The 56813-nt window shown below is 37.4% G+C and overlaps 4 protein-coding genes across 4 annotated transcripts; 3 read left to right on the top strand and 1 right to left on the bottom strand.

The window, feature by feature from the left end:
• Positions 1–8761: 8761 nt before the first annotated feature.
• LOC129759626 (uncharacterized) lies at positions 8762–12308 on the top strand. Its single transcript, XM_055757119.1, has 2 exons — positions 8762–10721; positions 12109–12308. The coding sequence occupies exons 1-2, from the start codon at positions 8762–8764 to the stop codon at positions 12306–12308; spliced, it is 2160 nt and encodes a 719-aa protein (XP_055613094.1).
• Positions 12309–23801: 11493 nt separating this feature from the next.
• Positions 23802–24954, top strand: LOC129759627 (S-formylglutathione hydrolase-like). Its single transcript, XM_055757120.1, has 2 exons — positions 23802–23956; positions 24022–24954. The coding sequence occupies exon 2, from the start codon at positions 24027–24029 to the stop codon at positions 24876–24878; it is 852 nt and encodes a 283-aa protein (XP_055613095.1). The 5' UTR covers positions 23802–23956; positions 24022–24026; the 3' UTR covers positions 24879–24954.
• Positions 24955–25599: 645 nt separating this feature from the next.
• LOC129759628 (presenilins-associated rhomboid-like protein, mitochondrial) lies at positions 25600–27136 on the bottom strand. The gene is made up of 4 exons (XM_055757121.1): positions 26927–27136; positions 26347–26858; positions 25965–26287; positions 25600–25904 (listed from the first exon to the last, which is right to left on the bottom strand). Exons 1-4 carry the CDS (start codon positions 26974–26976, stop codon positions 25713–25715), a joined length of 1077 nt encoding a protein of 358 aa, XP_055613096.1. The 5' UTR covers positions 26977–27136; the 3' UTR covers positions 25600–25712.
• Positions 27137–29330: 2194 nt separating this feature from the next.
• On the top strand, positions 29331–52124 carry LOC129759629 (heat shock protein DDB_G0288861-like; the record flags this gene model as incomplete). Its single annotated transcript, XM_055757122.1, has 2 exons — positions 29331–29574; positions 51251–52124. A coding segment is annotated over exon 2 (599 nt), but the record flags the coding sequence as incomplete, so codon positions are not given.
• Positions 52125–56813: the final 4689 nt, after the last annotated feature.

Genomic DNA, 56813 nt, shown 5'->3' with positions numbered 1-56813 from the left:
TGGTGGACTAGTTCATTTGCCTCGGTGGCTTGATGTTCATTTTGACGTTCTAGAGGCAATGAACCAGTTTCATCGGGTTCACCATGCGAACTGTCAAACATGTAAGGAACATTCAAAGCAGGTAGTGTAATATTCAATTTCTTGGATGACGTCACATTCATGAAGAATTTAAAAATAATGCATTCAATTTTTATGTAACCAAACCCAATGCAGGACTTTCAATCAAACAAAACAATCTTCTTCGAACATGCTGTAAATTCCTAAGCAAAATTGAAATTGTCTTTCGTTCCAGTTGTGGTTGAGAATTGGAATTTGCGTTTTTGTACGCATAAAAAGGTTAAATAGCTATTGAGAATTTCAAATAAAAAGATGAAATAGGTACAGATTTACATTTAATTACAGATTTGAAATTGAAATACATATTTTTTCAGATTCAGATTTCAAAATTCATATTCTTTATTAATATTCAGAATCAAAAGTTCAGGCCAAGATCAAAGTTTTTCGGACATTTGAATTTGAAGATTGGATGCAATTTTAAGTTAAAACAGAGGAATATTTTTTTATGATTGCGTTTGTTCTGGACTGGTTATAACAATTGGGTTTTTTAAGATAAGTTTAATATTGAAGATTCTTTTTTAAAGTACTATAAAAACAAACATATATAGCATTTTCAGTATTGCTTTTCTTAAAATATGATGTTTTTAATGTCTAGAAAGGCATCTTAACCTTTATTGTTATCAAACATTTGAAAATGTTGTTATTTTACAAACCTTAGCTTTTTATATATTTAACGAATCACCAAAATTGTTCAAGAATTACGCATGAAAACACTCTGACAGTTGCTGTTTGAAATTGAATTTCAGAAAAATTTATACTCAAAATTGCTCTTTTTTTTAATAGGAAATAGTTTTATTAAGTCTAATAAACTCGTAAAGTTTTGTTGGGCCGAGTATTTCACTTCACTTGTGTTGTGTTAGGAAGAAAGGAATAAATTTTTGTTTGATTTGAGCAAAGGGATGAGGATTTTATAGGATCGCTCTCCCGTATAGCGAATTGCTCAATTTGTGAATTATAAATATACTCCGATTGACAAAAGAGGGAACTCAAAATTCTTTCTACCTAATCAATAGTCACTTAAATGTTCATTGTTTGCGTGTGACTGAAATCAATAAATTTCCCTTAAAACCATAACACGAAAACACGTTGGATGGTAATTTTTATTTACTAAGAGTTTTTAAATAACAGTGATATAATAACTCGCTTAACTTTTAGAAACTACTTATACATAGCCCAAAAACAAAATGTTATACCCTGAGAAATCAGGTTCACCTTATGGATTGACCGTTCGTCGGAATTCATCAGAAATAAATTTGGTCCAACGAGCGTACATACTAAGGTGACCCAAAACAAATCTTTTTGACTTACAACTTTGTACAATAAGTTTGAAATTTTAAAGAAAAATAGGTTTCCGCTCAGTGCGGTAAATTCATTTTTGGGGTTTTCCGCCTAACTTCAGCTGTAGAATACTTTGTTTATATCACCGAAAAATCTAAATTTCACTTCGTTTTGGTGAATGCCAAAATTACAAGGAAATTTGTTCATCACCTGCCTTTGCACAGCGTTGGCTTTTGCTGCAGAATTCATTCGCGATGAACAGATTGAACCTCGCGAACTGTCAAAAACTGAAACCAAAACAAAAAGTTCGCGGCCGAAAAATATTGAATGCCTTCAATCTTACAAAAAGATAAGCTCGAAAAAAAGACAAAAATACAGAAAAATAGCAAACACTAAATCAAAATATAAAAAAATCCTAAGGGATTAGGGACCAATAGAGAAATAAAAGCCTAAGCAGAAAGAAACAGATACCTGTAAATAGGATAAGGAGATTAAAAAAAAAAGATGCAATAGTAGACATCTTAGAGAGCCACATCGCTCGAAGTTATCGGTTCCAGAAGTTCAATCCGGATATCTTAAGTCGTTGGCGGACTGTCCTCCGCAACAAATAATTATTCAGCAAAGAATAAAAAAATGCCACAGATGGCTTTTAAAACTGTGTGACCAGGTGCTGAACGGCCTTGGACAGCTGACGTACTTATTCCGAAAAGCGCTTAGCCCGTAAGTAAAACTTTACTTCCAATACAATTAAATTTGAAAATAAAAATCATCTTTTATTTACAGAACTGCCTCCTACTTTCACTTCCCGTTCCAGCCGTTGAGTGAAAAAGATCATCAATCAGACGAAAAAGCGGCCTAAATTATTGAAATTCCCAACGAACCACAAGTTTTTCCCGTTCCCAAGATAACGAAAAAGCCGACCCATGATCGACAGAATTCTGGGCGATTAACAGCAACTACGGATTATTTGAGAAAACTCTGCTTAATTATCTCAAGTACGAAAAGTGTTGAATTCTCTTGCAAAGAAAATAAACGGAAATCATTAGAAAACTTTTGGCAAAACTTTTGGTTTTTTTGATGACATGATTCTGAATTAAACTTAAGATTAATCAAGAACTAAACAAGATTCTCAGAGTCAGTTCCAAATTTTAAAGCTTCGATTTTAATTCAAGAGCCCAGGTTCAAATTTTTCAAGAATATTATCCTGTTTCAAATACAATACTGGAGATTAAAGTTACAAATAAGATGTTGATCTAGAATTTGAATGTGAAATTTAATTTGTGTTTCGTAACTTATCCATATTCTTGGAATTTTACTCAAAATTCTTCATAACATTTTAATAACTGATTTCAATTTTGATTGAAATTTCAATTTGAAAGTTTTAGAATATTTTTTTTAAATTTGTTTTAAGCCTTAGACTAAAGTAACTATGTTTTTACCAAAAACATGATTTTGAGTTTTTAAAATATAGATATAGATATATGGATGATGCAATTAAACAATAAAGAATTAAAATCTTTAGTTTATCAACCTGGTAAATCAAAAAAACATATAAGAATGTTTGAAGCTACCCGATTACACATATTTGAAGAAATTTTGGACTGTTATGTTAAATTTTTCAGATTTTTTTCTTCAAGTCACTTGCTGAATAGGTAACGACTCCAAAAGTCACTTGCCACCGACTCGAGTCACGCCATTCGCCTCTGAGAATACGGTGACAGTTAAAAAAAGTTCATTCAAGTCACCTAAAGTTCATTGAAGTCACGGCATTCGCCTGCTAGAATACGGTGACTCTGAAAAAACCAAGTCACTTCACGTCACTCGCCTCGCAGAATAAGCCCCATTAAACACAATGATTCATACACAAAAAAAATACAAAAGAGATTGAACAGGCAATGTTCTAATTATTGAACACGTAAAACATTGAATACCATTGCATATATTTAGGGGTATTTCGCTCGATAGTATGCCTTGCAGGGGCGATTTTGGTTGAGCTAGCAACCGAGAAACAGTTTGTTTACATTTCCAAACACCCAACCGATGTTTTGTTCAATAACTGGTACATGCATTTCTTTACGAAACGAGTACTGCAAGATTGAACGTTCAATAATTGAAACATTGGCGTTTTCTGTGAATCCAATGATTGAACACTTTAATTTGTTAAATTTTAAGAAATTTAGGATTATAAAGGCTGCCACTCTTCCAGAAGTCATTTAAAAAGACATAGTTGAAAGCACTAATATCATTATTTTAGACGTTTATTTGTCTTTTATCCAATTTTTCCCCCAATCAAAAAATAGGCTGTTTTCTTCATTCAGTCGAAAAACCATGCCAAAATTTGACCAAATATTCAAGTTTCGGGGATTGTGGCTTTAAGAGTCCGAGATTCTTGATAAAAATTTGAACAGAGGTAGAAAATGCTTCAACAGTGGCACAAACGAATTTTTGATTCATTTTTCTACTGTATATTATTGTTTTAATCGGTTAATGTTTTAAAAGTGTTCAATATCTGGTACCTGTTCAATAACTAGTGCTTCTACCCTAATTGTTTTTCACCCTCAATTCCCCTATATTTTTCAATTATTTCCTGAAAAAACGCTTGTTCGGACTTGAAAATTTTGAGCCAAATGGGTTGTATCTTGTGTGTTTTTTTTTCAAGCAATCGAATGAAGGCTGTTTTGAGCCCTCGGCGCACTTCGAAAAATGAAGTTATGGCTGTTTTACCCTCAATTCCCCTCAATTTTTCAAATTTTTAAGAAAAATGCATGTTTCAGACTTGAAGATTTTGAACCTTTTGGAACGTATCTTGTGTGATTTTTTCCGAGGAATCCAATGAAAGGCTGTTTGAGCCACCGCACGCTTTGGAAAATGGAGTTATGGCTGTTTTTACCACCAATTCCCCTACATTTGTCAACGATTTCAGAAAAAAGCATGTTCGTACTTGAGAATTTTGAACCAAATGGGTTGTGTCCTATGTGATTTTTTCCGAGGAATCCAACGAAGCCTATTTGAGCCAACCGCACGGATTGGAAACAGAAGTTATGGCTGTTTTTACCCTCAATTTCCCTACATTTTTCAAATTGTTAAGAAAAATCATGTTCGGACTTGAAAATTTTGAACCAAATGGAACGTGTCATGAGCAGGCTTGGCAAAAGTCATCGTCCATGAGGCGTGAAGCTGTGAGTGTGAAGCCTCTTGGTCCGTCAAAACTCAATTGACTGTTCCTTAACGACCAGTCACTTTGTTTTGCCAGTCATTCTCAATCCCCATTCATTTGAAGCTAAAAATAATAACCTAGTCAAGCAATCGCATTCAAACGACCGATGACGAAATGCGTTTCTTATTTATTATTATTGTTGCTCCTGCCAGCAAGCTCGTTTTCAGTTTTTTATTGCTATTGTTGCTCTCTGCCAGCAAGTCGTTCATTAGTTGTACCTGCCGTCAGCAGCCGATCGAAGTGTGAAGAGATTTGCCAGTCACTCTCAGGAGAAATTTTGACCATGTGTAGGAGCTACGCCAGTCGATAATGGAGAAATGTTGATTGTTGTCGTGCTTTATCCGTCATGCGAGTAGTGAGGCTCCGTCAATTGAGAACAGTGCCAGTCGTTTGATGAAACAAAACTAGTCGGGTCAAGCGTGACGGGCGAAATTTACCATCACTGGTCATGAGTGATTTTTTTCAAGGAATAGAACGAAGTCTATTTGACACACCGCACGGATTGGAAACAGGAGTTATGGCTGTTTTACCCCTCAATTTTTCTTTTATTTTTCAAAAAGTTCAAAAAACCATGACCGCCAGTTGAAAAATTTGAACCAAAAGAGACTTATCTTATGCATTTTTTTTTCGAGAAATCAGCCTTCATTGGATTCCTCGGAAAAAAATCACACAAGATACGTCCTAATAGATTCAAAGTTTTCAAGTCCGAACATGCGTTTTCTTAACAATTTGAAAAAATGTAGGAGAATTGAGGGTAAAACAGCTATAACTCCATTTTCCAAAGCGTGCGGGTGGCTCAAATAGCCTTCATTCGATTCCTCAGAAAAAAATCCACAAAATTACAACCCCATTTGGCTCAAAATTATCAAGTCCCAACATGCTTTTTCTGAGCTATTTGAAAAATGTTGGGCAATTGAGGGTAAAACAGCCATAACTCCTGTCCCCAATCCGTGCGGAGGCTCAAATAGGCTTCGTTGGATTCCTCGGGAAAAAATCACATAGGATACAACTCATTTGGTTCAAACTGTTCAAGTCCGAACATGCTTTTTCTGAAATTATTGAAAAATGTAGGGGAATTGAGGGTAAAAAACAGCCAAAAACTCCATTTTTCCGAAGCGTGCGGTGGCTCAAACAGCCTTCATTGGATTTCTCGGAAAAAATCACATAAGATTTGTTCCAAAAGGTTCAAAATTTTCAAGTCCGAACATGCATTTTCTTAACAATTTGAAAAATTGAGGGGAATTGAGGGTAAAAACAGCCATAACTTCATTTTTCGAAGTGCGCGAGGGCTCAAAACAGCCTGTCATGTCGATTGATCGAAAAAAAAAACACACAAGATACAACCCATTTGGCTCAAAAATTTTCAAGTCCGAACAAGCGTTTTTCAGAAATAATTGAAAAATATAGGGGGAAATTGAGGGTGAAAACAGCCATAACTCCATTTTCTGAAGCGTGCGGTGCCCAAGCAGCCTTCATTCGATTCCTCAGAAAAAATTACACACGATAGGTCTATTTTTGTTCAAAATTCTCTGGTTCGAATCAGTGTTTTTCTGGAATGTTTACAAAAATATAGGGGAATTAGGGGTTAAAAAGGCACTATATCTCCGTTCGAAAGCTCGTGCGGCGTTTGAAACTATGTCCAATCGATTCTCCGGAAATTTTCACGAAAGGAACGTATATTTTCATAGATTTGGGTCATGTAGGACGAAAGATATTGAATTTCTTCACCATTCGCGGTTTGTACACTTTTTTCCCCCATTGTGCATTGGCTCGTATGCAGAATCTAGATGTAATTTTTATCATTTTTGTCATTTTTGTCATTTTTGTCATTTTTGTCATTTTTTGTCATTGTTCGCGCCAAACAGCAGCAACACGACTCAAAAGTAATAAAATAGAGATATCCGCGTCAGCCACAAGCAGCATCAATTGTTTTACCTTTGCCGCACGCATCTACAGTGGTCAGGACAAACAGTGCGTGTGTGCATAGTGGAAAAGGAATGACCGATAGCTAGTCAGTATAGAGTTAAAAATACAGTCCACTGTTGCTCGTTTAAAGTTGAGCGTTTTAATTTTAGTTTAAATATATGTTTCCCGTGATCGTATCACCTGTTGTGCGCGTATTTAATTATCGTCCGAACATTCTACCGTTGGTTTACCGGACCGGCGATTTTGTGGGGATTGGCCTCAACATTTGGTCCTTAGCGACCGGATTAAACCGCGGAGTTTGTGCGCGTTTTGTGTTGGAAGCCTTTGGCAAAGAAGATCCTTTTGTGTCGGACGGCTTGGCTACGATTGCCCCATTTTACAAGTTTTGTTTTGTTGCCGGGTGGCTTGGGTTGAACTCATTGGGTTATCGCGGACTTGCATTGTCCATTCCTGGTGAAATCAAGTGCTTTGGAGCCTCGGCGGGTGGCTTTCTAATAACCCAATTAAGGTACACCGGGGCAAGTGCAAACTCGGGGCAAGTGCAAACGTTCAACTTTTCTCTGTTACAAAAAAAGTAAAAAATATTTCTTTTTCTAGAAATTGTTGTTTAGACCCAAAAAAACAATCTGACATAGATAAACTAAACTTTCTTTAAATTTTTCACTAAAAACACGGCATTGTTTGATCACACACGAATTCAAGTACATACTAGACATGAACAGTGTGTTTTTGTTTTGCATATTTTGACTACAAAAAAGGGCATTCAAATCCGAATTTTCGTTAAAAGGTCAGTGTTTGAGACCGATATTCAAGTGAAAGCAGAAAATTTATGATAAATTTTCAGTACACCCCGAAAGTTGTGAAAATAATATTCGCTCTCGTCAACCCACACTGTGGGGCAAGTGCAAACAACACTACCGGGGTAAGTGCAAACGCACCTTTAAGCCATGTTACATCGGCCATTTCAGAAAATTTATCACCAAAATGGTTCAGCATTAAGTATATTAAAATGGTCAGAAGGGGTTTCCAAAGTGTTATATCTGAAGCGGATGTTCAAAGTTCCGCAATGCCTTAGTAAATGAAGGTCTTTTGCTTAAAACAACGGTCACCAAAAATGGAGTTCCAAAAAGTTATCAATATTGCAAGAAAACAGCAAACATATTAATCAAAGTTGATAAAACGTTCCGGAACATGTATTCAATTCATTTTAAGACCGATACACTGACTTATCTGTGAATTAGTTTTGAAAAAGTATTGCGTTTGCACTTGCCCCCATAAACGGGGCAAGTGCAAATTTGGAAATTTTTTCACAAAAGCACCGTTACTTTTTACCAAAATTTTTTGATTTTTCACTTCCAACGGGAATTTGTTGAGAACTATTTTAGTGATGCAACGAACGATAATTGATAATTTTTGAACATATACATATTCTTCTAGGACATGTGAAAGTTGAACTATGGTGAAAACCGTTTGCACTTGCCCCGGTGTACCTTAATTGAATAATAACGAGTGTCTAACCTAGTGGCGTTTCATACAAACGACTATTCTGTTCTTCTGGGAGGCCCTAGTGCATTGCTTTTCGGCGAATTGAAAAAGCCCAAGGAGAGTGTTGAATATTTTTATCGGCACATTATGAATGCCTTAAGAAGCCGTTTTGAAACGCATAAGTGAAAACCAGACCTCAGCAACTGAAGTTTGCTTGGCGTATTTGTGAACGTTGTTAATTTGGCCGTTTTGGAATTGTGTGAAGTGTTTTTAGGGATCAAATTCCTAAGAAGATTTGTCTCCAACGAAATCGCAACGGATTGATTAATGCTGGTGTGAGGTAGGACGTCAGCTGTACCAATTGTGGAAGGATTTACCGCCAAATAGAGGATTTATCAGAGAAGGATCAAACAAGATAAGTACTAGTAGATAGAGTGTGCGTGTGAATGAGTTTTTGAGTGGTTGAGGTGGCATGAATGCGAGAGTTGATTGTAAAATTTGGAACCTGATTTGAGTTTAATTTTACAAATTCATTAAATTGAGGAGTCAAAAAAAATAGCATTCTCCGGTTGACACAGAGAGCATAGAATTGGAATATCAAACATCAACTCGTACTGATCAAGTAATCAGAATTTGGAACATTACTTCTATCGAATCAAATCTGTCAATTCGTTGTCGTTTGAGGTCTCGTGGGTGATTTTGTGATAAGTGTTCATACAAAGTGCGTTGTGTAACAATATGGCTGATGAACTACGTCATCTTCGTAAAAAAGAACAAATTCTGTGGAATTTGCTTGAAAATTTAGAAGACTTCCTTCAGGAACATGAGGACTATCAGGAGCAATGTTCACTCCAGCCACGATTAGTGAAATTGGAAGAAGCCTATGACACCTTTTGTGACTTGCGGATTCAGATCGAAACGGTTTTAGAAGATTTGGACACGAACGACAACGACGAAGATGACGAGAAGGAACGTACAGTTAGAAAGGAGTCCCAGAGGAAGGAAAACAAACATGTGTTTAAGGAATTTGTAAGCCGATATTTCTCGGTGAAACAACAGTTGTTGTCGAGGATTGAGTCGATCCCAGCTCGACCAACTGAATCTTCGGTTTCCGACTCGACGTTACCGTGCCACACCAAATTTCCCGAGCTAAAGCTGCCGACCTTTTCTGGAAAACTTGCTGATTGGATCAACTTCCGAGATAATTTCAAGTCGCTTATTCACGACAATGTCCAGTTAAATCAGATGGACAAGTTCAACTACCTCCGTGCGTCGTTAAGAGATGATGCTCTTCTCCAAATCAACCAAATTCAAGTATCGGCGATCAATTACGGACTAGCTTGGAGCATTTTGGAATCTAAGTATGAAAACCATAAGCTGATAGCCCAGGAGCACATGAGCACACTCTTTGCAGCACCTGCCATGCGAACGGAAAGTTTCGAAGGGTTGAATACGTTGCTGACGACGTTCCAAACTAATCTGCAGCAGTTGGAAAAATTGAACCAGAAGCCAAGTAATTGGAGTCCACTGTTGGCATTTATGCTGTCGCAGAAGTTGGACACAGAAACCTACCGACTCTGGGAAACTCACCATGCTTCTAAAAACGTGCCTTCCTACGAAGCCATGGTAGCGTTCCTAGAGAACCAGTGTTCGATTCTACAGTCAACGGCCAGTCGCAATGGAAATGACAATCAGCGGAATTTGAGGGTCTCCATCAGCCACAGTACGGTTACTGTCCAGAGTTTTTGTCCTATCTGCAAAAGAGGACCACACAAGGCAGAGCAATGTTCAAGTTTCAGCAGGATGAGGGTGATCGATCGGAAGGTTTTAGTCCGAAGGTTGGGACTCTGCTTCAACTGTTTAGATTCCGGACATTTTGTTGCAGAATGTTCACGTAGTTCCTGTTTGAAGTGTGGTCAGCGTCATCATTTTCTACTGCATCCATATTCTCCAAACCAAAGTAGCCATTCGAACACGCAAAATTTCTTTCAAGCCTCACAAAGACCTCAACGCGCGAACAGTCAGTCAAGAAATGAACCCTACTCGCAATACGATCAGTCCCGGACGAATAGTAACCAACCTATGTTAAATAGCTCCCAATCTACACAACAGCCACCTCCCACAAACACACCCACTGTTAGTCACTACACTACTACTCTACTGAGTACCCAACAGAACACCCACACTGCTATTCTGTCGACAGCCGTTGTCATGCTCGCTGATAGCAACGGAAACACAGTCTTGGCTCGCGCATTGTTGGACAATGGCTCTCAGACTTGTTTAATCACCGAGGAGTTATCAAAGAAGCTAAACTTCGTACGTTCTCAAGAAAATGTTGCTATCAAAGGTGTTGGAGGTTGTACAAATGTTTCTAAAGAGTCTGTTATTGCTCGAATTGTGTCTTGTACATCTACGTTTACTACCGTCGAAAGTAAATTCTTTGTGTTACCTCAAATCACGCTGGATTTGCCCCAAAAAAGCATCGATGTCAACACTTGGAAACTGCCACCATCCATCAGTCTTGCAGATCCCGACTTTAACAAATCGAGATCGGTTGATATTGTGATTGGAGTATCTTTGTTTTACGATGTGATGTTACCGAACCAGATGAGGATCAACGATGCCGGTCCAATGCTACAAAATACACATCTTGGATGGATTGTCGCAGGAGAGCTACCAGGAACACCGATTGTGTCTTGTATTGCTATGACATCAACTGAAAAATTTGATGAGGATTCATCTTATTTCAAATTTACATGTTGGAGACTTGTACTACTAGTATTCTGGCTAATTTATCTTTTTGCTACCTGTTTGTTTGATCTTGAAGTAATCGCAACCCCATCAATTGTCTTAGTATACATGTTTCTCCAAGAGCTTTGGATATTAAAGCATTCTTGTGATGAAGCCTGTCAACATGAGTATTGGCTACAATTCAGAGACAGACTAAAGCGGTTCTTCAGAGCGTTTGTTTCCCGATGGATCATATTCCGTAAGGATACGGTAGCATACGAAGGCCGAGGATTTTACAAAACCTTTGAGATGAGCACCGAAGCAGCTACTACTCTTCGCAGTGCCCGAGACAGGCATTTTTAAAATCTTCGAGAGCAGTATTAAAACACCCATTGTCGCACTGGACTGATGTATAAGTATTTTCCGCCCCCATGAGGGGCACTGTTGGCACTGGCGGCACACTTGACCGTATTGCCAGGGGGCCAACTGCTAAGTTACGTTCAACCTATCTCGTTTGTCGTGGAACATACAGTGTTTTTTCCTCCGCCAGGGTTGTACAACGCACCGTTCCGGATTATGAAGGCCCTTGTTATGTTCAACCGTTTATTCATTTACCCAGAAAAAAAAATATTGTTCGCCCCCATGAGGGGCACTATTGGCACTTGCGGCATATTCGACCGTGTTTGCCAGGGGGCCAACTGAGAAGATATGTTCAATTCTATATGATTATTTGCGAAATCTACAGTGTCCGTTCTTCGCCAGGGTTGTACAGCGCACCGTATTAACTTGATGTCCAGAATCGCCTACATATATAATCCAACGCTATCGTCGTTTGTCGTTATCGTTCTGCTTCATCGAATAATAATAAGGTATTTCACGCCCCCATGAGGGGCATTGATGGCACTGGCAGCGATTTGGCTGCATTTGCCAGGGGGCCAATCATTAAGTTACGTCCTACCCTATCTGTTTGCTTGCGGAACCTACATTAGTTTTTCTCCGCCAGGATACATCCGTCGCACCGAAAGTTGAAGATCTTCAGGGCAGTCACTTATGGTGTGGTCCATTTTTTGTCAAATGGTCATCGTTTACGCTAAATGAGCCCCCACAGATAGTTAAAACTGCCAGGGGACAAGTCAAGAATACATCAATTTCTATCAGACCAGGCTAGGAACCTTGTTGAAATCAACACTTCTTCATTAGATAAGTATGCCCCCAGAAGGGGCGCAAAGGCTAGCAGCGGCAATTCTGCCGTCGATGCCAGGGGGCTATATCAAAGTTACGTTCTTCCTGACTACAAAAAGCATGGAGAAATTGTCGTTTTCTTTTCTTCAACAGGATACCTACTTTCTCAAAAGGTGATACCTCAGAACCTCGTATCACCGCTCGACTGTCGGTCAACACACAACAGAAAAATACATGGATCAGGTTGGATGTCGACAAAGCTGAAGAACCGGAGAAGCTAACATGGAGGTCGGGGTCGATAAGGTTCTTGTTGAGTAAACTCAAGGTGGGCGGTATGTTCGCGCCAAACAGCAGCAACACGACTCAAAAGTAATGAAATAGAGATATCCGTGTCAGCCACAAGCAGCATCAATTGTTTTACCTTTGCCGCACGCATCTACAGTGGTCAGGACAAACAGTGCGTGTGTGCATAGTGGAAAAGGAATGACCGATAGCTAGTCAGTAGCGAGACAAAGGAGTTTCAATCGGTCACCCGTGTCAGTTGAGTTAAGTAGCGTTTTTGAAGTTAAAAATACAGTCCACTGTTGCTCGTTTAAAGTTGAGCGTTTTAATTTTAGTTTAAATATATGTTTCCCGTGATCGTATCACCTGTTGTGCGCGTATTTAATTATCGTCCGAACATTCTACCGTTGGTTTACCGGACCGGCGATTTTGTGGGGATTTGCCTCAACAGTCATTTTTGTCATTTTTGTCATTTTTGTCATTTTTGTCATTTTTGTCATTTTTGTCATTTTTGTCTTTTTTGTCATTTTTGTCATTTTTGTCACTTTTGTCATTTTTGTCATTTTTGTCACTTTTGTCATTTTTGTCATTTTTGTCATTTTTGTCATTTTTGTCATTTTTGTCATTTTTGTCATTTTTGTCATTTTTGTCATTTTTGTCATTTTTGTCATTTTTGTCATTTTTGTCATTTTTGTCATTTTTGTCATTTTTGTCATTTTTGTCATTTTTGTCATTTTTGTCATTTTTGTCATTTTTGTCATTTTTGTCATTTTTGTCATTTTTGTCATTTTTGTCATTTTTGTCATTTTTGTCATTTTTGTCATTTTTGTCATTTTTGTCATTTTTGTCATTTTTGTCATTTTGTCATTTTTGTCATTTTTGTCATTTTTGTCATTTTTGTCATTTTTGTCATTTTTGTCATTTTTGTCATTTTTGTCATTTTTGTCATTTTTGTCATTTTTGTCATTTTTGTCATTTTTGTCATTTTTGTCATTTTTGTCATTTTTGTCATTTTTGTCATTTTTGTCATTTTTGTCACTTTTGTCATTTTTGTCATTTTTGTCATTTTTGTCATTTTTGTCATTTTTGTCATTTTTGTCATTTTTGTCATTTTTGTCATTTTTGTCATTTTTGTCATTTTTGTCATTTTTGTCATTTTTGTCATTTTTGTCATTTTTGTCATTTTTGTCATTTTTGTCATTTTTGTCATTTTTGTCATTTTTGTCATTTTTGTCATTTTTGTCATTTTTGTCATTTTTGTCATTTTTGTCATTTTTGTCATTTTTGTCATTTTTGTCATTTTTGTCATTTTTGTCATTTTTGTCATTTTTGTCATTTTTGTCATTTTTGTCATTTTTGTCATTTTTGTCATTTTTGTCATTTTTGTCATTTTTGTCATTTTTGTCATTTTTGTCATTTTTGTCATTTTTGTCATTTTTGTCATTTTTGTCATTTTTGTCATTTTTGTCATTTTTGTCATTTTTGTCATTTTTGTCATTTTTGTCATTTTTGTCATTTTTGTCATTTTTGTCATTTTTGTCATTTTTGTCATTTTTGTCATTTTTGTCATTTTTGTCATTTTTGTCATTTTTGTCATTTTTGTCATTTTTGTCATTTTTGTCATTTTTGTCATTTTTGTCATTTTTGTCATTTTTGTCATTTTTGTCATTTTTGTCATTTTTGTCATTTTTGTCATTTTTGTCATTTTTGTCATTTTTGTCATTTTTGTCATTTTTGTCATTTTTGTCATTTTTGTCATTTTTGTCATTTTTGTCATTTTTGTCATTTTTGTCATTTTTGTCATTTTTGTCATTTTTGTCATTTTTGTCATTTTTGTCATTTTTGTCATTTTTGTCATTTTTGTCATTTTTGTCATTTTTGTCATTTTTGTCATTTTTGTCATTTTTGTCATTTTTGTCATTTTTGTCATTTTTGTCATTTTTGTCATTTTTGTCATTTTTGTCATTTTTGTCATTTTTGTCATTTTTGTCATTTTTGTCATTTTTGTCATTTTTGTCATTTTTGTCATTTTTGTCATTTTTGTCATTTTTGTCATTTTTGTCATTTTTGTCATTTTTGTCATTTTTGTCATTTTTGTCATTTTTGTCATTTTTGTCATTTTTGTCATTTTTGTCATTTTTGTCATTTTTGTCATTTTTGTCATTTTTGTCATTTTTGTCATTTTTGTCATTTTTGTCATTTTTGTCATTTTTGTCATTTCTGTGATTTTTTTTTCATATCCTGTCGTTTTTTTTCCACACTTTGTTGAAATTTGGCATTGTCAGTATTTTCTACTAAAGTAAAAATAAAGTTTAAATATCAACTTTTTAAAAGCACCCTCGGAAAATTAAGTCTTAGATGTCTTTGGAACATTCAAAGGGATATATTTTTCAAACGTTGTACCCATCTTGATAGTAAACTATCAACACCGAAACCGGGAAATCGCACCCAGCTTACAAACATCGGTTGAGTTGATTCCATTTCGCTTTCACTAGTTGTTTAAAAATGACAGTTATTTATTTGCCACTGTGCTACTATTTGTAGCTCCGCTTCAATGGAAGCTGCAAGAGAGCAAAAAAATAGTTTTAACATTTTCACTCACTCCACACCGAAAAAAATGCTGCCAAGTGCCGAGTTGAAAGATCCTTCTGCTGGGTGATGCAAGAAATAAGCACTCGGAAGATAAATGTACCAAAGATGCTGATATTCGTATTCCGCACTGCATCCTCCCATCGCGGAAAGCAAACAACGCGAACTAGTAGATGCAACTGTCTGGCAATCTAACTGATGCCGGCTAGAGAAACGAACGGGAAAATCGTTTTAAAATTCACGAAATCGCTGCTGATGATCAGTTAATGGATAAAAGTACCTTGAAATTGTTTAGCGTTTGGAATAAATTTACATTCTATTAAAAGAGAAATATTCAATGGTGTGTTAACCAGATTCATTCCTGAAGTTACGTTCTCAAATGTCTTCAAGTTCAATTTATAACTTTTAAAAATTTGAACTGAAATTAAGTTTGAGCTTCATGATTCTTGTCTGTGGAGAGCTAGCGAATGCTTTGCGCTCGTTTCAGCATTTCCCCAGGGTAGAATTTATCGATACTTTGGTAAGAACATTTTTTTTTGGCAGCGGAAATCCAACCACACCTTGAAGGTTTCGTTCTTTCAATTACTCGTTGCAACCTTATCGAACCGGCAAAAATGCTGGTTAAAAGTGCAAAATTCAAAAGCCCCGGCTTGGCACGTTTGAGTTAGAAGGGGAAAAAATTTTGCTTTCTTTCTCGAGAAAACTCGAGATTTATTACTAATGGGATTTGTGCAATAAATTTACGCCGCCGGTGGAAATGCACTTCCGGTTTATGTTCTAAAATGGCGAAGATTTCCGAGTAACGGACGGCATGTTAACAAACGTGTGGGGCTTGTTTAGAATGATCTAAAGCGATTTTGGGAATTCAAAAACGGCCCTCCATTACTGTTACCCATAAATTATTGAATTCCTCCTTTTTTCATAACTTCATGTTTGGCAATCATATAACCTTACAAGAAGTTCTAATTTTGTTACTTTCAAAACAGGTCGACATTCAATTTGTTAAGCTCGAATAAAGAAGTTCCATTCCGCAATACTTGCGTCAACAATGGGCAACAAGTTCGAATCAAACTAAAACAGTAGCGTAGCAACATACCCAAACAGAAAAGGTTCTGCAAAAAGTAGGAGAAAAAAATTAATCTACCGGCCAAGAAGTTTTTCCTATATAGGTTATGTATAAGCCGGGCAAGTTTTTCGTATACAATTGGCGACGCAGACACAATCCTACAACACTTCTCTATGCAGACAGAAGTAGTACCGTAGCAATCACCATCATAAGAGAACAAGAGCAGATCAGAAAACTTTAGCGAAATCCCTACACAATGTAGATATAGAGCGAAGTTGCGACTACACTTTCATTAAAACTTTCCTAATAAAGCTCGACAAATTTCACGTTGTATGTCACTCAGGCTCGAGCGATGTGATTTAAAGCGATGGGACGCAGTAAATTGATAACGGTATGCATGCAGGAACGGAGAAAAACAAATTTGATGAATAAGAATGATGAAGCCTGATTTGAATCGCGACCTATTTGACCCACATTAGTATGGACAAATTTTATAACAATATTTATTCTGATTAATTGTATGATAGAGACCTTTCTGACCCGAATCACTTAACCTGATCATAAATTTGATTAAAAAAAAAGTTATGGATGTTGAGTTGAGCATTTCAAATTGTCTATCATTTCTATTTGAAAACCATATATCCTATCTGTTGTAAATATGCTAATTATGTGCAACAAAGTAGTCTTAGAATAATCAAACATCATCCGAGAAGGCATGTAGTTTTTAAGAAATAAAATATAGTCAGTCAATGTTCAACAGCCAAACCAACAAGTTGTTTCAATAACCACTGTTCTGCAACAGGTTATGGGCCTGCGTGAAAAATTCTTCGAACGGAAGCAGAATATTCTAGAAGCAATATGGACGGAAGCAAATTTATCCTGCAGAAGCTGAACAATTCCAACTATTCCAGCTGGTGCTTCAAGGTTGAACTTTTGCTGGTTCGGGAAGACTTGTGGCGTTACGTTGATTCGGGTGAGAAACCAGCTACGGAAGCAGAAACTGTCTGGAAAGCTGGGGACGCCAAAGCCAGAGCTACTATCGGGTTACTCATCGAGGACAATCAGCATCCGCTAATCCGTTCATCGAAGACCGCGAAGGAAGCGTGGAAGGCGTTGGAAAACCACCATCAAAAGGTCAGTCTAACATCGAAGGTCTCGTTGCTCAAGAAAATTTGTGACAAGCGCTACTCGGAAGGAGAGGACATGGCGGAGCATATTTTTTCGATGGAGGAGCTGTTCAGCAGTCTAGCGAATGCCGGGCAGAAGTTGGAGGACAATCTTATGGTCGCCATGATTTTGCGAAGCCTGCCAAGTTCATTCGACACGTTGACTACTGCCCTTGAGAGCCGTTCGGATAACGATCTGACACTCGAACTCGTCAAACGGAAGCTGTTAGACGAAGCAGCGAAAAAGGAAGGTGCTGAATCCGATTTAGCATTGAAGGTTGGACAAGTAAGGAAAAAGACCTGCCATTACTGCAAGAAAGCGGGTCACATCATGAAGGAGTGCCGTAAGCGAATTCGAAATTCCGAGAATGAGCCGAAACCGATTCTGAAGAAGGGAAATGCAGATTCATTTGCATTCACGGCCAGCAAGACAGAAGCCTCTTATCCGTGGATTGTGGATTCGGGCGCGACAAGCCATTTCGTCGCGAACCGAGATTATTTTCTGGAGGTGAACGGGAGCAAAGAAAAAACCGTTACTCTGGCGGATGGAAAAAAGGCGGTTGTCGTTGGAGAAGGTCCCTGTTTGATCCAGTGCATCGACGACAAAGGCAAGAAGACGGAAATCAAGCTGAGCAAGGCATTTTATGCACCCACGTTGGCTACAAATCTCCTGTCGGTTCCTTCATTGGTGCAGAAAAATGGAACTGTTATTTTCAACTAACAAGGTTGCCGGGTGATGCATGGCAACCAAACTGCTGCCATAGCAACACTCAAACAAGGTTTGTACGTGTTGAAGCAACCGAACAAAGTTATCCCCCTGGCTGGCGAGGTCCATCCAAAGGATAGCAAACGTGAAAGCAACGAGAAGCTAGGCCGCCGGAACCGGAATGCGATCGCCCAAAGTGAGAGGCGAAATCTGGTTGAAGGGCCCACCGTAGTCGTTCAGGAGGAGAATATCGTCGAATTTCACTCAATTTTGAAACCATTCGTTCATGAGACGCTGGAGGAAATCGAGAACGACAACGATGCGGCAGATTTAGATGGTTTCGATACTGCCAATGAAGAAGAATCCGAAGAAACCGAAAATCAAGGTGAGGAATCGTTGGAATCCATTTTGAATTTCGAACCACCTGCTGAACCGCGACGGTCAACGAGAGCGACTAAGGGAGTCCCACCGGAACGCTTTGGAGAAGTTACCGGTATTGCTGTGGAGTCGAAGAAACCTACCGGCCGACCGAGGGAAGCTGGAGAGCCGTCGAAATCAACAAGGAATCAGCGAAAACCTGGGAAGCCAAACTTAAAACTTAACTTTGTTGAGGAGGAGTGTTGTAAATATGCTAATTATGTGCAACAAAGTAGTCTTAGAATAATCAAACATCATCCGAGAAGGCATGTAGTTTTTAAGAAATAAAATATAGTCAGTCAATGTTCAACAGCCAAACCAACAAGTTGTTTCAATAACCACTGTTCTGCAACACTATCAGGTTTAAAAAAATGTTTTTAAGGTTGATTCTAGAAAATAGCGGATCTCAATTTTTGCTGAAATCATAGAAAAATAAAGTGTCTGTAACTCCTGAATTTAAGCATCACCGCGCAGGCTTCCTCGAACATGGATGTCGGAAAATCAATTTAACGGATTAACTTTGTTTCAAATTTCTCTAATTAAACACAAAAAAAAATCTTATCATGAACGTTGCTGAGATGGACAGAAATGTAACAAATAACATAACGAATAATTGTATCTATTGAAGTTGATTAATTTAATCTCATGGTTAAATTTTTTTTCAAAATATGTGTTTTGTTAACCGTTTTATAATTTTCCGTATTGCTATTTGCTAGCAGCACTTTGTTAGAGATCAGATTCTTTCAAAATCATTCAATTCCTTAAAAAGCTTCAGTTCGAGAATTTTTCTAACCCAATAAAAATTGTTTTTTTTTATTATTTATAAATGGTTTTCTGGAACTGGAATCGATGTTTCACCAAAAAAACATTTTCGAGATAATTTCATCCAATTCATTTGGAATCAAAAATTGAATTTCGATTTAACTTTCAAATTCTTAAGTCGATTTTTAACAAAAATTTTGTTTTCGAAATTACACCAGAATTCGACGTTTGATGCATTTTTAAGTCATGCGGCATTAAAATTTAAATTTCGGGTTTTCGGTTTTTCTTTGGAGCCACCTTTGGTGATTTTTGAGAGTCAAAAACAGAAACTGTGAACGATTCTAGGCACCTCTAAATCAAGTTCGATTGAGCTTAAATTTTGAATAGATCAGTTTTTTGAACCAATCTACAAAATGTGTATGGTTAGTTTTCGAAATTCGATCATGAAATTTTCCCATACTAAAGGTCAATATCAACTTGACGTATTTCTTTCAATTTTGCATTTAAAAAACCTGAACACCCCTCATTTTGAAGGTGTGTGTGTGTGTGTGTGTGTGTGTGTGTGTAGAATGTTGCTCCTATTTTGATTCTTCAGTTGTCAAAATGCCGCCCAAGGAAGAAGAGCAGCGTATCAAAATTTTGCTTGCGCATCGCGAAAATCCGAGCTGCTCGCACGCAAAGCTGGCAAAATCGCCAACGCATAACGTAATATTGGAGTTTTTTTTTAATCAGGATACATTTTTCCTAATTATTTAACTCCTACCAATTTGAAAAGCAAAATCTTTTAGAGTGAGTCGGAAGGGTTGCCAAAAATAGGAAGCTAAACATGATCAAACGAATTTCGAAGTCCGTTAGTCAAGTCATAATTTTTGGTTCCAACAAAAATAGTGTTGTGTGATAAAAAATATGCTCAGCAGATAATTTTTTTTAAATTATCCTATCCAATTCGACAAAAAGGCTTGTTTTGTTAACATTCAAATACTAGAAATAGAAATCTAAACCAAAAATTTGCGAAATATTTTTTTTTCTAAATTATTGACGAAAATTATGAAAGGTTAATAATGTCGACGAATTTAGATTTTTATCAACCTGAATCAGCCGGCATCAAAGTTACCGACAAAAATTGATTAAAATAATATCTGAAATTCTGTGATTCGACCCAAAAGGTCTTTGGCGGTTTCTGTGATGCTTTTTTCAGAAATTTGAAAGAAAATTTCAAACAAACATCGATAAATTGAGTTATTTTACTTATCATTCGCATTCCACAATAACAAAGTCATAAGGGGCCGTCCATTAATGATGTCACGCGTTAGGGGGGGGGAGAGGGGGTTTCAATTTTTGTGACAATTTGTGACATGGGGGGGGGGGGATCAGCTTGAGCGTGAAATCACTTATCATTACAAAAAAAAAATAAAAACAGCAAAACAATAACAAATAATTCATCCTAAATTCAACAAAATTAAACTTGCATCATTCATTAAATGAATAATAATACTCAACTAATCTCTTCTGGTAAATTTTTTGTGAGCATAAGAAAGTTCACAACATTCCACTGCAACACTCAGGAAAGTCCGTCCCACTAAAGTGGCAAAACGTGAACAGGATTGCTTGGCTATTCTATCCTGTGGAGAAGATTTGGAATGCGAATGTATTGAAGAAGAGGAACTAGATTTGGGTGGATTGATATGGAAAGTCATCAACATAATCCTTGGACTCAAATGTGGAAATGTGTATTAAGCAATGGTTGAAGGCTTGTTAAAAGTTGTTAAACTTTTTTTCAATTCTTTGAATAAAACTGATGAATTTTAAAAAGCAACATTTTTAATCAAATTTCTAAAGGGTTGAAAATTTTACTCCATGGGGGAGGGGGGTTAGGAAAACGTGACGTAATACAAAAAGGGGGGTTGCGGAAATTGTAACAATATGTGACAGAGGAGGGAGGGGGGGTAAAATTTTACCAAATTTTGCGTGACCTCATTTATGGACGGCCTCTAATATAGCTTTAGAAATCCTATCCCAATGATATCCAAATGAGATTGAAAATTATAAAAATCTGGATATAAATTCTAGAATCAGGAATGTAGTTTTTGATTTTGCCAACTTTACTTAACATCTCAATGCAATGATCCAATACAGAACTTCGAAATGGGGTTTTACCGTTTGTAGGAATGAAATCTAGGCTCAAAGACAAATTTTAATTGCGGAAAAAAATTACAGAAAGTCAATTAGCGATTCAACATCCAACGCTTAAAAGACGGTGATTTCTTTGAATATGTACTTTTCATTCTCTTAGTTGTCACTGTGATAAGCTCCAGAAATTTTTTGAATGGAAGTGATGACGAATAGTAGCATCGTTATAACAAGAATTTTGTGAAAACAATTGTTCGCCAAGAAGTACTATTAAATATAGAGAGTATTTAAAAATGACAAAGATTTAGGGATGTGCCTTTTCAATATCTGGTATTTCAAAAGTCGTGTTAAATTTTTGTTTAAACACGTGAATTCGTTTTATCTTTCCTTTTTCAGATTTGTTTTCGCCAAATTACTCTACTTATTATTTTGAAAACAACATGTTATTTCAAGTGTGGCCCGCAGACAAGATTTCATATTTAAATTGGCCCGTAGGTTGAAAAGGTTGCTCACCCCTGGTCTACAACCGTGCATCGAGCCGAAAAACGAGCCGGACTATCGACTTACAAGAAGGTAGTGATTCCAAATCGCCATGATAAACAAAATACGACGGCCAAAGCGCGATCCCGGAGGCTGTTCACGACGATGCTGACGAAGTTTGACTGCGTGGTAATGGACGACGAAACCTACGTCAAAGCCGACTACAAGCAGCTTCCGGGACAGGAGTTTTATACGGCAAAAGGAAGGGGAAAGGTAGCAGATATTTTCAAGCACATGAAACTGTCAAAGTTCGCGAAGAAATATCTGGTTTGGCAAGCCATCTGTACCTGTGGCTTGAAAAGCAGCATTTTCATAGCTTCCGGGACCAAGAAACCAAGAAAATTACGTGAAAGAGTGTTTGAATAAACGTCTGCTGCCTTTCCTGAAGAAACACGGTTGTTCCGTACTGTTTTGGCAGAATTTGGCATCTTGCCATTACGGTAAATAGGCCATGGAGTGGTACGCCGCCAACAACGTGCAGGTGGTTCTCAAGGACAACAACCCTCCCAACACGCCAGAGCTCCGCCCAATTGAGAAATACTAGGCTATTGTCAAGCGGAACCTAAAGAAGACCAAAACTGCTAAGGACGAGCAGCAGTTCAAGGCTTTCTGCGGCGAAGAAGGTGGACAAGGTGGCTGTACCAAATTTTGATGGCAGGGGTTAAGCGTAAGGCCCGGCAAATCGGATTTGGAAAAGCGGAAGCCTAACTGAATATATTTTCTGAATTTTATACTAATTAATCTTGAAAAAGAAATTTAATTTGATTTTCTAAATAAAGGTACGAGAGCCGCTGTCGTCTAATCGACATCGACACGCTGCAAGCCTGCCGGACCGCCACACGAGCCTCGGTCGTTGCGGATCTGCTCTCATCGAGAATAGACTGCCCCGCATTGTTAGAGGAACTTCGACTCAACGTACGGCCACGAGTTTTGAGGAATCGTGATCTTCAGCTCTTTGTTCCTCTCCGGCTGAACAATTATGGGGCCAACACAGCTCTAATCGGTGTTATAAAAACATTTAACCACTACTCCGGGTACTTCAACTTTGACGTTTCACGTGATGTATTCCGAAGAAAAATTCTTAGAGTTTTAAGTTTAACATAGATTACCGCTTGTATGTACATTGTCTTAAATTATAGTTTTTCATTTGGATCAATATGTGATCCGTTGATTTATAATAAATAAATAAACGATTTCACAGATTTACACGCGTTTTCCCTCGACCAAATTTTGATCCTATCACCCTTTACATGTTCGAAATCTACTTCTACCTAAAAACTATCGATCTGTACCTTTAATTCTATATTTCCCTTTCTATCATCTTTTTCTTTAAACTCAAAGTGTTTAGCTAAGCAAACAATTGTAGAAACAAAAACGAGTTTGGCTCCTTAAAACTTGAAGGTATGAGCCGTTTCAAATAAAGAATTGTTAAAAAAAAAACCCAAAAACTATTTAAATTTCAAAATCAAGTTTACCGAACACCTTTTGATAAGTTTTTTATGTGGAGAAAAACAATTAATAGATGTGAATTTCGTTGAATTCTTCCCTACATTTTATGAAGACCTACCAATCTTATGCGAAAAAATTACATGATTTAGTTTTAAGTAACAGTTGTTAGAAATTATAGCACAGATGAATATAGGGTTTTACATTGATTTTTTTTATTCATCATGATTTTATATTCAAAAACCTGTATAATAAAAACCGGAAAAAATATTATTTTAACCGAAAAAACGGTAAAAAAAACTATGAGTATCAATTATAAAAAATGCAAGCAACCCTGTATTTTTAGTGAGTGACGCTAGGCGATGAACGTGTTAAATCTATTATATCTTATCTATTAAATTTTCATAAATTTCTTGTTAATAATCATGTAAATAGGTACTTATAAATTCTCCTTCTCAAACATTTAATTATTTAAGTACATAAAATATGTTTTTTTTTTATCTACAACGTTTCAAACAATTTAAACTCATTTTTTTATGTACTCATATGTTTTTTTTTATTTCTGCTGATTTATTATAGGTATCTATTTATTTAATTTAATTTTAAAAATAAAGTCCAGGTGGCAAATATATAGAAGACTCATATAAGGTTTGCATCAATGGCATAAACTTATTTTCAAAATTCGATCATTCTGAGAATACGTTACTTTACCCTAAATCTGTGTTCTCCTGTCACATTTTGTGCAAGTTTGTGTGATTCGAGTCGGTTTCCATAATATCGCCGGCATTTATTCTTTTCTGTCTCTCAACAGGTGTTGTGTGCTTTCAATATCATTTATCTTAATACAATCGCATAGTTAACAAAAAACTACAAAATTGCTAATTTCATTGCTTCACTTCAGAATTGTAGTAGTTTGGGTAAGTAATAACCTTTAAATAAGAAACTCTTTCAACCAGCTTATTCACGTTAATTTGTTCACCAGCCAAAATGACGGTGATAACGCTTATCTCATCGAACAAATGCTTCGGTGGTTTGCAGAAAATCTACTCGCACCAGTCCAAGGAACTGGACTGCGAAATGAAATTTGCCATCTTCCTGCCTGCAGAGGCCGGAGAACGTAAACTTCCGGTTTTGTATTGGCTCAGTGGGTTAACGTGCAACGAAACCAACTTTATCCAGAAATCGGGCGCTCAGCGATATGCGGTGGAACATGGATTGATCGTAGTTTGTCCGGACACTTCCCCAAGGGGTGTGAATCTGCCGGGGGAGGACGATTCCTGGGACTTTGGTAGCGGAGCCGGATTCTATGTAGATGCTAGCAAGGAACCATGGAGCAAACATTACAAAATGTTCAGCTACGTAACCCAGGAACTGATCGATGTGATCAACAACAATTTTCCTACGGTTGTTGATAAGCAAAGCATCAGCGGCCACAGCATGGGCGGACATGGAGCGCTGATATGTGCCTTGAAAAATCCCGGGCTTTACAAATCGGTGTCGGCATTTGCTCCCATCAGTAACCCAACGGATTGTCCCTGGGGATTGAAGGCTTTCGGAGGATATTTTGGCGATGATCAAAAGGAGGAGTGGAACAATTGGGATGCTACCAAGCTGGTGGCCGGATACAATGGTCCACCACTGGAGCTGTACATCGACCAGGGGTCTGAGGATAGCTTCCTGAAGGATAAACAACTTTTGCCGGAGAATTTGCTGAACGCGGCCAAAGCTGCCCAGGTTCCGTGTGTGCTGAACATGCGGGAGGGGTACGATCACAGCTATTTTTATGTTTCTTCTTTTATCGGTGAGCATATCGCTTACCATGCTAGGCATTTGAAGTGAAACTGGAGAGCATTTTAAGAATTATATTTTTGTCTATGTCCTTTTTTTAAATAAACAGTGCTAAAGATGCTTGAAATGATTTTTAAACTTTAAGTTAGTCTCAACTCCCTATCATTTGAATTATAATTTTAGAGCGAACTATTCGCCAAAGGTTGATGGATTTTATAAAAAAAATGTTTAGTTTAGCAAGAACAACAAAATACGAACTTACCTGTTTAATTGTTTCCATCAACGTTTCCTTCCTTTTCCCAAGTTTAAGGATCATATCACCTTCTTGGTTCTTTTGCGTCTTCAAGTAAAAAGGGCATTCCCAGGTAACGTAGTGTATCTGCCTACGATCAGTAGGCCTTTTGGGCGATGATTTCTACGGTACATTCTTCGGATTTGATCTTGTATATGAACTGCAATCTATACGTGTCTTTTCAGTCTCTGGAAGCATCTGCCTTTTCACCAAGTGGTTGATCCACAAATTTCAACCTCATCTCCACTTGATTTTGAGTTTTTTCTTGATCAAAATTTTGTATCCGTTTACAACAGCAGTCTTTTTATAAATTATGCTTTGAATCTCCTAATTATGACCAGACACGAAACTACCAAAAATCCTTATTTTTATCGCATGTGGTACAATCTTATCTGTGACCGAACCTTTTTTAATAAATAGAAAAAATATTAAAATACCGAGAATGGATAATGGTCATCTCCAATTTAAGCGCCAGACACGGAATCCAGAATCATATATTTGACCATGTCTATTTATATTCTTTTAGTTCAATTCATTAATTAACTTCGCTAAACCGGATCACGTTCGACAATTAGGGTTTTCCCCTAATCTTACTACTTTTTCGTTGGTCCTCTCATTTCGTGCCAATACCGCACGAAATGTTCCCTGAGTGGCCATACCCGCTGGCTGCCGTACCAGGCCCAAAACACCCCAAACATTGCCCCGCCCAGATGGGCAGCGTGGTCGAATACCTTCCAGCCGAGCATGACGCCGGCCAAATCGAGACCCATAATGACTTTGATGGCCTGAAAAAGTTAAGAATTTTAAAACCCAGTTACCTAAATAAAAATTGTCGAACGTCTTACCGCTCCAGCTGAGAAGGTGAACATCGGTAGAAAAATAATGCTGAGCTGGGTGTCCGGATACTGGGTGCAAACGTAGGCCAGAACGGCCATGATGGCCCCGGACGCTCCCAGCGAGAGTCCTGGCTGCCGGGTGACGGTTTTCAGAACGTGACTCGCAAACGATGCTATCACTCCGGCACTCAGGTACATACCCAGGAACTGTTCCCGGCCGAGAGTGGCCACGGCCGCATGCGAGAAACTGTGCAGCACATACATATTGGCAGCGATGTGAAACAGCGAATAGTGGCTGAAGGTGGACAAAACCATCGGCCAGCAGACAGCTTCTGCAATGAAAAAAAAGCTTAATGACCCTTCAAAGTTTAGCAGAATTTAAACAACTTACTAGCCGCCGGATTGGAGGCGAAATATCTCAACATCATCGGTTGTAACCGAGGTACCCTCCACAGTCCATAAACCAATATATTTAACGCACAAATCGGTACGAATATTCGCTCCCCAGGTGTCAGCCGACTCCAGAACTCGTCTACATCTTTACGCCACTGTTCCACTTCCTGGCGGCTGGATCTAAGCCGTTCCTTGAACCAATTCGTGGACAACTTTTTCCTCAAGGCAGCCATCGCCCGGGATCGAATCGTTTCGTACTCCCAAACGGTCACGCCAATGAAACTCCCGGTACTGAAAGCCACCGTAAAGACGAACGATTTCCATAGCTTTGAGGGATCAATATAGCCGGCCTCGTTTACAATCCCAGTTGGACCGATGGTTTCCCGCGGGGCGAACGATTCTATCCGGGGTGGTTGCCGGGATTGTCGACTAAACCGGAGCACATTTCCGGGTCGTGTAAAACGAGCTGGGCTTAAGAGTGTCCCCTGACAGTATCCAACCGGAAAGTTGCTGTGATGTTAAATTTCTACCTTATTAAACCAGTTTTCTTTTCGAAATTTTTAAGTCATACTTCTTACCTGGCCAGGCTTGGAAGCTCTCGTAGATTTTTAAGAATCCTGAAAGCCATGTTTTACTAAATATTTGATTTGGTGCTTAGATTTGCTAGTCTCCGTTCATCGTTTGAACATTTCCGGGTATCCCTTTTTCACGATTTTCACGAAAATTGCCTCAATATTACACAAGAAGTCGCGCGTTCCGTTCTGTTTACGTGTGATTTTTTTTGTTTTCCTTTTCGCACGTTTGAAATACGTTCAAAAATAAAGAGCGAGTGAATGCTTGTTTTCTAACCATCATAAAAAATCAGCGTAAAGATTGCGCATTCAAACTTCGAAAATTCCAATTCAAAATTTGTATTTATTCAAAATTAAAATTTCAAAAAAAAGCACAAAAATTCAAATTTATATTCTTAATTCAAAGTAAAAACTACAAGATTCAAATTAAATAATTAAAACTTTAAAATTCATTTTTTTCATACATTCAGTCAAATTCTTATTAAACAATTTTCATAAGATGCGTCTTATGAACCGCTTTTTGGAGTTAAAAATTGATTTTCATAAGTGTCTACTGAAATTTCTACCAATTTTCAAAGTAAGTTTAATGAAAAATAGAAAAAGCGACTTTGTGAAATAATAATGAACACATTCATTCCATCAGTCATTATTTTAAATCGTCATTCATTTATATTATGAAAAAGTCGAGAAATTTTTGACAATTTTTTCAGTTAAGTGTTAAGTCCATTTTCTCAATTTTAACCTTTTTTTAACTACTTAAATGCTGTCAATTTGTTCAATTTGTCAATTTTGTCGATTTTGAAAAATTTGTAGTATTTTTCAATTTTGCAAATTTTGTCATTTGTATCAGTTTTATGAATTTTGTCAATTTTGTCGGTTCTGACAAAATTGTCAATTTTGTCAACTTAGTCAGTTTTGTCAATTTTGTTTAATTTGTCAATTCTATCATTTTTGACAATTTTTTAAATTTTGTGAATTTTCTCTATTTTGTCAATTTTGTCAATTCTATCAATTTTATCAATTTCGTCCGTTCTGTCCATTTTGTCAATTGTGTCAATTTTGTCTATTTTGTCAATTTTGTCAATTTTGTAAATTTTGACAATTTTGTCAATTTTGTCAAATTTGTCAAATTTGTCAAATTTGTCAAATTTGTCAAATTTGTCAAATTTGTCAATTTTGTCAATTTTGACAATTTTGTCAATTTTGTCAATTTTGTCAATTTTGCCAATTTTGTCAATTTTGTCAATAATAATGTCAATTTTGTCAATTTTGTCAATTTTGTTAATTTTGTCAATTTTGTCAATTAAGTCAATTTTGTCAATTTTGTCAATTTTGTCCATTTTGTTAATTTTGTCAATTTTGTCAATTTTGTCAATTTTATCAATTTTGTCAATTTTGTCAATTTTGTCAATTTTGTCAATTTTGTCAATTTTGTCAATTTTGTCAATTTTGTCAATTTTGTCAATTTTGTCAATTTTGTCAATTTTTTCAATTTTTTCAATTTTGTCAATTTTCTCAATTTTTTCAATTTTGTCAACTTTGCCAAATTGGTATATTTTATCAGTTTTGCCAATTTTGTAAATTTGATCAATTTTGTCAATTTTGTTATTTTTTTCTAAATTTTGTCAATTAAGTCGATTTTGTCATCTTGTCAAGTTTTTGCAATTTGGTCAATTTTATCAATGTGTTCATTGTTTTCAATTTTGTCATTATTGTCAATATTGTCAATTTTGTCAATTTGGCAACATGGACCATTTTGTCATTGTTTTCATTTTTTTTTGTCGGTTTTGTCATTTTGAGATTTTTATCAATTTGGTCATTTTTTTCGATCTGGTCAATCAACTTGATAGTTTATTTATTTTTTCTCCATTTTTTTTTGTAAATAAAGTTTTATCAATGATTTTTTTTTTTTTAGTTTGTCAATTTAATAAATTCTGTTAATAATCAATAATTATTTGAGAAATTTTGTCTATTTTAAATTCAGACTATTTGGATCTTTTTTTATATTTTGACTATTTTTTCATTTTTAACAACTCCTTCTCGATTATGTAAAAAATATCGCTTTAAGGTATCAATTTTTTATGGATTCACTTTTAGCCTTTAAGTGATTTGAGTCACTTTTAGTATGTGTATGTTTTTTGTAAGTTTCATAATGCGAAGCTCAAAAAATTATGAAAAATAGAGTAATAATTTTTGTTTTCGAATTAGACAGAAAATTTAACATTGAACAAGCCTCTCGTCAAAAGTTGATCGATTACATCGATTTCACTTTTGTGGACCCCTCGAGGCCAACCATCAGCTGATTCGCGCTGTCAAAATCTCGCACATTCTTCTTCGTTTTCTTCGCGTATTGCGTGTCGCAGTTTTATTGCTCTTCGCGTTCAGCCTGTGTGCAGTGGTGATTAGTTTTTGTCCATCATCATCCCTCAGAGATTTCCCGATTCTAATTCAAATCGGTTTGCTCGTTCCGTTCGTCCGGTCGTCTACAGTAGAACGGTATCTTCCCTCCCGGGTTCGGAAAAATTTCGGTCATAAACGGGTCGGATTCTTATTTTTCTGCCGAATTTTCCTTGCACTTCCGCAAGCGACTTGCGTTTTTTTCGGTCAGCTGGTGAAAGATTTTGTGTTATTGAAAAAAAAAATCATTATTAAGGGTTAGTGATTTGCTGCTTCTGCATTTGAAAAAAATTCAATAATCGTGAAAAAAAAGGTTCCGGAAACAGTGCCCCATCATCTGTGGATAATCGGAATACCCATTGTTCCAGATGCGCATAGTGGAAGGGGCCAAAAAAGTGTGTGGCTGTGTGGCCATGTTTGTGTGCTTGTTTATGACGACGTTGCCGAAAAATAGGAAAAATATCGATAGCCAGTGATAACAGCCAGTGAGTGGATGGGAGACGTCGTGGGGTCAAAATCTTCCCCCAAGGCCATTGGATCTTGAATTATTATTTTCGAATTGCTCGAATCGGTGTGGTGGTAGGAAGGGAATTCTGTCGCACGCAGCCCTAGTTTGTAGGTTGTTGGGATTGTTGCGTAAATACCTATCTATACTACACCAGCATACACGAAAATTTGGGACCAAGTCTGGAAAAACGACGTCTCGGATTACGTTCCAGTTGATCGAATGGCGAGCCTCCGTTCGTCGGTTCCGCACTGGATGAATAAATGGATTTTTAAGGAGCACCATTATGACAATGTTAAAAATTTTAATTATCTTTTTTTATTTTATAAATAGGAATCTTCAGGGCTATTTTCCCGACATTATCATTTTAACAATTCCGTTCTATTCACTGAAATTTAAAAAATGGAGCAAAATTCTAAAGAAGGAATTTCAAGATTTTGATCTTGAGTTCGGTGAGTTTACTCACAGATCTTCTTGGGATGTGTTCGAGATATTTGTTTAATAGATTGTTTTTCTCTTAACTAGATCAAAACTTGCATGTTGTTTGGAGCGAGTGTTGATTTATTTAGCAAGCCTAATATTGAACATTCCATACCCATATCCATCGTAGTTCTAAAAAGTCGAATTTCGGTCAAAGAAGTAACGCCAAATCTAGTCGTTTTATGCATCATTTGGCATCAATTTTCTCGAATCTAGTTTTATCTGTATTTCACGTAGGTGATTTTTGAGATGGAAATAATATCAAAATTTTGTTTTTTGAGCCAATTTTAAAATGGATGTAAGGATTATGAGAAAAAATTTTTAAAACAAGCCATGAAAAAAATTGTTGCTTGACCCTAAAAAACTGATTTGTACAAAATTTCAGCTTAATCGGAGTCGATTGGAAGGTGCCTCTCAAAGGCACTTGAAGTTTCAATTTTCTGATCCTCAAGAATCACCTAAGGTAAGGCCAAATGATCATTTTTGTAATTTTCATGATTTTTGTCGTTAAAGTGACATTTTTTTTCAATTTTAGTAATTTTTTGTTATAGGTAATTATCATTATATCATTTTTCTCATTATTATTTGTATTATATAATTTAGATTATTTTTATACTATTTATATTTTTTTTTTTTTGTACTAATTTCTTTATTAGAAACGGCTCAAATCTTTCAGTTTTAAGGAGCCAAACTCATTTTTTGTTCATAACAATTGATTACTTAGGTCTAGCACTTTTTTTTAAAGAGAAAAAATAGAAAGGAAATAGGAAATTAAAATGAGTTATAGACGGAGATCGAAAGCTTTTATAGAAAAACCCGATTTAATACACTTAACAGTGGATTGGAGCCTTTCTTACAGAGTGTAAATTATCTTTGGAAACATATGACACAATAATGGATTCCTTATTTCTGAATTATATATGAATAATCTATAAAAAAAAAAAAGATGGGTTCAATGGGTTCAATGGGTTCATGACCTCACACTTGATGAGGAACCGGAGTGATAAAAAATTAAATCGATCTTTTAGTGGGAATATGCCTGCCAAAACTTCAAGACTCTTGTTATGCGTTGAGGGCATACAGCCCAACGCTATGCGGAGACAACGATATTGAATACGCTCGAGTTTGATGAGGTGAGTTTTGAGTGATGGTTCTGCCTAGGAGTTGAAGCTTAGGTTAAGCAGGTCTATGTTTCTTAGAGAAAACACCCATCTCCGTTTTCTGAGGGTAAAACTCAATCCCAAGCCCCAAAGCGCAGGAAGACAATCTGTCTAAAGTATCTTGTAAAGGTCTGTGCAGATGAGACTCAGTAGATCCTGTGACAGACACCACGCCGTCATCTGCAAGTTGTCTTAGAGTGCAGCCTTCAGAGAGAGACAACTGTCGATGTCACTTACGTAAAAGTTGTACAAAAGTGGACTCAAACATGAACCCTGCGGGAGGCCTGTTGAAGTAGTTGATAACGGTTAGTTCAAATTTCGATGTACCATCCTAATATATTTCCGCAGTCTATACTTCCATGTTTACTGATGAGTTTGCAGTTTAGCCGCTAGAGGGTGTAGAAGAGAATGATGTAAAGAAACAGAAAAGATAGGAAGATTAGGGCGCACTTTTGAAACGTGGTCAGACGTACGTGGTTGAATTGTTGAGTTCTTGGATTATTATCTGAAAAATTAAGATATTTAACGATTGTAAGTAAACAATAATTAATAGAAATAGAAAAAGAAACATATACTTACCCGAATCATACTTACCAAAATTGTAGCAATAACAGCGAGTTGGAAATTAGATGTTGGAAGGAGAATAAGAAAATTGAGGTTACGGAATTTGTAAGTTAATGATCAATAATGAAACGAAATTAAATTGTTACTAATAAAATATTATAGCTTTTAGCAAAAGTTACACACAATCAAATAGTGTTCTACGCTCAAAAGATCCGATCGAAGTTCTCTTTCAACAAGGCCCATGTAAGAGGTTCTTCTAACTGAAATATCTCCGTGAGCAAAGTTCAAATGTTCCTCACAAAGCAAGCTGTATAAGATGGCAAGCTGTATAAGATGGCAAGCTGTATAAGATGGCAAGCTGTATAAGATGATCTTCAATAGTGGAGGCATTCGCTCAGCACGGAATCCTGCAAAATGGCCATTAGACGATTTATCGTACATCATGGGTCACCGAGAGAAATATACAGCGACAACGGCACCAACTTCGTGGGCGCTCGAAATGAACTTTCCCGAGAGATAAAAGCAGAGGAATTATCGGAGTGTTTTACAAACGCCAACACCAAATGGATTTTCAACCCTCCTTTGGCTCCGCATATGGGTGGAGCGTGGGAGAGACTGGTGCGCTCAGTCAAAGCCGCGATGTGTGCCATGCAAATGACGAAAAACCCTGACGAAGAGACATTCGCCACAATCGTTCGAGAAGCGGAGGACATCGTGAACTCGCGCCCTCTCACTTTCATTCCAATCGAAAACGGACAGCAAGAAGCTTTGACACCCAACCACTTTTTGAAGTTAAGTTCGGACGGGGTGACTCAGACGCCGAAAAGGTTGAAGGACGATAGATCAGCACACCGTAATAATTGGAATCACCTTAACAATGCTGTAGATCAATTCTGGTACCGATGGGTACGTGAGTACTTACCTACAATTACACGATGCACTAAATGGTTTCACGACACGAAGGAAATCGTACCTAGGGACCTTGTGATAATCGTGAACGAATCGGAGCGTAATGGATGGACAAGAGGAAGAGTGGTATCTTTATCGACAGCGGCTGACGGAAGGAAACGGCGAGCGGTAGCAAGGAATATTTAAAGAAGGTAGTGTCGAGGCAGCCCTGCTTTAGTATTAGTACACACTGCGACGTCACAATCACGAAAAATCTGTTAATTTACTAGGAAATTTGCCTTTTTCGTTGATAATTTGAAGAAGTTGCTGGAAATGTTCCACTTTTAATACCTGTTATTCTAGAAGGATTCTTGCTCTTCAAGATTGGTACGAAAAAAGATGGATTTTCGAGTAATTTTTGTATGAAATAGACCATCGAAGTTCGAAAAAATAGTGGATTTTCCTTACTCAAATTTGCAAAACTTGAAAATTAGTTCAAAGTCTTCCATGAAAATTATCAAGTCAGTGCAGTTTAAGATCCTTATTACAAAAAAGTTATCAAAAAACAAACTTTTATATAAAACCACAATTATTTATTCCGCATTTTAGTAAATCGAGTTAACAATAATCAATTGATGTTAATTGTTCTACATAAGAATTGAATATGATAAACCGATTGGATAAAAATCATGACAATCAGTTGAACACTCAATAACTACCAGCAAGACCTTTTAAAAGTAGATTTTATCTTCGTTTTTGAACGTTTTAGCTTCAAGATGACATTGCGTTCATTATTAAAATGAGAAAAAAATATAATGCAATCTTCAAAGGACCAGACAATTTCATAACATAGTGAAATAGAGGTCTTACAACACAATCAAAATGTAATTGGAATTCATTTTCGTTCTAAAATATGTTTTTCTTTGAAATTTCTGTCATTCGCATATAAATTTTCGATACATTCGTTTTTGTGACGTCACAAAAAAAATCCAATATGGCTCTCGACACTACCTTATTTAAATATTCCTTGGAGCGGTAGTTCAAACATCTTCTGGACTTCTTCGGAGGGCGGTAGCTAAACTTGCACGATTGGAGGTAGGAGGTAAAACTGGGTCCGATTGACGATAGTGCCCAGTGTTACGGGTCGGGGAATGTTGAAGTAGTTGATAACGGTTAGTTCAAATTTCGATGTACCATCCTAATATATTTCCGCAGTCTATACTTCCATGTTTACTGATGAGTTTGCAGTTTAGCCGCTAGAGGGTGTAGAAGAGAATGATGTAAAGAAACAGAAAAGATAGGAAGATTAGGGCGCACTTTTGAAACGTGGTCAGACGTACGTGGTTGAATTGTTGAGTTCTTGGATTATTATCTGAAAAATTTTTTTTTTTTTTTTTTTTTTTTTAATTTTTTTATTGGCTTTACCTCTATAACATAACCGGCCAAGTGTTAATTACTCTTCTACTTACATGTCTATTTTACATTCAATTACAAAATTAGCTATCGTTTTATATAATTCAATGTCTTTCTTTTTTAGTATCAAATGAATATCGGGTGGAATTCCTTTTTTCATTAAAATTCGCCAAATAGGTCTACGAAGATTTTCAAATCTGCTGCATGCGAAGATAATGTGATCAGGATCTGCGATGGATTCGCCACAACTGCACGTCGCGTCCAATAGGATACCATTTCTAGTCAGATGAGCAGGGAGCCGTGAATGATTTGATATTAATTTGGAAAGGATTACAATTTGTCTGCGGTTGAGATCCAAGCTACTAAACCATGGTTGGAGCGAAACGTTAGAGATGATGCTGTGACAGAAACGTCCTTTAGTTCCTGCATTCCACTTTGCTTGCCATTTGTGCACTGTTGTACGCCGAATCGGAAACTGGATGTCGAATGATGTTAAAATATAATCTGCTGTACCACCATTGATGCACGCACTTTTCGCCTCTTGATCTGCCAACTCGTTCATTGGAATACCTCTGTGAGACGGAACCCATATCAGATGGATCTCGTGCCCCATTCTTTGTCCTTCAAGAATGGAAGCTTTTATATCGTACCAAGCAACGGGATATTTTTGATTGATGTTGATTTTTTGAAGGCTCGTGAGACAACTCAAACTATCGGTTAGAATAATATACTGAGCAACAGGAAGGCTTACGATCATTTTCGCAGCATGCCTGATTGCTAGAAGCTCTGCCATATAAACTGATGCTTTACTGTCGAGTTTGATCCCTTCTGCAGGCGCTCCAAAACTATTTACCACAGCATAACCTGTGCCGTGTATATCTTTCGACCCGTCAGTTGCCAAGATTTTCGCGTTGGCATACACTTCCAAGAGATAGTTTGAAACCAAATCAGCTGCCGATGAGTTCTGGTGTTCTGAACATAACCGTTTAACAGTGAGATCAATGGATATTATTGTTCTTACAACTTCACGGTTGACCATGTAGCATGGGAGATTATTTAGAGGCTGTTCAAGTGGAATAAATTCGTTAAGCATTCTTATGGCGCGGTGTATTCCCGTAGCCACTAAGCCACCTTCCAAGATCGGTCTGGAGTATTGACCATGCCAAGAAGAAAGTGACGCTCTTCTATTTACAAAACGCATGACAGCAAGTTCTCTTCTTTGTTGCAGCGGAATAATACCAGCCATCACTTCGAGTGAACCTGTGTGGGTGGTTTTTGTGGAGCCCAAACAGATTCGAATTCCTGCCCATTGTAGTCTATCCAAAACGATGGCTTCTTTTTGTGTTAACTCCGTCATAAATATGGAACCGTATTCCAATATTGATCTCACACATGACTTGAAAATAGCTAACATTGCTGCTGGATGTGCTCCCCATGACTGGCCCGATATGCTTCGTAGAAAGTTAAGATACGGAGCCGTACGTTTTTGTACCTCTCTAATATGACACGACCACGACAGATTTCGTGTGAGGTACATGCCGAGTAACCTCAGGGATCTGACGTATTCCAAAGTGCAACCGCCGATATTTATTTCTGGGGGATTATCGCATTGTTGTGTCGAGATCAGAAGGCACTTACATTTCGTGGGCGAAAGTTCTAACCCAAGGTCGAAAATATTTTCCACAACTATATCCACTGCCCTTTGGAGAGATTCGCAATTATGCTCCAGCGAGGTTCCTCTTACAGCAATTGTTGTGTCATCGGCGTAATTTACGGTTATCACATCAGGAGGGACACTGTTGATCAATCCACTGATCACAACATTAAAGCATAACGGACTTAGTGGAGATCCCTGAGGAAGGCCTTTCCACGTTGTCCTAGATATTGAATCTAATCCATTTGAAATGCACAAATTCCTTTCTTCAAAAAGATGGAAGATACTTCTTACTAGGCATTCAGGGACTGTTAATGAGCGTAATTCGCGGACCAGAACATTAATTTCCACGTTGTCGTAGGCGGCTTTGATATCGAGGCTACATATCACCACATGCTCTCTTCTTTTCAAAGCTAAAGAAGCTTCATTAATCAGGGGAAACAACGCATCCATTGTTCCTCGTCCTTTCCTAAAACCGTTGATAGCTGAAGGGAATAAGTTGTTGTTTTCGATGAAATGTTCTAGTCGATCTTTGATTATGAGTTCATACACTTTGCGAAAACATGAAGCTAACGCGATTGGGCGAACAGCAGAAGGAGAAATCGGATCATGACCACTTTTAGGAATCGGTACAATTTTAAAGGTTTTCCAGCTTTCCGGAATTCTTCCTGAAGCAAAAATTTGGCAATAGATTTTTCGCAACTGACTAAGCGCCGCCCATGGGAGATGATTTATGACGGAATATGGAACACCATCCAAACCAGGAGCCGAATCTTTACCGATTTTTAAAACTGCTTGAATATCCGATACTGAGAATGGTAAACCAGTTTGAGGGCAACACGAACATTGTAGAAAAGCCGGGGGTGGATTTTTGGCAGATGAGGGAGCCAACTTGTCCAAAACATCGTTGGCCAAATTGTCCGAAATTCTAAGGTTTTTTGATGGCTCTCCGCGCCCTTTGAATCTTCTAGCCATCCTCCATAAGGTTGTGAGGGACGTAGAACTATCACAACTATCACAAAAATGTTGCCAACTTTTCCTCTTCTTCTCGCGTACCAAATTTCTGAACCTTCGTTCTGTATTAGCGTACCCTTCGTAAGCTTCGGTTGACAGCTCTCGTTTCCAAGCGCGGAAAGCAACTCTGGTGGCTTTCTTCGCTTCTGTTAGCTCTTCGTCCCAATAGGGTTGCGGTATTCGGCGAGTGTGGTTCGAGTTTACTGATGGACAGGATCTGCGCAGTGCTTGCCAAATCAGCTCAAAGAAGACATCAAAGCTATCCGGTTCTCCATTTTCGACGAATGATTCCTCGAGGCTTCCGGTAAAACGTTCCCAGTCGATTTTCCGAACATTGATTCCAGAGTAGAATTTCATCGCGCATGTAGTACTCGAATGAAAAACTATCGGAAAATGATCGCTTCCATTTGGTGAATCCAAAACCTCCCAGTCGAAGCACAAACTAAGGCTCGAAGAAACCAGCGTGATATCAATTGCGCCCCACGACCGGTTTACATCAAACCTAGTTGGCTGACCATTGTTGAGAATGACGAGATGAGATGTTTCGATGGCTTGATGAAGACGGTCTCCACGTGTGTTTCCATGATCGCTTCCCCATAGGTGATGTTTTGCGTTAAAGTCTCCTCCAATGATGCACGGTTTCGGAACGGTTGATAAAAAATTATCAAACTGAGTCTGCGATATGTTGGCTTGCGGGTGTATGTACACAGATACAATAGTGATCAACCCGGAGATGTATTTGATCTGGCAGGCAACGGCTTGAATATCCGCTGACAGTGCAATAGGAAATGCTACGGGATTCAGTTCTGAACGAATCGCGATGGCTACGCCCATCGAGTTTCGTCTGTGATCTTTACGAAAAATGGTGTGCTGCGGTAGACTAAAGTTTGTGTGATTGTCGAGATGTGTTTCACTCAAAAGCGAAATATTGATATTGTGTGTATTTATGAGCTGGATTAAAGATGAGCGTTTACTATTTATCCCTCTACAATTCCATTGTAGACATTGCAGAGGAACGGTGGCTGTTAAAGTGCTCGGTGTGGTGTTTTTCATAATCTGAGATTAGCAAAATATCCTTTCATTTTATCACTTACAACATCCGAAATTCTCTCCAAAACCATTTGTTGAATTTTTTGTCGAGTTTCAACATCTTCCTCAGGAACTTCCAGAGCCTCTGCAACGATATCGATGACCTCAGTAGATTCAATCGTCGATCGGATCGAATCGCAAACCCCGTCAGAAATGTTAACTTCAAGTTGGGGAAGCTCATCGTCCGAATCGACATTATGACGACGTTTGCTGGAAGGATTAGACCCATTCTTGTCAACATTACTTGTTTGGCAAGCAACTGCCACGGTGGATTTTGTTGTTGGTTGGGAGATGATAGTTAGTGAGTTTGATGATTCATTTGAAGTTGTTCCACAAAACCAATCGACACGTCCTTGTGAAAAAGTGTCGCGCCGCTCTTTATCGGTTTTCTTTTTTTGAATTATTTTCGGACAAAGCTTGTGATCATTGGCCCGATGGGAGCCCAAACAGTTAACGCACTGGGGCTCACTATTTTCACATGCATGATCTTCGCCGCCCACTTGCTCCAAGCATTGGTTACAGCGTTTAGCACTCTTGCATCCTTTTTTATCATGTCCCAAGCGCCAGCAGTTACCACACTGGCGGACAGGATAAATGTACTGCTTAACAGAATAAAGCACTCTATTCAACTCGATGTGAGTAGGTAAACTCTGCCCAGCGAAAGTAAAAATCACCGTAAACAGGGCTTCCTCTTTATCATCAGCTAATTTTCTAAGCACACGACGAGCATGAACTATCTCCGGGTTATCAACTTGATTCGACTTGCGTTTATCGTACGCATTAGCAAACTTCAATTCTTCATCACAAATATCCGGCTCAATATAGGCTACCCCAAGGCACTCCACCAGCCGTTGGGGGATAAAAAAACGCACTTCATTTGAGGTACCGATGCCTGCTATTTCATTAGCAGCATCCCTCGATCGCATCAAAATTTTCATTTTGGTTTTAGAAACCGGCATAGCACGTATAAAATCGTCACCAAATTTCTTCACCAGACTTTTAGCAATCTTCGCAGCAGATATATTTCCGACATTTGTTTCAGCCATAACGAGATATGGCCCAGCATAATTTTCGTGATATTTCCGCACTCGAACTTCATTTTTCGATGACCTTGGTGTATCGTTGTGGGTCATTGCACCGCTCGACAATAGCGTGTGGAAGGAGAGAAGAAAAATAAATTAGATTTCGATTCAGCTCACACACACGATGTGCAACGTACCGTAGTTCAAACGAGACTGTATCTGAAAAATTAAGATATTTAACGATTGTAAGTAAACAATAATTAATAGAAATAGAAAAAGAAACATATACTTACCCGAATCATACTTACCAAAATTGTAGCAATAACAGCGAGTTGGAAATTAGATGTTGGAAGGAGAATAAGAAAATTGAGGTTACGGAATTTGTAAGTTAATGATCAATAATGAAACGAAATTGAATTGTTACTAATAAAATATTATAGCTTTTAGCAAAAGTTACACACAATCAAATAGTGTTCTACGCTCAAAAGATCCGATCGAAGTTCTCTTTCAACAAGGCCCATGTAAGAGGTTCTTCTAACTGAAATATCTCCGTGAGCAAAGTTCAAATGTTCCTCACAAAGCAAGCTGTATAAGATGGCAAGCTGTATAAGATGGCAAGCTGTATAAGATGGCAAGCTGTATAAGATGGCAAGCTGTATAAGATGATCTTCAATAGTGGAGGCAGACCCCGGGAGTGCAACTTGTTCGACAGAACCTCTATTGAAAGAAAAATGTCTTTGCCAAGGGAAGCATTGCGAAAACAATGTCTCTTATGGATTCAGACACCTTGAAAAACGGTAATGTTCAATTTATTATATCAGTTAGCTTGAAAATTCCCGCTTAGGACGTTGGTTCTTCCAAAACTATGTTGGATATTGGAGACTTCGAAGAGTCAGCCACTTCTGGTTTACTCTGGGTTATAAATTTCATTGGGAATTCAGGAGGGCCTATTTTAGCATTTCTCGAACTTGATGGTTTTTGTCTATCATTTATTGTAGAGCTAACTGAGGCCCTCAGGCTGAGGGTACTTTTTTGGAACTTTTTGGGTTTTAGGAGCGGGTTTTGCCCGTTTCCGGGAGATTCCAACGAAAATAACTTGTCTATCCCGATCAGTGGAATCAGTGTCTTCACTGTCAACTGACAGAACTGAGAAGATGTTACTGCATTGGGGTTGGGTCGGAGGCGCCGCGCTCTTTAAAATGGCGGCATAGGAACGTTTTGACCGTTCCTTCAAAGAGCGCCTTTGCACAAGGCCTCGCACAAGGAAATATCATGGAAAGAGCCCCCGCAATAGACGAATTTCTGCTCTATTGCTGAGCACGCTCCTTGGTGCAACAACGGGAAGCTGTATGGCCCAATTTAATGCAATTTTTCCATTCCATTGGGCGAGGCATAAAAAGCCGCACAGGAAGCCTCAACACTCCGTCAATCAAGACATAGTGAGGGAGGGTGGTACAGGCGAAGGTAACACGAAATGAGGCTGAGGGAGTGTACCTTTTATCTCCATTAGCGATGGTGGTAGTTCTGAGTTGACGACAATCCAATATTTCAACCAAAATCAAATCAAGGCTCTTGAACTTACCAACGCCGTTGGATTTAATGTACTCCTCATTGAGACTCATCTCTTTGATCACGCCCCGATCTCTACGTCTCGAGACGGAATGTAGACACGGTACTCAAGGTTAATGAAATTGCTGGCTACAATTTCATTTGCGGCTTTCCGGTCAGCCACAACAATGTGCAGCTTGTTCGGACGTACTTTTGTAATACTCGATACATGGGGCCACCTCGTAAGATCGTTGGTGATCTGTACCACATTGAGTTGCTTACTATTCACTTTAGGCCGGATGAAAACTACCCAAGTTCCAGTGAGAGATGACCCCTATGTGTATTTTCGGAGCCGGGTTGTTCCCCTCTTAACCGAGGGCGATGAAGAATTATCACCCACCTTAGTATGGATCGCATTTGAGGGACCAGCATCACCTGTATCCACCAAATTCTCTCCATTCTCGTAGGTGAAATTCGCATCGTCCTCGGTTGAGGCGTTGAACCCCTCGCCTTCGTGCATTTTTATCAACGGAGACACTACCCAAGTAACAATTTTAGCTTTATTATGGTCAGCAAAATGTCGTTTGGACCATAGCATTAATCTTCATAAAAAGCTAAAGTACATTCTATAACATCACCTGGACTCTAATAAAGCCAAAATCAGGCTATTTGGCCCTATCCTAGGAACGTCATCATGACCAATCATTGTTAGTCATCAATATTGGTCACCAAAGCTTTTAAAAAGCTATTATAAAACATGTTAGAAATTTTTGTTTTTTTTCGGTTCTGTGAGTTCTCGGAGTTTTTTTTTTATTTTTCCAGCAACCGTAATGGTTGATGAATGATGATTGCATTATTCAGATATGATCTGGTAAAATTAATAGCTAAAAAACCAATGTTTTACCCATATAATGAGCGTCTTTTCTACTGCCAGTCAAGATTTTAGGTAAAATGTATATGAAATAGTATCTCAAAATAAATGCGCCTCGTCAAATCTGATGGTCAATCATGATGGGATTGATGGAAAAAAGGCCTGAAAAAATATTTTCCAATGCTTGCATTGTGAATCCATCAACATGGCGTCATTTTGTACCCTTCGATTTTGCAACCAACATGGCGTGAGTCAATTCATAGTTTTATTATGGTTTAATAATGACCCCAAAAAAAGCTACGATTTGACGTTTCTCTCGCAAGCCAAACAATTACACGCTAAGGTTGAGTTCCTCATTTCTGAGTTGTTAATCATTAGTACAGTAAATGAGGACAGATTTTATGAATGAAAAGGGATTGGTTTTGAATGACCCGTGGAATAAATCATGAGTTGAAGTCAAATTTCGTTGTCTGACGCCATCTTGAAATCCAAGATGGCGGCTTCCGCTGAACTTTAAAATGGTGTAAATGACTTTAAATCGCATGAAACCCCAACAAAATGGGTATCGGGTGAAAGGGCTAAACGAGTAGAAGTCGAATTTCGCTATCCGACGCCATCTTGAAATCCAAGATGGCGGCATCCGCTCAACTTTTAATGCTTAATGCTGACAAAAAGTCGCATTAAACCACCACTATACGAGTATTGAATGAAAAGGCTAAGCTAGAAGATGTCGATTTTTTTCTTTCCGACGCTGTTAATCAATGGAAATCGCTTGAACACAACTTTTTTTCACGTAATACTACATTAAAACTACTATTTTAAAACAATTTAAATCATTTAAATCACTTTTATTATTTTTTCATTATGTTTCTAATGCATTTAGAACTTTTCTTGTTTTGTTTCTAGTTTTTGATTTTTTTGCCATTTATGTAATTCTTTTATTCCTATCATGCTATTATGTCTAAATTGTATTGGTCTTATTCTAGCGAAAACTATAAGGTTATGTTGTTTCTGTTAACCGTCTGATTTTGGCACATGTGCCAAATTCGATGTTGCCAAAATCGAATGTTGACAAAAACGAACGGGGTCTGTATTGTGGTGGTTTTTGTGGGATTTTCAATCACTTACAGATTTTCAGAGAAACGCGAAAAGAGATATTTGACTTCTATCTTTTAGCCTTAGCACCCAATACAATATATTTGGGAGTTTCATGCTATTTTCATTCATTTACAGTATTTTTAAGTTCAGCTGAAGCCACCATCCTGGATTTCAAGATAGCGTCAGAATGCAAAAATAAACTTTTTATAGCTTATCCCAATTGACAAATACCCATATTTTGGAGGTTTCATGCGATATTCAATGATTTAGAGCATTTTTTTAAGTTTATAGAAAGCTGCCATCTTGAATTTCAAGATGGCGTAAGATAGCAATATTCGACTTCTACTCGTTAAGCCCTTTCACCCACTACCAATTTGGGTTTCATGTCATTTTAAGTCATTCACTACATTTTAAAGTTTAGCGGAAGCCGCCATCTTGGATTTCAAGATGGCGTAAGATAGCGTAATTCAACTTCTACCGGTTGATTTCTTTTAACTTATACCCCTATAATATAGGTTTTATGCGATTTTCAGTCATTTACAGTATTTTTAAGTTGAGTGGTAGCCGCCATCTTGGATTTAAGATGGCGACGGGCAACGAAATTTGACTTCTACTCGTTTATTACTTTCACCTTATAACCATATTGTCACGATATTTTCAGTAATTTACAGCTTAGAAAATAAAAGCGGAAGCCGCCATCTTGAATTAATGATGGCGTCAAGCATTTTTTTTCCTACTATTTGGGCCCTTTCACTCAATACTCATATTGTAAAGATAGTCATACCACTTTCGGTGCTTTCAAGTTTTCAAAGATGTATTTTTTTTTTTTTTTTTTTTTTTTTTTTTTTTTTTTTTTTTTTTTTTTTTTAATTTAAACTCAAAACCAACACGCATAACTTACCAAAAATGTGTAAAAATGGGAGTTCCAATTCAAATATGTGCTATCTAATCTAAGCGTGTCCTGTTTTGACATTTTGATCGAGAACTGTCACTAAGTTTTATGACGGTTTAATAATCAGGCACTGGATTCCAATGTTTACATTGAAAGAGTGTGGATGCTCGTTTTTTAAATTTGGATTTTTGGCTATTTTAAACTGTTGTATTGTCATTATTATTAAGAAGAACTGTGATAATTTTAGCGATAAATTCACAAGTATACCTTCTGTGATAAATAAGTGACCGTACTAAGATGAGTGGCGAGGATGCTGCTCCAGATGGAGCAGCATCAGTACTTAACCTCAATCAACCGACACTAAATCCAGGACAAGAAAGGATGGAAGAAGACATGGAAACAACTAGCAGAGGAAAGGATCACGTCGACGCAGCAAGTAGAAAAACATTTAAAAACTACAATTACCAAAATGGGGATTGCCGTCCGTATCGCGTAATAGTAGAGAACACAGATGTAGAAAAACGAAAAGTTGTTAACAGGTTACAAATAGGAATAATGCTACACCAAAATGGTTTTGACAAATGTATCGATGATATCAGGAAGACAGCTAGAAACAAAGTAACAGTGTACGTAGGGAATATTAAAGATGCCAATAGATTGGCAAATTGCCAGAATCTAAATCTACAGGGATTCAAATCTTATGTTCCAAAACAATTCGTCACGGTGACAGGAGTTATTTCTGGTATACCACTTGAAATGAAAGACGAAGAAGTAAAACACTTTATCAAGGCCAAAGCAGAAATAGATTCCGTTTTTCGTATGCATCGCTATAAAGACAAGAAAAAGGAACCCACGTATAAAATGGGTGTAGTTTTCCGTACTAATACTTTGCCAAATAACATCAGTATATATTCTGTGATACACAAAGTCCAACCGTACATTAGAAAACCGATAATCTGTTTTAAATGTCTTCGTTATAACCACTTGTCCAAAAATTGTAAAGCGTTGATTGAAAAATGTATGTCATGTGCTGTAGAACACTCGACAGAAAATTCTTGTAACGTTTTAAAATGTTTGTACTGTCCAAATTCTAATCATAAGACGACTGATAGAGTGTGTCCTAGATGGAAGAAAGAAAACGACTTACAGGCAATAATGGCCAAGAAATGCATGACTTACCAGGAGGCAAGGCAGTACTACGAGGTTCCAACTGAAAATATGTTTGACGTTTTGAGGACTACAGAAGATTTTCCAACAATTGCAGAATCATACTCCAGAGTTGCAGCTAGCGGGCGTAGTTTTCCACAACAACTCCAACCAAAGCGAAGTGAGTGGAGTTCAAACGACAAGAGAAATAGATCTAAAAAAGAAAATAAAGAACCAAACAAACTTAATGTAGAAACAGATAGTGTACCAGGAGTGGCTAGTATTTTGGGATTAAATCAAAACGAATTCGCCAAAAAACGTAAAATGGAAGAAGAAAAAGAGGAAACAAGAGGCATAGGGATGTTCAATAAGTATAAAACAGGAGAGCTAGAGAGGTTTAAAAATGAAATTGAGGAAACAATTAAAAAACAATCACAAGAAGAACTGAAACAAATAATTTCAACAATTAGCATGAAATTAGAAACTATTATGAAACCACATGGCACAAAAGGAGGAGAAATATCAGCTTGCATCTTGGGTGAATTAAATAAAATGCTAGGATCTGCAGGAGACAAATAATGTTCACCGGCGATTTCAAGGTGTTACAGGCAAATATTCAAAGTTTATTTCGAAACAAAAACGAACTAACACACGAACTGTATACCCAAAACTATGATGCAGCATTGCTTTCGGAAATCTGGGTCAAACCAGAACAGATTTCTACTTTACGATGGAATATTCAAGGCTATCATCGACATCTGGCACCCCGTGCTGACGGGTATGGAGGAGTAGCAATATTCTTGAAGGAGGAATTTAAATTTGACAACATTCAATTACAAACAACAGACGATTTTGAAACGCTGGGAATATTCATACCTAAATTAGATCTGGCTCTAGTAGTCGTCTATGTGAACCCAAGAATATCAAACGATAATTTAGAAACCGCCATAACAACACTCTTTAACGAAACAGCTAGATTCGGTAAAGTAGTAGTAGGAGGTGACTTTAACAGTCATAATGTAATATGGGGATGCCAAGAATCAAACGGTAAAGGAACAATTGTACATGATGCCATAATAGGAGCTAATTTATTATTATTGAACACTGGAGCTGTAACTTACATTCCTCCAGTTTCCAATCAAAGATCTAGTGCTATAGATCTAACGTTGTGTTCCCTAAATTTATTTAATGTGGTTCAATGGAAAGTTGTTGATAAAAATTTCGGAGGAAGTGGACACTTATTTATTGAGATCTGTCTGGATTTAAGGATAAACCGTAAACAAAAATACTACTACGATAAACAAAAAATATCGGAGGAAATGGCACAGGTTGAGCACTGGGAATTCGAAGACTTGAAAGATCTGTCTAAACTTTCCCAGAATATAACTAAAAAACACAAAAAAATAAGCAAACATACACCAAAATATTACTGGAGCTCGGAGTTGTCACAGCTCTATGAACAAAAACAAAACGCACTACGCAGTTACAATCAATGCTGTAGTAGTGAAAACCTAGTTTTTTGGAAAAGATCTTCTGCTATTTTTTTGAAATCCAAACTTGAACACATTAAAAACAAAATGATAGAACTCTCCAGCTCCATTGATCCTAGAAATTCACATGAAAATTGGAAACTCGTTAGACGATTAAAATTCCTCCCTGTTACCAACCCTAAAAACAATCCTATAACACCTGCAAGGATATGGCTTCACAGTTTCTCACCAGCAACTTTGGCCCATCAAATTACAGAGAACCTCTCCCACCAGCAAACAATACAAGAACATCCATATTAACCTATCGACATTGGAAAAACTTCATAAGAAACAAATCCCCAACATCATCACCAGGTACAGACTATATAAACTATAATGCATTAAAAAATTTAGATCTACATTCAGTTACAAAAATAATAGAATTGTTAAACGGAATGTGGCAAAAAGCAACTCTAGACGATCACCTAAAGGAAATAAAAATTATCCCTATATTGAAGCCCAACAAACCACCAAACGAAATAAGTTCCAGCCGACCTATAGCGCTTTTACCAACCGTTGTAAAAATATTAAATGCAGCAGTATTAGTAGACATCCAACAAACGTGTGAAAAGAACAATGTCATCCCAGATTTATCTTTTGGTTTTCGCAAAGGTATGTCTACTGAACATTGTATTACATATGCAACAAACCTAATCAAAGCAGCACGAAGAGCCAACTATACCACAATTGGTGTCTTCTTTGATTTTTCAAATGCTTTTAACACAGTCGACATTGATAAATTATACAGTATCATGATACAAAATGGTTTCAATGAAGATACATGTACATGGATCTACAACTTTTTAAACAACCGGAAAACCCTCATTCACACCGATCAAGGAATTATCAGCCAAACTATTTGTACTGGAGTACCACAGGGCGATGTATTGTCACCTGTTTTATTCAATATTTACACAGCTTCTTTGCATAATACAAACCTTGACCCAGATATAACAACTTTACAGTTTGCAGATGATTTTTTAAAAATTGTCAAAGCAAAATCTTTAGAAAAAGCCATTAAAAAGATGCAATCAGAAATAAACCGATTTATGACAAAAGCTACGGAGTTAGGATTACGTCTTAATAGCTCAAAAACAAAGGCAATGCTATTTAAAGAAAGTGATAAACAACTCCACTTAAGAATGGGAGGAGAAATCCTAGAAACTGTGAGGAGCTACAAATATTTAGGTATAACACTTGATCAGGCACTCAGATACGGTATACATGTTAAAACGCTTAAACAAAATGTGTTGGACAGACAAAACATGCTAAAAATAATCAGTGGTATAAGATATGGTGGCACACCAAGAGTGATGATGCTGTACCATAAAGCTTTGTACGGGAATTATCTGAACTACGGCGCAGTAATCTACGGAGGAACAGCTAAGAAATATTGTGACATGTTAGAAGTAACGAATAGACAATGTCTGAGAATTGCTACAGGATGTACTAAAACTACACCAATTAACACACTAGCAGCAATAGCTGGAGAAGAACCGCTGACATTCAAACGCACCTATTTAGCAAAAAAACGTATTGCATTGCATATCCATCGTAACGATCTAATTGCACAACAACTACACTCTTTAGATTTGGACAACGTTCAAAGTGAAGTAAAGTACACTTTTCTAGAAAGAATCTACATTAAAAACGTACAAGAATTTCAAACGATATACACAGAAACAAAACCAGAAATAGAAATAAGAGTCGAGATAGAAGATCAAATGATAGGCTCAACAATGAAAAAGAATGAAACATCTACAATCGTTATGAAAAAACTGGCCCTAGAAATGATAAATAACCATTATAGTCACCGTGACCAATGGTACACTGATGCTTCTAAAAGTACGAACAAATGTGGCATTGGAATTTATGACGCTTCTTCCGATACAAAGATAAGCATTTCCTTAGTAAATAATGTTAACATTGCAACTGCAGAACTTTTAGCTATAAGAGTAGCTTTAGAACAAATACACAACGAAGAAAGAACTGGAGTTGTAATTTTCACCGATTCCCAGTCGGCCTGTAAAATTTTAAAAAGGGACATAACAAACAAAAAATTTGATCAAGTCACGCACGACATATGCTCACTAGCTACAACAAAAAATGTAAAAATACAATGGATACCATCACATGTCGGAATAGAGGGAAATGAACATGCAGACGTTCTAGCGAAACAAGGATTAGACGGACCAATATTACTCGAGAACAAACTGAGACTCGATGATGCATACATGAGATACAAATCAGAATCACTCGAATCCACGAATTTATGGTACAGGAACATGGTGCACAATGAAAGTAAAGGAATCAAATTTTATGAACTACAATCAAATTTCTCTACCAAACCCTGGTATTGGGATATCGAACTAAGCAACATTCAAATTCGCACTTTGAATCGCTTACTAAGTGGCCATGACTATTCACCCTATTATTTAGGAGTGATGAAAATTCGAGACACAAAATTGTGCGAACTATGCAACACGAATTTTACCACCGAGCATGCACTCCTCAAATGCATTCAGTTCAATCATATAAGGAATCACTATGATTGGGATCGATATTCCAATCTGATCGAAATTATTCAAAATTTTGAAGTAACAAGACTAAAGGAAATCCTCAGTTTCCTAGAGAAAGCTCGCATGAAAATTTAAAAAACAGAAAGTATGATCGAAAATTATGGAAAAAAGGAGCATCCCTACGAAAAAACGAAAATCAACATATAAACAAGTAGTGGTGATATAGAGTATAAAACTCTCTGCAGTCAAACAGATCCATACATACATACATACAATCAGGCACTGAGTGCTATTATAGAACATGCAAAAGAAAGCTTGGAGCAAACTTCTAAGTTTGTGTTTTATTGTAGTGTAAATTGTTACTTCCGGATCGCGGTAACAATGAAAGTTCGTTTTCGGATTCGTAACGTTCCCTTTTATTTGTCCGTTTGAAGCTCTACCGGGACACGTTTTCAATTCCTACGATTTGAATACAAATTAATTTTGGAATACACTAAGAACAATTTTCAAGCTTACGTTTAGTGAACTTCCTATCGCTTACTTCCGTCTCGATTCCAGCTATTTTCCGCTGCTAGTCCCTACACCTTTAATAAACCTAGGTTAGAGATTCAATTTCCACTTTTCTCAATCAATTTCTCACCTCAATTCGATTTCGGTTCAATCTGGCGATTCCTAATTGAAAACGCTTCGTTGCGTGGTATTGTAGCCTAGATTAATTAACAATGCATTAGAACTATCACTTTTCATCACTTTTCATAGGCATACCTGTGCTCAACTTCCCTGCGCAGTTTCACTTCGCGCCTTCGTACTAAAGTTGCAAATGCCTAGATTGGGATAATTTTCAATTATTATTTGCGTTACGCAATTCAATTTGATGTTTAGGCCTACCTTAGCACGTAAATTTAGGGTAAGTATTCAAACTCAACAATAACCACTGCGAACTTAGCTTTAATTTTCTTCTGATCACCAAACGATACTACTTGCATTGAAATTCCACAATCTTTGTTTTGTTTACAATCTATCTCGCTTTATTTTTCCCGCCTATACTCCTGAACTCACTTCTCACCTACACATTCGAACGCATCTTCGAATTCTCCTGCTGTCATTGCGCGAGTGCGTTCAATGGCACTTTCGGTATCGAAAGTCAGTTCAGTGACATGTAGTTTAATAAAAGCATTCATAACTCTTTCAAAATAACTAAAACAGTATGTTCAATAAAAGTTTTATTAGCGTTTTCAAAACCATCTGAAAACATATGGTCGAAAAAAAATATAAGCATTCTGCATGACCATAATAAAACCGTCATAAAACGAGTTGCACAGAAAAATGCCATAATTAAACCATAATAAAACTTCCTAATGCTAGTTGGCATAATCTGTGTTACTTGGGTAGTGTCTTCCGTTTTCAAAATATAAACGAAGCACTGAAAATTCAAAATATAATAAAGTGAAAATGATAGGGTAGGAAAAGAGAAAAAAAGAAGTTACTAACTTGTTTCTTAAATCTTAATCGATGATTTCTTTGAGTATCAGCGATGGTCCAAATTTCTTATCTCAACAAAGGCCGACCACCACTTGGTTTTCGTCTGATCGGATGAAACTCCGTCCGTACTGCCTGTCCGCCTTGATCAGGACACAGATGGACGACAAATTGTGGTCACCTGGATCAGTTGGTTCCCCGATAACGGCAAAGTTCAAATTATTCGGGCTTCCAGAAGGATCTACCTGCCGGTGCGTTAGATTTTATCCGGATGTATCCGACTGTCTGGAAGGAATACTCCTTTTTCCGATCGTGTGATATTGCACCCACCGGTCTAATTATAATCGCACTTGTACCACTAACTCCACAACTTTGACCACTTTTTTAACGCTATTGTTTTTGCACTAGCAAGCGATAAAAACGCGACCGCCTTCGGCGAGTAATGCCAAACCAATGTAATTATTTTTTGCAATATATTTTTTTTTATCAATTTATCATTTTAACATTTTTGCTATTTTTGTTATTTGCTAAAATTCTGTGTTAACTTGTGAAACTCTTGTAATCCTGTGACTCATTTGGTACTTAAATTAAATTCTCGATTTTTTCCGATTTTCTTTGGCCCCCCTTAGGTGTTTTGAGGGCAGAAAAATCTAAATTTTAAGTGCTTGGAGACATCACTGAATCAGGTCCGGTTCAGTTAAAATTGTGCACCGGTCAGCGCATTTTTCCCATACATACGCAATTAAATGGATACACCCACAGGTCAGACTCTACTCCAATCATGACTTCCTGGGATGTAGAAAAATTGGCACCAGATTCTATGCCAGCCTGACATTAACCAGCTTTGCACCTGCTGGCATTATTCTGTATTTCAAATTTGAATTTTGGATATTGAAATGTAAATTCTGAAATCAGAATTTCTTAATTAATTTTAGGATACCTTAGTTAATCACCACGAATACGGTACCAATGACTATAAAAAAACGATAAAATTTGACTTAAGCTTACCTTTGGCAATGTAACGATTGCTCTAAACCCACATTTCGTCCCGATCCCAAACAGTTGCAGTTTATCGAGGTTTCTGCTTCGTGGTGTGAGGCAACCTGCTGATGACAAAAAAACTAAGACGAATCACCGGATCCGACAACCTAGTGAGTGAGTGATTCAACAAAACCGGTACTGATTTAAGTGAAAATCAAACAGCAAACGGGCTGCAAAATGTAGCTGTGCAAAATTGAAAGTAAATTGTGTTTAAAGACGAAAAAACAAAACGGGAATAACGAAAAACGGTTGAACTTTTTTTTTGAAACTCAGTGAATCGGCGTAACGGGAAGAGAATGTCTCACCCAAGCCACTTCCAGCCGTGGAAGCAAAACCGGCCTCCTCTAGTCCTGCCGCTCCAACAGCAACAACAACAACAACAGGGCAGCTATGGAAAATTACCGGCCATGGCACACCAGCAACAGCTGCCGGAAGGTCACCTTCATCTCCATCAACAGCAGCAGCAACAGTTTCTGTTGGGTGGTGGTAATCCCCAACAGCAGCAGCAAACCACCTTGGTGCATCTTCCGCCACCCACACCTCAACCGGCTCCGGTCATCCAGTCGGCCGCGGTCGCTTCCAGCAGCTCTAACGCGAGCAACGCCATCTCTTCGTCGACGGCGGCCGGAACCGGTCCCGGTGCAACCAGTCCTGGGGCCATGAGTGATTTTCTCTCCCAACTTGGGGCCAACAAGCTGATGCTCGGGAAGCTGAGCGCCAGCTATGGACTGTTGGCGATGGATCAAAATTCGCAGCAGCAGCAGGGCCAAATTGTGACCGGGCAGCAGCAACAGTTGCATCAGCCTGCATCGGGGCTGCCCGGGCCCCTGGACGATTGTGCCAATGATAAGGAACGGGAGCTTCGCATTCAGCAGATTTTCGAGAACGCTATCAGGTGAGTTGTGTTTTTGCTTTGATGCGCTTCTTTTTCCCATATGTTACTTACTCTGTTGATTGAATCTAGGGTAATATACCCGATGGTTATGTTTCAAGAGAACCGGGGAAAAACAGGAAATTGAATATAGGACCAGGAAAACCGGGAAAAACCCGTAATTTCAAATCAAAACCGGGAAAATTATTAGGATTATATTTTCCCATATATAAACCTATCAAATCCTAAAATCCCTTAATTTCATCAAGACGAAACTTTTGCTCAGAAACTTCACAATCCATAGTCGTTTATTTCAGGGTTGTAGAGCAAGAGCGGGAAAATTTCGGGATATTATATTCATAAGTAAAATTCAGGGAAAAGTCGGTAACTTCATGCAAAAAAAAATTTTGAACTCAGCGCATACATATGTCGAGCAAAGAATCGTGGTAGAAAATTTTCTCGACCATTAACTATTTCTTCGCTCACGCATATTGTGCGCTGAAATGAATGTAAAAAAATTTAAAGGTATCAAATAAAAAACATGATTAGGTAAGTAATCAATATGAAAACCGGAATAAAATTTCACATTGCTTAGCATGAATAAGCTTCATTGGAATCTGTTTAAGAACTTCAGAAGAAAAATATTACAATATCAATCAGTAGCCGAGCTATAAAATAAAACTTGATTTCTTATTCCGAAAATAAAATAAGCGTCAGAAATTAAAATTCAAATTTGAATAATGAATCCAAACTTGAAATTAAATTGTTCATTACGAAATTCATCGCGCATGATTATGTTTCACAATTCAGAAGCAAGATTTCAATAGTAAAATTCAGTATTTGAACTTGAAATTTTGAAAGTATATACATGGCGTTATATCAAAACTATAAAGGGTGATACGGTCAAAATTTGGTTAAGGAAAACGCGTGTAAATCGGTGAAATCGTTTATTTAAAAAATCGAAATAAAATTCTTTTTCAAGTTTAATTAGTATAAAATTCAGGAAAAATATTCAGTTAGGCTTCCGCTTTTCCAAATCCGAATTGCCGGGCCTTACGCTTAACGGGCTTAACCCCTGCCATCAGATTTTGTACAGCCACCTTGTCCACCTTCTTCGCTGCAGAAAGCCATTTTGCCTTGAACTGCTGCTCGTCCTTAGCAGTTTTTTGATCTTCTAGGCTCCGTTTGACAATAGCCCAGTATTTCCTAATTGGGCGGAGATCTGGCGTGTTGGGAGGGTTCTCGTCCTTGGGAACCACCTGCACATTGTTGGCGGCGTACCACTTCATGGCTTTTTTACAGTAATGGCAAGATGCCAAATCCGGCCAAAACAGTACGGAACAACCGTGTTTCTTCAGGAAAGGCAGCAGACGTTTATTCAAACACTCTTTCACGTAAATTTCTTGGTTTACAGTCCCGGAAGCTATGAAAATGCTGCTTTTCAAGCCACAGGTACAGATGGCTTGCCAAACCAGATATTTCTTCGCGAACTTTGACAGTTTCATGTGCTTAAAAATATCTGCTACCTTTCCCCTTCCTTTTGCCGTATAAAACTCCTGTCTCGGAAGCTGCTTGTAGTCGGCTTGGACGTAGGTTTCGTCGTCCATTACCACGCAGTCAAACTTCGTCAGCATCGTCTTGTACAGCCTCCGGGATCGCGCTTTGACCGTCGTATTTTGTTCATCATCGCGATTTGAAGTCACTACCTTTTTGTAAGTCGATAGTCCGGCTCCGTTTTGGCTCGATGCACGGTTGTAGACGATACACTCATCTTATTTGCGGCATCTAGGAGAGAGAGGTTAGGGTTTCGCTTGAAACTACCGGCAACTCTCTTTGTCATCTCAGCTGCTTCCGGTTTTCGCGATCCAGACTTCCTGGCTGTCGACAAACGTTCTCCAAACACTTTAACTACATTTGTAACGGTTGATTTGGCAACTTTTAGCGATTTTACCAGCTTTGCGTGCGATTAGCTCGGATTTTCGCGATGCGCGAGCAAAATTTTGATACGCTGCTCTTCTTCCTTGGACGGCATTTTGACAACTGAAGAGTGAATTCCAAGATCTAAATAGGAGCAACATTCTACACACACACACACACACACACACACACACACACACACACACACACACACACACACACACACACACACACACACACACACACACACACACACACACACACACACACACACACACACACACACACACACACACACACACACACACACACACACACACACACACACACACACACACACACACACACACACACACACACACACACACACACACACACACACACACACACACACACACACACACACACACACACACACACACACACACACACTCACACACACTCACACACACACACACACACACACACACACACACACACACACACACACACACACACACACACACACACACACACACACACACACACACACACACACACACACACACACACACACACACACACACACACACACACACACACACACACACACACACACACACACACACACACACACACACACACACACACACACACACACACACACACACACACACACACACACACACACACACACACACACACACACACACACACACACACACACACACACACACACACACACACACACACACACACACACACACACACACACACACACACACACCGTATCACCCTTTAATTTATCTCATGCAAATAATAAAAATAAAGCTTTTTCCCTTATAATAAGCAAAGATGGTGTGAAATACTGAAATAGGTAACCATTTTCGGTTAGGATATCTAGAAATATTTTCTTACCGTATTATCATTACCATATTCTGAATAACCTTTGAGTTTCAAGATTAAAATTAAAAAAGTCCTCTCACACTTTTACGTTCTACTTGCATAAAAATATCTTCATTTTTGGTAAAAAACCTGATAAACATATTGATTTGCGCATTTTGACACAGGGAAAACCATAAAATCTCATTCGTTATATGATTTTAATCGCCGTAATTTTTTATGATTATAATTATATTGGCATGTGCGGCGGAACGAAAACTAGAGAGAATTTATTTTACAGAAATTTGAAAGAAAGGTGGATAGACAATCATTAGTGCGCCAATAGGAGAAAGCTTGATAGGTGTTGAAATTTTAGGCTAGATAGAGGGCATGTTGATGAAAAGCTCCCATGAATTGCAGAAAGGGAGTTAAATATAAAAAAAATATATTTTAAAAAGTGTCTAATGAAAAACTGAAAAGTAAAACATATTTAAATTTCATATTGACTGATCCGGCTATGTTGAAAAAGTTTCTTGGCGATTTCAGTCCCAAAAAACCATAAAACGATGTTTATTTACTACATTCGACGCTTCGGCATGTTTTTTTACCTTTATCAAGGAATCTGGCGAGTTGGAAAAAAGCTTATCTTCAAAAATTTTGATTTATTATTATATCAGCTAATCTGATTCCTTACTTCTAATTGTAATAACGGGAAACCAATAAATTTTTATCTTGTAAGAATCTTTTAAAAAAGTTATTAAAAAAAAAGATCAACTTACGAAAACACCATATATTCATCCATTTTCATGAAATTTTTATTTTTGCATCATTATTGTTTTCAAGGACGCACCCTGAAAGCCAAGACATTGAAAACTCCCTAATCAGACCTTGAGTGTCAATTTGACACTCTTTGCTTAAAATCGCTCTATCTCTCTTGTTTCTCAATCAATTTGTATGAAATTTATTGTTTTAGAAATCTTGTAATGCAACTCTAATATGTTTCTCAAACAATATTCAGACAAAACATTTAAGTTACCATATTTTTGTAAAGTATCTGCGCTAATGTAATTACTTTACTTGCCTTTCTAGTGAACATATTTTATTGCGGAAATATTGCGTTAACATACTCAAAATCCAATACAAAGTTGAATTTAAATGTTTAAAAAGCTGAGAAATTGCAAATTTAAAAAAAAAGTTTGAAAAACATTTACTTCTGAAAATTCGTCAAAAATTCTGTGTTTTGAAAATCTAAAGATGCAAAAATGTGTCAAATTACGTCAACAATCCAATCCAAATTTATGTACTGTGACTGAAACAGTTTTGACGGTTCATTGATTGAAAAGTAAGATTTTTACACCACTTGTTTACATTTTTTTTAGTCATGATCTTAAAAAAAACTCAGTTCTTTTGTACACTAAGTGAAATTTTTTTTTGAGCATTCTGAGCTGATCTACAGTCTTTTTTCCGAAGCATGTTTTTTCGATTTTTTTTCTTAAACTTTGAATAACTGAAAACTGAAGGGTTGTATCTGAATATTGTCTGAGAAATATATTTGAGTTGCATTAAGAAGTTTCCAAAACTATAAACTTTGTAAAAACCGGTTAAGAAACAAGAGAGATATGGCGATTTTAAGCGGAGAGTGTCAAATTGACACTCCAAAAACTTACCCGAACAAAGTTACAAGCGTCAAACTTCCAATGGTGTCATATGGACACTCAAGAATGGATAAGGGTTAAAAGCAATTTTCATCATATCCCGAGCAGACTTTTATGGCAAAATAATACTTAATTTTTCTATCATGCCGTGAATGTTGAATTTAGTTTAATTTTGCTCGAATAAAGGAAGATATCACAGCGATGGCCATTCAGGAAAGCTTGTTAATACCTCGTTTAGGCATCTTTTTGATTAAATTTTTGAAAGCACAACTAGGGTGAT

This window comes from Uranotaenia lowii, unplaced genomic scaffold (genome assembly GCF_029784155.1).
Source record: "Uranotaenia lowii strain MFRU-FL unplaced genomic scaffold, ASM2978415v1 HiC_scaffold_215, whole genome shotgun sequence".
Taxonomy (NCBI): Eukaryota; Metazoa; Arthropoda; class Insecta; order Diptera; family Culicidae; genus Uranotaenia; species Uranotaenia lowii.
This window is presented reverse-complemented; position numbering and strand designations above follow the sequence as displayed.

Coding starts and splice junctions, on each gene's coding strand:
- LOC129759626 (XM_055757119.1), top strand. CDS start 8,762: ATGGCTGATGAACTACGTCATCTTCGTAAAAAAGAACAAATTCTGTGG. Junction 10,722..12,108: donor AGGAACACCGATTGTGTCTT/GTATTGCTATGA, acceptor CTTTCTCAAAAG/GTGATACCTCAGAACCTCGT.
- LOC129759627 (XM_055757120.1), top strand. CDS start 24,027: ATGACGGTGATAACGCTTATCTCATCGAACAAATGCTTCGGTGGTTTG.
- LOC129759628 (XM_055757121.1), bottom strand. CDS start 26,976: ATGGCTTTCAGGATTCTTAAAAATCTACGAGAGCTTCCAAGCCTGGCC. Junction 26,288..26,346: donor CGCCTCCAATCCGGCGGCTA/GTAAGTTGTTTA, acceptor TTTTCATTGCAG/AAGCTGTCTGCTGGCCGATG. Junction 25,905..25,964: donor TCACCTTCTCAGCTGGAGCG/GTAAGACGTTCG, acceptor TAACTTTTTCAG/GCCATCAAAGTCATTATGGG.